The 61,897-nt window shown below is 47.8% G+C and overlaps 1 protein-coding gene and 1 non-coding gene across 2 annotated transcripts; both read right to left on the minus strand.

Moving 5' to 3' along the window:
- Positions 1–34,915: 34,915 nt before the first annotated feature.
- TRNAP-AGG (transfer RNA proline (anticodon AGG)) lies at positions 34,916–34,987 on the minus strand. The gene has a single exon. It is a non-coding gene; the product is annotated as a tRNA-Pro (tRNA).
- Positions 34,988–36,395: 1,408 nt separating this feature from the next.
- On the minus strand, positions 36,396–50,004 carry THAP12 (THAP domain containing 12). Its single transcript, XM_054384302.1, has 5 exons — positions 49,916–50,004; positions 43,884–44,004; positions 41,741–41,848; positions 38,669–38,705; positions 36,396–38,400 (listed from the first exon to the last, which is right to left on the minus strand). The coding sequence occupies exons 1-5, from the start codon at positions 50,002–50,004 to the stop codon at positions 36,455–36,457; spliced, it is 2,301 nt and encodes a 766-aa protein (XP_054240277.1). The 3' UTR covers positions 36,396–36,454.
- Between the last annotated feature and the right edge of the window lie 11,893 nt (positions 50,005–61,897).

Below are 61,897 nucleotides of genomic sequence, written 5' to 3' on the forward strand. Positions count from 1 at the left end.
TGAGGTGTCCCTGCCCATGGCAGGGGGGTTGGAACTGGATGATCCTTGTGGTGCCTTCCAATCCTGACTGATTCTGTGATTCTATGATTCTATGACCCAAAGACAGGCAGCAATGGACACTGCCTGAAAACAAGTCACTGCTCTCAGAACTTTTCTTCTCAGGCCTGGAGATGCAGCTGGAGGACAGCCACCATCCACACCTCCTGCCATGTGGTCTGTGTCTCATTTTGCATCCTGCTAATCATACAAGGGATGTCCTTGGAGTGCTTGCCAGGAGGGGAAATAGAATGCATTTGCTGTTAGTTTATGGTTTTAAAAGCCTTCTTTAAGACAGGGAGAGGGAAAGGGATCCCTGCAAGGGCCACACTTAGTAAGAGGAGAGTGCAATAAACTTGGTTGCCCTTTCTTGTCCCTCAGTACCTCGCTGACTCCTTGGGAAAGCAAACAGAAAAAGGAGTCAGGCGATGTAGCTCTCCAGTGCATAAAGCAGCAGCTCCTTAACAGATGGTTGCAGTTATGCAGCTGGGGAGCAGACATGTGTTGGGGGAAGATACCTGGCCAGCCTGCAGCCAGCTGTGCTCTGATAGCCAGGGGAACTGCGCCACCTCATGGTCCCCAGAGCCAAGGAGGTCAGGAGGGGGAGTCGGATGTGTGGTGTGACTCCTGCTCACTTGAAAGCATCCTCACAGCCTCTCCGGAGAAACGCTGCAGCAGCTCAGCTCTGCTCACTGCAGTCACCTCCTTCAGTAAGGCTGGGTGGGGATTTGCTCACTGCCTTACTTGGGTGATAGTCCCAACAGTCTCCAAATGAACTACTACACCTTCTAGACCAATGACACAGCAAGAGATTTGGGTTTAGAGGGATCTTTGAAGGTCATAGAGTCACAGAATCAACCAGGTTGGAAGAGACCTCCAAGATCATCCAGTCCAACCTATCTCCAAGCCCTAAGCAATCAACCAGACCATGGCACTAAGTGCCTCATCCAGGCTTCCCTTGATGGTGACTCCACCACCTCCCTGGGCAGCCCATTCCAATGGGCAATCACCCTCTCTGTGAAGAACTTCCTCCTAACCTCCAGCCTAGACCTCCCCTGGCACAGCTTGAGACTGTGTCCTCTTGTTCTGCTGGTGGTTGCCTGGGAGAAGAGCCCAACCCCCACCTGGCTACAACCTCCCTTCAGGTAGTTGTAGACAGCAATGAGGTCTGCCCTGAGCCTCCTCTTCTCCAGGCTACACACCCCCAGCTCCCTCAGCCTCTCCTCACAGGGCTGTGCTCCAGACCTCTCCCCAGCTTTGTTGCTCTTCTCTGGACACCTTCCAGTCCCTCAACATCTCTCTTGAATTGAGGAGCCCAGAACTGGACACAGCACTCAAGGTGTGGCCTGAGCAGTGCTGAGTACAGGGGAAGAAGAACCTCCCTTGTCCTGCTGGCCACACTATTCCTGATGCAGGCCAGGATGCCATTGGCTCTCCTGCCTGCCTGGGCACACTGCTGGCTCCTGTTCAGCTACTCTCAACCAGCACCCCCAGGTCCCTCTCTGTCTGGCTGCTCTTCAGCCACTCTGCCCCCAGCCTGTAGTGCTGCTTGGGGTTGTTGTGGCCAAAGTGTGGTCATCTAGCCCAACCCCACTGTAGCCAGCAGGGAGACCTTCTACTACAGTAGGTTGTTCTGAGCCCTATCCAACCCCATCTGGAATGTTTCCAGGGATGGGGTTTCTACCATCTCTCTAGGCAACCCAGGAGAGTATCTCACCACACTCACTGGAAAAAAACATCTTCCTTGTACCTGGTCTGAATCCTCCCTTTTCAAGTTTGAAACCATCACTCCCTGTCCTGTCACAACAAGCCCTGCTGAAAAGATTGTCCCTACGTTTCTTAGAGGCCCCCTTTAGGTACTGAAAGGGCTGGAGATGTCTTTTAATCCACTTCACAGGTGTCCCCTGCCTGCTCCAGACTGCTCTTTAGAGAACATGCATCACTTCTCCCCCCAGGCCTCCTTTAAGACACCTGGAACCTCTGGCTCCAGCTGCCTGCCTACAGATGTGAGCTTGCAACCCAGTAGATCCCATCCTGGGGAAGGGCTGTCCCAGATTATCACATCCTGCTTCCCTTTCCTGTGATCCATTCAAAACAATCTCTCCCATTTGGTACCCCAGGCAGCTCTTCTTTTAGCCTCCTGTTCTCACCCTTCTCACCCTTGCAGCTGATTTTTGGCTGTCTCTCTTACAAGCTGTCACTTGGGCATTCACAGATAGATTTTCCTGGTTTTTTCCTCCTTAAGAGGTAGGAGGAAATTTTCACTGACTTCAATTCAGCACAAGATGGTCACCTACTGCTCTCCCACAGTGAAAAAGGAGAGCACGGAGCTGGGGTTGTTCAGCCTAGAGAAGACTCCAGAGAGACCTTAGAGCTGCCTTCCAGTACCTGAAGGGATCCTACAGGAAGGCTGCAGAGGGACTTTTCCTAAGGGTGTCTAGAGACAGGACAAGGAGGAATGGTTTGAAGCTGAGGAAGAGTGGGGTTTGACTGGATCTTAGGAAGAAGTTCTTCAGTACAAGGGTGGTGAGATTCTGGAATAGGCTGCCCAGGGAGGTTCTGGATGCCTCCTCCCTGGGGGTGTTCCAGGTCAGGTTGGCTGAGGCCTTGAGCAGCCAAGTCTAGTCAAGAGGCATCCCTGTCCGTGGCAGGGAGGTTGGAGTAGATGATCTCTGAGGTCTCTTCCACCCTAAGGCATTCTATGATTCTGTAATTTGGGTTAAGTAAGCCCACCCTAGACAGATGACTATCTCTGCTCAGAGAGATTGTGGAGTCTCCTTCTCTGGAGCCTTTCCAGCCCCATCTGGATGTGTTCCTGTGTGACCTGTGCTGGATTCTATGGTCCTGCTCTGGCAGGGGGGTTGGACTTGATGATCTCCAGAGGTCCCTTCCAACCCCTGACATCCTGTGATCCTGTGAACCTGTGCAACCATTACTGTCAAGAAATCAGGCACTCAACCACCCTACACACAGCCTGGTCAACATCAGCCTGAAGTCAGTGGGAGTTGTGGCAGCTGATGGGTGAATGAGCTCACAGGAACTAGCAAAAGAGAGCATCACATCTCTGTTTGGGTTCCAGATCTCCTCCCTGCTCTAATTTCATGAAGTAATGAGCCAGCTTGGCTTCTTCATACCTGTGGTTAGAACATCCTGTCTCCATCTCTGATCAAAGTAGTCCTGACACCACAGGTTTGGAGCATGCTGGATGAACCACTGAATGAAAGTCAATGAGCTTGATGATGAGTTAGATCAAGCTAGTTAATGAAGCTAGACTCAGCCAGACTTCAGATAGAGGAACAAGTCCTCCTCTAACTCCTTTTAACTGCTTAAGTCATTATCTATGACAAATCACAGATCATGTGAAAGACTTTGAGGTCCTGGAGTACATCCAGAGAAGAGCAGTGAGGCTGGTGAAGGATTTGCAGGGCATGGCATGCAAGGAGTGGCTGAGGGAGCTGGGGTTCTTTAGTCTGGAGAAGAGATGGCTGAGGGGAGACCTTACTGCTCTCTGCAGCTACCTGAAAGGAGGTTGGAGTGAGGCTGGTGTTGGCCTCTTCTCCCAAGTAACTAGTGATAGGACAAGAGGAAAGGGGTTTAAGTTGTGCCAGGGGAGGTTTAGGTTGGGCATTAGGAGAACCTTCTGTTACAGCTTGAAGGGGGAACTTCAGCCTAGTCCCTGGCTGCAAAGACTGGAAGTAAAATAAATCACCATTGGATGGAAAAGGAAAATAATGATAAGGTCTATAGAATTCATTGCATTGCTAATGGGAATACAGAGCAGAGGCATAAACAGTTCTTTCTCTCTCTCTTTTTTTCTCCTGTTGCTTCTGCTTGCAACTTTCCAATCTCTCTCTCTCTCTCTCTCTCTCCCTCTCTCTCTCTCTCTATTCCATGGTCTTGCCAGGGGTAGCTCTGTTTTGACTGCTGTGTGATGTAACAGGAAGGAGGGAGGGAGTGGGGGAGGAAATGAACAAGTCCCCTGGATCCATCCCAGGGGGTCTGAGGAGTTTCTGAGTTGTTTATAAGTTGTAAATACATGTATATTGTATATACATTGCATGTTTTGTACATATTCATTGCATTTCATGCTTCTAGATTGTGGTTTGCTTTCAAATAGAGCTTCATTTGCTTCCATCCCAAACTGGCAATTTATTTTGGGGCTACTTTCTTCAAATTACCTGGGGGGCAATTTCAACCCACCACACCTTCTTTACTGAGTGCACAGGCACTGGAACAGGCTGCAAGGGGAAGTGGTGGAGTTGCCACCCCTGGAGGTGTTCAAGAAGGCTGTAGATGTGATGCTTCAGGGTATAGTTTAGTGGTGATGGTAGCTGGGTTATGGTTGGACTGGATGATCTTAAAGGTCTTTTCCAGCTTTAATGATTCTGTGATTCTATGTCATTGCTTTCAGTGGATGCAACCAGGGCTTTAAGGCAGGGGTGTCATAGAATCATAGAATAGAATCCTAGAATCAGGGTTGGAAGGGACCACAAGGCTCAGCCAGTTCCAACCCCCCTGCCATGGCCAGGGACACCTCACACTACATCAGGCTGCCCACAGCCTCATCCAGCCTGGCTGCAAACACCTCCAGGGATGGAGCCTCAACCACCTCCCTGCACAACCCATTCCAGGCTCTCACCACTCTCATGGGGAAGAACTTCTTACTCACCTCCAGCCTGAATCTCCCCACTTCCAGCTTTATTCCATTCCCCCCAGTCCTATCACTACCTGAGATCCTAAAAAGTCCCTCCCCAGCTTTCTTGGAGCCCCCTTCAGATCCTGGAAGGCCACAAGAAGGTCACCTTGGAGCCTTCTCTTCTCCAGACTGAACAGCCCCAACTCTTTCAGTCTCTCCTCATAGGAGAGGTGCTCCAGCCCTCTGCTCATCCTGGTGGCCCTTCTCTGGACACCTTCCAGCATGTCCATATCCCTCTTGGAATAGAGGCTCCAGAACTGGATGCAGTACTCCAGGTGGGGTCTCAGCAGAGCTGAGCAGAGGGGGAGAATCACCTCCCTTGCCCTGCTGGCCACACTTCTCCTGCTGCAGCCCAGGCTCTGCTTGGCTTTCTGGTCTGCAAGTGCACATTGACAGCTCCTGCTGAGCTTCTCATCCCCCAGCACCCCCAAGTCCCTCTCCTCAGGGATGCTTTCCAGCCAGTCCCTGCCCAGCCTGCATTTGTGGTTGGGATTGCCTCCACCCAGCTGCAGGACCCTGCCCTTGGTCTTGTTGAACCTCCTGAGCTTGGCTTGTGCCCAGCTCTGCAGCCTGTGCAGGTCCCTCTGGATGGATCCCTTCCCTCCAGCCTGTGCAGGTCCCTCTGGATGGATCCCTTCCCTCCAGCCTGTCCAGGTCCCTCTGGATGGATCCCTTCCCTCCAGCCTGTCTGCTGCACCACACAGCTTGGTGTCATCAGCAAACTTGCTGAGGCTGCACTCAATGCCACTCTCCATGGCACCCACAAAGATGTTGACCAAGCCTGGTCCCAGGACTGAGCCCTGAGGGACTCCACTTGTCCCTGGCCTCCACTGGGACATGGAGCCATTGACAGCCACTCTTTGGGTGTGGCTATCAAGCCAAGGTTTTTTGTATGGTATTGGATTATTTCACTCCTGGAGACAGTCTCCATGCTGGAGCATGATTTACATATATGAACTTACTATTTCTCTTCTTCAGTATGCCACAGGAGCTCATGCAGTTCAGGGCCATCTCTGTCTCCCTGGGTCATCCCCCCCTCCCCTCCCCCAAAATTTTGTCAATAATTTTGCCCTGGTTTGAGCTAAGAAAAAAAAAAAAAGAACAATTCTGTTCAGTGATTTGGCTTCTCAGCTCAGGCTCTGCTCAGTGAGGGCAGTTTCTGACATCCAGGACATTTTTGCACAGCCAGTGGCTGCTTCTAGCAGTGAGAAGCTGATGGAGAGATTTACTGCCAAGGGTTGGGCTGCAGAAAGGCTCTGGATGAGACTTGCACCTGTGGAGACCAAGGGCCCTGCTACATCTCATGTACCACACTGGGGTGCACAAGTGAGAGGTGGCACCTATGGGGAGGACAAAACAGGATAGATGACCCTAAACTGACCAATAAGGGATTCCATCCTATGGATGCCACCTTCAGGATAAAGCTGAGGGATCACCAGGGTCTAGTTGTCTTCTTCAATAGCCAGTGTCCAAGGAGGACTGTGTCCATTTTGCCTTTCATCCCAATCCATGTGTTCCTAAGCCCAGCTCCAGAATCCAGCCTCTGAATCCAGTTCCCATCAGCCACTGGATCCCAGTCTGGCACTTCCCCAGTGCTTGCCCACAGCATCAGTGGTGCCATCAGGGATTGGGTTCTATATTGGTTTGTATCTGTTTGTATCTATTTCATTTTACTGTTGTTATTCTCCTTAAAGCTGGTTTAGTTTCTTTCCCAAACCATCAGTCTCCTCCCTTACTCCCTTTCATAGAATCAGAGAATCAGAGAATCATAGAATCATCAACCAGGTTGGAAGAGACCTCCAAGATCATCAAGTCCAACCTATCACCCAGCCCTATCCAATCAACCAGACCATGGCACTAAGTGCCTCATCCAGGCTTCTCTTGAACATCTCCAGGGATGGTGACTCCACCACCTCCCTGGGCAGCCCATTCCAATGGGCAATCACCCTCTCTGTGAAGAACTTCCTCCTAACCTCCAGCCTAGACCTCCCCTGGCACAGCTTGAGACTGTGTCCCCTTCTTCTGCTGCTGGTTGCCTGGGAGAAGAGCCCAACCCCCACCTGGCTACAACCTCCCTTCAGGTAGTTGTAGACAGCAATGAGGTCACCCCTGAGCCTCCTCTTCTCCAGGCTAAACACCCCCAGCTCCCTCAGCCTCTCCTCACAGGGCTGTGCTCCAGACCCCTCCCCAGCTTTGTTGCCCTTCTCTGGACACCTTCCAGTCCCTCAACATCTCTCTTGAATTGAGGAGCCCAGAACTGGACACAGCACTCAAGGTGTGGCCTGACCAGAGCTGAGTACAGGGGAAGAAGAACCTCCCTTGTCCTGCTGGCCACACTATTCCTGATCCAGGCCAGGATGCCATTGGCTCTCCTGGCCACCTGGGCACACTGCTGGCTCCTGTTCAGCCTACTCTCAACCAGCACCCCCAGGTCCCTCTCTGTCTGGCTGCTCTCCAGCCACTCTGTCCCCTTTCTATTCCCTTTGGGAAGGCAGAGGTGTTTGCAGGGAGTGTCTGTCACATACCTAGTGGCCAGCCCAGCCCTAACCCCTGACACTTTTAATGTCACAACCTGCTTTGGTCAATATGACTCTTGCTTGCTTTAACATGGTCGAACTGAGGAGCAGAGATGGTTGTTACAGCATCCCTTTGCCACTCAGAGCAGCACTCAGTGCTATGCCAGGGTCTGCTGCTGACCACAATCACAGAATGTTAGGGGTTGAAAGGGACCTTTAAAGATCATTGAGTCCAACCCCCTTACCAGAACAGGATCACCCAGGGCAGGTCACACAGGAGCACATCCAGGTCTATTTTGAATGCCTCCACAGAAGGAGAGTCCACAACCTCTCTGGGCAGCCTATTTCAGTGCTCTGTCACTCTCACAGTGAAAAAGTTTTCCCTTATGTTCACATGGAACCTCCTCTGCTCCAGCTTGCACCCATTGCCCCTTGTCCTATCATTGGGCATCTCTGAGCAGAGCCTTGCTCCATCCTCCCCACACTGCCCTGCACATCTTTATAAACATGAATGAGGTCACCCCTCAGGCTCCTCTGCTCCAAGCTAAAGAGCCCTCAGCTCCCTCAGACTTTTCTCAGCAGGGAGATGTTCCACTGCCTTCAGAATCTCTGTGGCTCTCTTCTGGACTCTTTCAAGCAGTACCCTGAGGTCCTTCTTGAATTGAGTGGCCCAGAACCGGACACAACATTCACACACATGAGGAAAGGAGAAAAGGAATTAGCACTCACACATCACTCTCAAGCTCAGCTTTTCAGCTAGTGGGAGCAGGTCTCCTGTTCTCAGGTCTGTTATTTGGGGCTCCCATATCAGACCTGGGAACCAGCCCCACCTTTTTCTCTTCCTGCTGGTTTTAAGCTCAGATCAAGGGTGCTGTCATGTGAGCTCAGATGACTTGTTGACCACATTTGCCAGCCCCACAATTTATATCATTGCAGTTGTTTGTGAAAGCTCCACCTAGCCCCCGCAGCACTTCCCCTCTGATAATTGCCCCTGAGATACTGAGCTAAATAATGGAAAGGGGAGGAAAACTCTCTTGAGGGTAGCCTGTTAAAACATGAACTCTCTGATATTTTTCTTCCAAGCTCCTCCCCTGAGATACGCCTCTGAGTGCCTATGGAATTTCCTTGCACTTGGACACTGCCCTGGACTGTTGTGGGAACATTGAGAAGGTGTCACTCGGTGCTGAAAGCTTCTTGGGTTCGTCAGGAATGGATGGAAACACAAAGTGTTGAGCTGCAAAAAAAAAAAAAAAAAAAAAAAAAAAAAAAAAGGAAAAGAGATGAAGGTTTTGTGTGAGTCGTGCTGAGTTTATCTACTCAGTGTAATGGTGAAGAGATTACAACCTTCAGGCTTCACATTCCACCACAAAGCCCTGTGGGGAGCATGCTCCTGTCTGTCCAAGAGGGGAGAAGGTCTCTTGGAGCAAAGACTAATCCCTGTAGGGTCATTGGTGGCAAAAAGCCCTTCTGCACCAGGTTTCACATCTCATGCATATTACAGTGAGCTCCACTGCACTCCTGGGATTGCTGAAGTCGCAGGGGCAAGTCACCACCAGAAATGTCACTCTTGCTTTCACTTGGGCCACCAGAAACCCCAGGAACAGCATTGCTGTAGAGTGAAAAACATGGACCTGTTGCAGTGGGTCCCAGAGGAGGCCACAAAAATGATCAGAGTGATGCAGCACTACCCCTTTAAGGACAAACTGTTGAGGTTCTTCAGCCTGGAGAAGAAAGCGCTTTGGGGACATCTTATTCCAGCCTTCCAGTGCCTAAAGGACACCTAGAAGAAAGATGGTCACAGACTTCTGAGCAGGACCATTGCAGCCTGACAAAGGGTGGTGGATTTAGGGAAGGTTTGGGAAGGTTTGGGAAGGGAAGGTTTGGGAAGGGAAGGTTTGGGAAGGTTTGGGAAGGGAAGGTTTGGGAAGGTTTGGGAAGGTTTGGGAAGGGAAGGGAAGGTTTGGGAAGAGAAGGGAAGGGAAGGTTTGGGAAGGGAAGGGAAGGTTTGGGAAGGGAAGGTTTGGGAAGGTTTGGGAAGGGAAGGTAAGGGAAGGGAAGGTTTGGGAAGGGAAGGGAAGGTTTGGGAAGGGAAGGTTTGGGAAGGGAAGGTTTGGGAAGGTTTGGGAAGGGAAGGTAAGGGAAGGGAAGGTTTGGGAAGGGAAGGGAAGGTTAGGGAAGGGAAGGGAAGGGAAGGGAAGGTTAGGGAAGGGAAGGGAAGGGAAGGGAAGGGAAGGGAAGGGAAGGGAAGGGAAGGGAAGGGAAGGGAAGGGAAGGGAAGGGAAGGGAAGGGAAGGGAAGGGAAGGGAAGGGAAGGGAAGGGGAGGGGAGGGGAGAGGAGGGAAGGGGAGGGGAAGGGGAGGGGAGGGGAGGGAAGGTAGGTGGGAAGGGAAGGGAAGGTAGGGAAGGGAAGGGGAAGGGAAGGTTAGGGAGGAGGGAAGGGAAGGTGGAGGGAAGGGAAGGGAAGGTTGGGAAGGGAAGGGGTTGGGAAGGGAAGGGAGGGGAGGGGAGGGGGGGGGAGGGGAGGGAAGGGGAGGGAAGGGGAAGGGAAGGGAGGGAAGGGAGGGGAAGGGAAGGGGAAGGGAGGGAGGGAAGGGAAGGGAAGGGAGGGAAGGGAAGGGAAGGGAGGGGAAGGGAGGGGAAGGGAAGGGAAGGGGAGGGGAAGGGAAGGGAAGGGGAAGGGAAGGTGGGGAAGGGAAGGGAAGGGGGGGGAAGGGTGGGAAGGGGGGGAAGGTGGGGAAGGGAGGGGGAAGGGAAGGGGGGAAGGGGAGGGGAGGGAAGGGAAGGGAAGGGGAAGGGAAGGGAAGGGAAGGTTGGGGAAGGGAAGGTAGGGAAGGGAGGGAGGGAAGGGGAGGGAAGGGAGGGAAGGGGGAAGGGAAGGGGAAGGGAGGGGAGGGGAGGGAAGGGGAGGGAGGGGAAGGGGGAGGGAAGGGAGGGGAGGGAAGGGAAGGGGAAGGGAGGGGAAGGGAAGGGAGGGAGGGAAGGGGGGAAGGGAGGGAGGGGAAGGGAAGGGGAGGGGGGAAGGGGGAAGGGGAGGGAAGGTGGGAGGGGGAAGGGAGGGGAAGGGGAGGGAAGGGGAGGGAAGGGAAGGGAGGGAGGGAAGGGAAGGGAAGGGGAGGGAGGGAGGGAAGGGGAGGGGAGGGAAGGGGAGGGGAGGGGAGGGAGGGAGGGGAAGGGAAGGGGTGGGAGGGAAGGGAAGGGGGGAAGGGGGAAGGGAAGGTGTGGGAAGGGGAGGGGAAGGGAAGGTTGGGAGGGAAGGGAGGGAAGGGGAGGGAAGGGAGGGAAGGGAAGGGAAGGGAAGGGAAGGGGAAGGGGAAGGGAAGGGAAGGGAAGGGGAAGGGAAGGGAAGGGAAGGTTTGGGAAGGGAGGGAAGGTGGGAAGGGAAGGGGGAAGGGGGGAAGGGAAGGTGGGGAAGGGAAGGTTGGGAAGGGAGGGGTTGGGAAGGGAAGGGGGAAGGGAAGGTGGGGGAAGGGAGGGAAGGTTTGGGAAGGGAAGGGAAGGGGGGAAGGGTTGGGAGGGAAGGGGGAAGGTTGGGGAGGGGGGAAGGTTGGGAGGGAAGGGGGAAGGGAAGGGAAGGGAAGGTGGGGAAGGGAGGGAAGGTTGGGAAGGGAAGGTGGGAAGGGAAGGGAAGGTTTGGGAAGGGAAGGGTTGGGAGGGGAAGGGTTGGGAAGGGAAGGGAAGGTGGGGAAGGGGAAGGGAGGGAAGGGAAGGGGAAGGGAAGGGAGGGAAGGGAAGGGGAAGGGAAGGGAAGGGAGGGAAGGGAAGGGGAAGGGAAGGGAAGGGAAGGGAAGGGAAGGTTTGGGAAGGGAAGGGAAGGGAAGGTTTGGGAAGGGAAGGGAAGGTAAGGTTTGGGAAGGGAAGGTTTGGGAAGGGAAGGTTTGGGAAGGGAAGGTTTGGGAAGGTTTGGGAAGGGAAGGTTTGGGAAGGGAAGGTTTGGGAAGGGAAGGGAAGGTTAGGGAAGGGAAGGGAAGGGAAGGGAAGGGAAGGGAAGGGAAGGGAAGGTAAGGGAAGGGAAGGGAAGGGAAGGGAAGGGAAGGGAAGGGAAGGGAAGGGAAGGGAAGGGAAGGGAAGGGAAAGGGAAGGGAAGGGAAGGGAAGGGAAGGGAAGGGAAGGGAAGGGAAGGGAAGGGAAGGGAAGGGAAGGGAAGGGAAGGGAAGGGAAGGGAAGGGAAGGGAAGGGAAGGGTGTGTTGAAAGATACCTTTAAAAGTCATCTATTTGAAACCTCCTGCAGTTGGCAGGAACATCCACAACTGGATCAGGTTACTCAGAGTCCCATCCCACCTGACTTGGAATGTTTTCAAGGATGGTGCTTGTATCAGCTCTGGGCAATTTCTGACAGAGTTTCAGCCCCTCACTATGAAACAATTTCTTCCTTCTCTCTAGTTTAAATCTCCCTTCTTTCAGTTTAAAGCCATCACCCCCTGTCCTATCACAACATGCCCTGCTACAATAATTGCCCCTATCTTTCTTATCAGCCCCTTGTAAGTACTGAAAGGCTGCAATAAGGTCCCTGTGGAGCCTTCTTTTCTCCAGGCTGAACAACTCCAACTCTCCCCCAAGAGAAGCAATGATGGATGACAGCAAGTTTTTTATTCCCATTCTGAGAGTTGAAAAAGGGGAGGTTGCTGAGAATCACAAAATCATAGAATGGCCTGGGTTGGAAAGGACCTCCAAAGGTCATCCAGACCAACCCCCTCTGCAGTCAGCAGGGACATCCTCAACTAGATCAGGTTGCCCAGAGCCCTCTCCAGCCTCACCTTCAGTATTTCCATGGGTGGAGCCTCAATCACCTCCCTGGGCAACCTGTTCGAGTGTTCCACTACCCTCATGGTAAAGAACTTGTTCCTAACATGGAATCAGGGAATTGTCAGGGTTGGAAGGGACCTCAAGGATCTTCTAGTTCCAACCCCTCCTCTGCCATGGCCAGAGACACCTCACACTAGATCAGGTTGCTCAGATCCCCTGTGTCGTCTCACAGACATCTCTGTGTTAAACTGAAGCTGTCGCTAATCAGAAGTCAAACCCTAGGAGCTAAAGTCACCACCAGGTTTTGTCACAGCTTGATTTGCACCTTGGTCCTTCCTGCTCACCAGGGGAAGGTCCTCACCTCGCTCACTGGGAAGTCAGCAGAGACATCTAGTGGCAAAACCAACCTAGAAATACGCCAGGGAATACCCTGGAGAAACCCTGGAGAGCTTTGCTTCACCTTTTGGACAGCTCTGTTGCCACCAGGACTGCCTTGAGAACTCCAGGTTGTATTTTTAACTGCTCTGTTGAAAAATCTGTTGGAGGGCTGCCTTCCTAAATCTCCCAAACTCCAGGTTTATGGAGGTAAAAACACCTCTGTAACTACTGTGCTTCCTGCCTGTCCTCAGCCTCCCAGGACCTTCTTCACTCTGACTCACTCTGGCTTTTTGAGGAGCTGGAGATATTGCTGTCATGTCTGGTTCTGGTTATGTTTTTCAGTCATGTGTGAAGGTTTCTGTTTGCTGTTGCTGCTGGGCTGATTGATGTGATCCTGTTATATAGCTCAGAACAATATATTTTCCCAGCTGTTCTTTACAAATATGGTTTTTGTTAAGAGCTTTTTGGATTTTTTATTTTTTTGGCTTTGCCTGCACTGGGTTTTGTTGGCACTGGGTTTTGTTTGAAGACTCACATTACCTATTGAGTTGGACATCTTTCTGCAGCTGTTCACTTTGGTCCAAGGCTGTTCTTCAGTGGACACAAACCAGCCACTATTCAGCTTTGGCAGCTGAGAAAGGAAAAGAAGAAAAGGAAAAGGAAAAGGAAAAGAGGAAAAGGAAAAGGAAAAGAGGAAAAGGAAAAGGAAAAGGAAAAGGAAAAGGAAAAGGAAAAGGAAAAGGAAAAGGAAAAGGAAAAGGAAAAGGAAAAGGAAAAGGAAAAGGAAAAGGAAAAGGAAAAGGAAAGGAAAGGAAAGGAAAGGAAAGGAAAGGAAAGGAAAGGAAAGGAAAGAAAAGGAAAAGAAAAGAAAAGAAAAGAAAAGAAAAGAAAAGAAAAGAAAAGAAAAGAAAAGAAAAGAAAAGAAAAGAAAAGAAAAGAAAAGAAAAGAAAAGAAAAGAAAAGAAAAGAAAAGAAAAAGGAAGGAAGGAAGGAAGGAAGGAAGGAAGGAAGGAAGGGAGGAAGGAAGGAAGGAAGGAAGGAAGGAAGGAAGGAAGGAAGGGAAGGAAGGAAGGAAGGAAGGAAGGGAAGAAAGAAAGAAAGAAAGAAAGAAAGAAAAGAAAGAAAGAAAGAAAGAAAGAAAGAAAGAAAGAAAGAAAGAAAGAAAGAAAGAAAGAAAGAAAGAAAGAAAGAAAGAAAGAAAGAAAGAAAGAAAGAAAGAAAGAAAGAAAGAAAGAAAGAAAGAAAGAAAGAAAGAAAGAAAGAAAGAAAGAAAGAAAGAAAGAAAGAGAAAGAAAGAGAAAACAACCTTTAAGAATGTAACAAAGCAACAGCAAAATTCAGTGTCACAGTGGAGCAGGCAAAACTGCAATATACCTGCAGTGAAAATAGAAAGCAGAGAAGACACATCATAGGAACAGAATCATCATGGTTAGAAGGGGGTGTTAAGATCAAGCCCAACCATTAATCCAGCACCGTCAAGTCACCATTGATCTATGTTCCTCATCACCACATCTGTGAATCTTTTCAATATCTTCAAGGATGGTCACAGGATCACAGGATATTAGGGGTTGGAGGGGACTGCTGGAGATCTTCAAGTCCAACCCCCCTGCCAGAGCAGGACCATAGAATCTAGCACAGGTCACACAGGAATGCATCCAGATGGGTCTTGAATGGCTCCAGAGAAGGAGAATCCACAACCTCTCTGGGCAGCCTGTTCCAGTGCTCTGTGACCCTCACAGTAAAGAAGTTCTTCCTCATGTTGATCTGCAGTGAGATATTGAGCTGCAGTTTTAGACAGGAGGGCAATTTTGGTGATGCTGCAAACCAAGGACATCCATCAGTTCCCAGAAGGAATAAAAAAACAACTATGGAGAAGTTGTCCAGCTTGGCACCTGGGCTGGAACAATGCTCACTCTCAATACAGACTGGGGGATGAGGGGATAGAGAGCAGCCCTGTGGAAAAGGACTTGGAGATGCTGGTGGATGAGAAGCTGGACAGGAGCAGGCAGGGTGAGCTTGCAGCACAGATGGCCAATGGCAGCCTGGGCTGCATCAAAAGCAGCATTGGCAGTAGATGAAGAGAGGAGATTCTGCCACTTTGCTCTGCTCTTGGGGAGACCTCACCTGGAGTACTGCATCCAGGTCTGGAGCCCTCAACGCAGGAAGGATGTAGACCTGATGGAGCAGGTCCAGAGGAGGGCCATGAAAATGCTCAGGGGGTTGGAGCAGCTCTGCCCTGAGGACAGGCTGAGGGAGCTGGGGGTGTTCAGCCTGGAGAAGAGAAGGCTCCAGGGAGCCCTAATAGCAGCCTTGCAGTGCCTGAAGTGGGACACAGTAAGGATGCAGAGAGACTGTTTACAAAGGCCTGCAGTGATAAGAATAGAGGCAATGGCTTCAAATTAGAGCAGGGCAGATTTAGATTGGATGTTAGGAACAAGTTCTTTACTGTGATGGAAGACTGGAACAGGTTGTTCAGGGAGGTGATTGTGGCTCCATCCTTGGAGATACTCAAGCTGAGGCTCAATGAGACCCTGGGCAACCTGATCTACTTGGGGATGTCCCTGCTGACTGCAGAGGGGGTTGGACTGGATGACCTTTAGAAGTCCTTTCCTGCCCAGACCATTCTATGATTCTATGTCTCCTCCTTTGGGAATGGGGAAGTTATAAGGTCTCTTTTCTTTGCTTTTTCTGTATTATTGCTGTAATGCAGGCTCTTGTCACTTGATACTTCATTTCAGTGCAAGCCCAAGGAGCTTAAATCCACCACAGACCAAGCTCTAAATAATTCCTCAGGACAGTCTTGGCTGCTGTTCCCAGAAACCTCTTCCTTCTCCTCTCTCATCATTACTGGATTTGCTCTCTCAGTGTCAAACCAAGAGGTGGAGGGAAAAGCTTGGCCAAGAGAGTGGACGACTCATAGGTTTTCCAAGGCTCTTTGGCATCAATTCCAGCTCCCAAATTATTGCTTTTCACTGTTTAAATAATTCATGGGAGATTCAGGACAATTGCTGACCCTTCAAAATCAGGCCATTTGTTTAAATATTTAGATATAAACACTTAAAGAATGATGAGTAAGAGAGAGTTTTATTCACATTTCTAGTTCAGTAAACCCAATTATTGCAATCTTGAAGCTCCTTTGGCAGTGTCTTAGTGCCACAAATTCTCAGAATGGCTGGAGAACTCAAAAATCTGAAGTTATATGAAAGAAGACATTTAAATAGTACCTGTTTCCACAGACACTGGGCATGAATGCTAGAAAGCCTTTTGGGTAGGGGCTGCAAATTAGCCACCTTAAACCTGAGGTATCCATGATCACCATTCTTGTTGTCTGGAGCACAAGTCTTGTGAGGAGCAGTTGAGGGACCTGGGACTGTTTAGCCTGCGGAGAAGGAGGCTCAGGGAAGACCTTCTTGCTCTCTACAACTCCCTGAAAGAAAGTTGGAAAGAGGTGGGAGCAGGCAGCTCTCAGTAACAAACAAACTCTGGCCACCTGGGCTAGTGTGTGGTGTCCCTGCCCATGGCAGGGGGTTGGAACTAGGTGATCCTTGAGGTCCCTTCCAACCCTAACAATTCTATGATTCTAAGCAATAGGATGAGAAAATGACCTCAAGTTGTTCCAGGAGAGGTTTAGACTGGATATCAGAAGAAACTTCTTCACTGGAAGGGTTGTGGAGCCCTGGAACAGGCTGGCCAAGGAACTGGTGGGGTCACCACCCCTGGAGGCACCTGCAAGATGTGTAGATATGGTGCTGAGGAACATGGGCTTATGGTGGACTTGTCAGTGCTGGGCTTGATGATCTTAAAGCCCTTCTCCAACCAAAATGTTTCTATGATTAGAAAACCTGGACACGTTTGCTGGTGACAGATGCTCTCTCCCCTGCCTTGCCTTGCACATCCCTACTGCTCCTGAGCACAGCCAGCCTAATGCAAAGAAGGTGAATATATTTAAATGCAGGTGGCTCTCTGTGGTAGGCAGACAGCTCCACAGGGCCATGCTGAAGGCTGCCAAGCAGGAATTTAGCATTGTCTGTGTTTGCACAGAAGGACCTGAGTGACTTGGAAAGCAGAGAAGAAGGAAATGCTTTCTCCATGAGATACTATGGGCAGCCTACAATCAGCATCCTTCCTCAGCAGCTGGACTTGATAAATGTTGTCAGCAGCCCAGGAGTCCTTTTGGGCTGCTGGTGTCAAGAATGAATCTAAATCAAGCAGAGAGGGATGAACACCCCCAAGCCAGAATCACTCTTCTCATGTTAGAGCAAGTCCTTATGCAACTGGGCTGGAAGACTGAATCCTTCAGAAGAAAGGACCCCAAGTGCAGGGTCCTGCAGCTGGGTTGAGGCAATCCCAAGCACAAATGCAGGCTGGGCAGGGACTGGCTGGAAAGCAGCCCTGAGGAGAGGGACTTGGGGGTGCTGGGGGATGAGAAGCTCAGCAGGAGCTGTCAATGTGCACTTGCAGCCCAGAAAGCCAAGCAGAGCCTGGGCTGCAGCAGAGAGAAGTGTGGCCAGCAGGGCAAGGGAGGTGATTCTCCCCCTCTGCTCAGCTCTGCTGAGACCCCACCTGGAGTACTGCATCCAGTTCTGGAGCCCCTGTTCCAAGAGGGATATGGAGATGCTGGAAGGTGTCCAGAGAAGGGCCACCAGGATGAGCAGAGGGCTGGAGCTGCTCTGCTATGAGGACAGACTGAAAGAGTTGGGGCTGTTCAGTCTGGAGAAGAGAAGGCTCTGAGGAGACCTTCTTGTGGCCTTCCAGGATCTGAAGGGGGCTCCAAGAAAGCTGGGGAGGGACTTTTTAGGATCTCAGGTAGTGACAGGACTGGGGGGAATGGAATAAAGCTGGAAGTGGGGAGATTCAGAGTGGACATGAGGAAGAAGTTCTTCCCCATGAGAGTGGTGAGAGCCTGGAATGGGTTGTGCAGGGAGGTGGTTGAGGCTCCATCCCTGGAGGTGTTTGCAGCCAGGCTGGATGAGGCTCTGGGCAGCCTGCTGTAGTGTGAGGTGTCCCTGGCCATGGCAGGGGGGTTGGAACTGGATAATCCTTGTGGTCCCTTCCAACCCTGACTGATTCTATGCAATTCAGTTTGAGCTATTTATTGGGAATAATCAGCTCTACCCATCTAGACTTTAGTCTGTTCTCCAATCCTATCATACCTATCACATTTAAAAGCAAAAAAAAAAAAAAAATTGCTAATATACCTGGTTTCTCAATAGAAAAAAAAAAGAAGTAAATTAACTACCCTGGGTTTCTGCTAGAATGTACTCAATTCCCAGAGGGAATGGTGGTAACTGTTCTGCATTCTCTTACATATGTCCTTCTTTGAATCACAGGATTGTTTTGCTTGGAAGAGACCTTTAAGATTGTCAAGTCCAACTCTTAACCCACGTTTTGACTTGACATTTTGAGCCCAGTTTGTGGAAAAAAAAGGGGGGAGAAAAAAAAGAAGAGAATTTTAAACCTCCTGTAATTGTGCAGGGGTATTTGTGGGAGCTTAGCAAGCCTTCCACTGCTACCTTTGAACCAAGTGGCTGCTTTCACACAAATATGGGGAAGGAAGACAGGTTCTGCAGAGCAGAAGAGACTCCTAAATTCCCCTCACTGCAGGAAATAGCTTTATTAGACACCAGAGAATCCACACAGGCAAGCTCCCCTCACAAAGACAAATCAAGATCAAAACACAGAATCATGGAATGGTTTGGGTTGGAAGGGACCTCAAAGATCACCTAGTCCCAACGCCCCCTGCCATGGGCAGGGACACCTCCCACCAGCCCAGGTTGCTCAAGGCTCCATCTGACCTGGCCTTGAATACCTGCAGGGAGGAGGCATCCCTGGGCAACCTCTTCCAGTGTCTCACCACCCTCACTGTCAAGAATTTCTCCCTAACCTCCAGTCTCCACATCCCATCTTCCAGCTTCAGTCCACTCCCTCTCATCCTATCACCACAAGCCCTTGCAAAAAGTCTCTCCCCAGCTTTCCTGTAGCCCCCTTCAGGCACTGGAAGGCTGCTCTAAGGTCTCCCTGGAGCCTTCTCTTCTCCAGGCTGCACAGCCCCAACTCTCCCAGCCTGTCCCCACAGGGGAGGTTCTCCAGCCCTCTGATCAGCTCTGTGGCCCTCCTCTGTACCTGCTCCAACAGTTCAACGTCCTTCTTGTGCTGGGGGCACCAGAACTGGATGTAGTACTCCAAGTGGGGTCTCAGGAGAGCAGAGTGGGAGAATGCAGCTTCTCTGGCTCTGCTGCTCCCAAACCACCTTCAATCCTTCTCTCCAACAGAGCAAGGCAATGCTGTGCCTTGTGCTTCTCCAAGAGATGCATAAACCAAAGGCCACATCACACATTTCCCCTGTGTTTTTTCCCCATGATCTCTTGTTTTTAAACCTCTTCTCCATCACTGTGCTTCCAAGCTGACATTTCCACTGTCACCTGGGACAGCTGGAACAAGTTTGCCTCTCAACATTACCACATTCAGGCAACAGAAAGTGGTGGCTTGGAGGTGCTGCAGGACACACCAGACTCTCTCCAGCATTCCCATCACTCACAAACAGCTGCATAAGGGGGTGACCTGAGCCTTCCCTTTGAACCAAAGCTTTAAAGCAGTTCAGTTTGGCCTCCCTGAGAGCTGCAGGCCAAGAGAGCTGCAGCCATTTGATCTGAAACCATAAATCTCACAAGCTATAAAATGGTTTCCTAATGCCTTTATTTTATAGGGCACACATTTTCCCAGCAAGCCATGCCCCTTCCTACCTGTGATTTGGAGAAATCTCCACAAGGAAACTATTGCAGCCTTCCTGGGAAGGGAAGGGAAGGCTTGGGAAGGGAAGGTTTGGGAAGGTTTGGGAAGGTTTGGGAAGGGAAGGGAAGGGAAGGGAAGGTTTGGGAAGGGAAGGTTTGGGAAGGGAAGGTTTGGGAAGGGAAGGTTTGGGAAGGGAAGGTTTGGGAAGGGAAGAGGGGGAGGGGAGGGGAGGAGAGGAGAGGAGAGGAGAGGAGAGGAGAGGAGAGGAGAGGAGAGGAGAGGAGAGGAGAGGAGAGGAGAGGAGAGGAGAGGAAGAGGAGAGGAGAGGAGAGGAGAGGAGAGGAGAGGAGAGGAGAGGAGAGGAGAGGAGAGGAGATGATAGCATATGAGAGCAGAGGAGAGGAAACGGCAGGAGAGGGGAGGAGAGGGGAGGAATGGGGAGGAGAGGAGAGGAGAAGGGAGGAGAGCAGAGGAGATGAGAGGAGAGGGGAGGAGGGGAGGGGAGGAAGGGAAGGGAGGGAGGGGAGGGAAGGGAAGGGAGGGGAGGGGAGGGAAGGGAAGGCGAGGATGAGGAGAGGCGCGGCCGGAGCCGGCCGAGGCCGGGCTTCTAGGCGCGGTCCTAGGCGCCGGTCCGCGGCGCTGAGGCTTCTGCTGTCGCGGCGATCCTCTTCTCTGTCTCTGCGCTTCTGCGTCTGCTTCTCTGCTCGGCTCGTCTCGTTCTCTTCGCGGTGCCGTGCTCTGCGTCTGGCGCTTTCTCTGCTCTTCTGCTTCTACGGTCTGTTCTTCTCTTCGCTGCTCTTGCTCGTCTCCTTCGCTTCGCCTTCGTCGTCTCTGCTCGTCTCGTCCTAACTGTCCGGTCATGGCCTTCCTGTTCCCTGTCCCGTGTGCCCTTGCCCGTTCCCTGGCCCGTTCCCCTTCCCGTGGCCGGGCCGGTCGCCTTGCCCTGTGCCATTTCCCTGCCCGCTTTCCCTGATCCCCGTAATCCCTTGCCCCGATGCCATGCCCCGGTCCCCTGTAGCCCCTGGCCCAGCTCGCCCGTCCCCCTTCCCCGTCCCCTCCCCTGCCCTTCCGCCTGCCCCTTGCCCCTGCCGCCTTCCCATTCGTCCTGTCCCCTTTCCCCGGCCCCTGCCCCTGCCCCGTCACCTGCCCGCGTCCCCTGTACCCCTGCCCTTGTGTCCCCCCGTTCCCCTTCCCCTTCCCCGTCCCCGTCACCCGTCCCCGGCCCCGTTCCCCGTTCCCCGGTCCCCGGTCCCCTGCCTCGTGCGTGGCCCCCCCCCGAGCTTCCCCGGCACTCCAAAAATCGGATCACACAACACCCTGATCTAACCCCTCCGCCAGTCTCCACCGTTGTCCACCTACCTGCGTAGACCAGACAGGGACCACCGACCCCCCTCCACAATAATGGCATCCTGTTAGTGTGGTCTCGGCGGCCACAACACCCCCCGGAGCGGGCCATCTGCCGAGGACGATCTCTGCAACTGTTCCTGCTACACCAAAGCCCTGCACTAAAATATCTCACTGGTGTGGAGAAGGCAATTGGGGAAAAAATAGCAGTAATAGCACAAACCACGTATGACATTCACTACTTTGGTCCTTCCATGTTGCAACAGGGCAAGGGGGTGATGATTTTAAACTGAAAGAGGAGGGATTCAGACTAGATACAGAGAAGAAATGTTTTACACTGAGGGTGGTGAACCACTGGCCCAGGTTGCCCAGAGAGATGCTAAATGCCCCATCCTTGGAAACATTCCAGGTCAGGTTGGATGGGGCTCTGAGCAACCTGATCTAGTTGAAGATGTCCCTCCCAAGCCAAAGCACTCTGTGATTCTAATTTTTCATCCATAATGGGAAAATTAAAAGTAAATAACCCCCCCTCCAAAAAAAAAAAAAAAAAAAAAAGAGAGCTGGTGCTGTCAAATTCAGCAGCTTTTTTGGCCTCCAGGTACCACATTGGTGCAATGCTTGGCTTACTTCAGAGGCTCCTTTTCAATCACTTTTAGGAACAACTGTTCCTGAGCATTCAAATGTCCTTTGTTACAAAGTGAAGGTTCCATTTGAATCATTCCCTGTGTTGCCATGTGACTTTGCATGCTCAGGAACACCTGGCCAAACGCTTGAGCTGAATCATGGAATTGTCTTGGTTGGAAAGGGCCTCTAAGATCGTCAGGGATCTGCTTGGGAGAGTCCAATGGAGGGCTACAGGGGTGATGAAGGGACTGGAGCACTGCCTGATGAGAGCCCTGGGGCTGGTCAGTCTGGAGAGAAGACTGAGAGGGGATTTAAGAAATGCTTATAAATATCTGAGGGCTGGGGGTCAGGAGGGAGGGGACAGGCTCTGCTCACTTGCACCCTGGGATAGGACAAGGGGCAATGGATATAAACTACAGCACAGGAGGTTCCACCTCAACATGAGGAGGAACTTCTTTACTGTAAGGGTCACAGAGCACTGGAACAGGCTGCCCAGAGAGGTTGTGGAGTCTCCTTCTCTGGGGACTTTCAAGCCCTGTCTGGATGCATTCCTGTGTGACCTGTGCTGGATTCTATGGTCCTGCTGTGGCAGGAGGGTTGGACTTGATGATCTCCAGAAGTCCCTTCCAACCCCTAACATCCTGTGATCAAGTCCAACCATCAACCCAACACCACCATGGCCATTAAACCATGTCCCAAAGTGTCATTTCTTGAACACCTCCAGGGACAGTGTCTCCACCACCTCCCTGAGAAATCTATTTCAATGCCTGATCAAAATTGTGCACGAAGAAAGGGCAACAACATAAAACTCACACAACAAACATCTGACCATCATTTCTTTTCTGTGTTAGAGAAGTACAGTGAAGTGTTGAGAGCACACACACAAAAAAAAAAAAGGAAAAAAAGCCACAATTTCCCACTCAATTCTGCTGACCTTGGAGCAAATCATAAATGTGGGATAACTTTCCAAAGCAACTGTTCAGGACTTAACTGCAGCATCTGGAAAGCCTGTTCTGAAACATGCAGATCTCAAGGACTCCAGGAAATTTGCACATGCACAATCTCACCTGTGTGGAACATGAAGTTTATTTGCATTCCTAGTGACAAATTCTTTTTTTTTCCCCTAGTATATGGTTTTCCTTCTTGTTCTCTGCTACTTTTTTGTTTTCTTTTTCTTTTTTTTTTAACACAGGAAGGAAATGTAAGAATGTCAGGTCTAAGGTGACAGCTCTGTAATGCAGCACATTTTTTATTCCACACGGAAAAACAATGCCAAGTTGTTCGAATAGCAAAAATCTGCTTCCTCTCACCCTGCTGCAATAACACTCATTACTTATATTGGTCACTAGACAAGTGACAGAGGCTCTCTATGAACCCCTCTGCCCTCCCCAAGGGAAGGGAAAGGGAATAAGGAAGAGAGGCTGATGGCTTGAGAAAGAAAACTGAAGCAGCTTTAATGAAAATGAAAACAACAAGATGAAACAGATACAAACCAGTACCAAACCCAACCCCTCTGATGGCAGCTACATCACCACCACCACTGATGCTGTGGGCAGGCACTGGGGAAGTGCCAGACTGGGCTCAGTGGCAGATGGGAATCACAGAATCAACCAGGTTGAGAAAAGACCTCAGAGATCATCCATTCCAACCTATTACCTAATACCTAACACCTCCTGATAACTAAACCATGGCTCCAAGTGCCACATCCAAGCTTTTTTTGAACACTTCTAGGAATGGTGACTCCACCACCTCCCTGGGCAGCACATTCCAATGGCCAATTAAACTTTCTGTGAAGAACTTTCTCCTCACTTCCAGCCTAAACTTCCCCTGGTGCCCACAGAGATGTGGTGTTGAGGTTCACAGTTTAGCACCAGACGCGGAAGATGATCCTCAAGGTCCAACCAAAATGGTTCTATGATTCTAAAACTGATGTCTTTGCTATGTCCTAGTCTTCCAAGCAAATAATATAGACCATTGAATCACATTGAATCACACAGAATCACAGATTTAACCAGGCTGGAAAAGACCTCCAAGATCATCAAGTCCAACCCATCACCCAACACCATCTAATCAAATAAACCATGGCACCAAGTGCCTCATCCAGGTTTTTCTTGAACACTTCCAGGGATGGTGACTCCACCACCTCCCTGGGCAGCACATTCCAATGGCCAATCTCTCTTTCTGTGAAAAACTTCTTTCTAAGATCAAGCCTAAACCTCCCCTGGTGCAGCTTGAGACTGTGTCCTCTTGTTCTGTCACTGGTTTCCTGGGAGAAGAGCCCAACCCCCACCTGGCTACAACCTCCCTTCAGGTAGTTGTAGACAGCAATGAGGTCTCCCCTGAGCCTCCTCTTCTCCAGGCTAAACAACCCCAGCTCCCTCAGCCTCTCCTCATAGGGTCAGAAGCTGGATCCTGGAGCTGGATTCAGGACCTGGATATAGGAACACTTGGATTTGATCAGAGGCAGAATCCCCCTTAGGCACTGGCCATTGAAGAAGAGGATTGGCTCTGGTGATCCCTCAGGTTTATCCTGAAGGTGACATCCATGGGATGGAATCTCTTGTTGATCATTTTAGGGTCTTCTATCCTGTTTGGTCCTCCCCACAGGTGCCATCTCTTACTTACTGCACCCCAACATTGCACACAAGGTTTAGCAGTGCTCTTGGTCTGCACAGGAGCAAGTCTCATCCAGAGCCTTTCTGCAGCCCAACCCTTGGCAGTAACTCTCCTCATCAGTGTTCTCACTGTTAGAAGCAGCCTCTGGCTCTGCAAACCTGCCCTGAACTCCAGAAAGTGCTCTCACTGAGCAGAGCCTGAGCTGAGAAGCCAAATCACTGAACAGAATCAGTTCCAGCTCCAACCAGGACACTTACCTACAAAAGTAAGCAAAAGCCCCAACCCAAGATAAAAGCTTTGCTCCTGGCTCAGTTGTGCCCTCACTCTAATTACAGAGGCAGTTTAATACATTGAAAAGCAAACCAAAACAGAATGAAGACTGAATTTGTCTTTATCTATGATAAAAATGAGTTGGATTGAGTTGGTAAAAGACATGATTAGACCTCATTGCTCTCTATGACTACCTGAAAGGAGGTTGGAATGGGTTTTGGTCTCTTTTCCCAAGTATCAAGTGACAAGAGTAAGGGGAAAGAGCCTGAAATTGTGCCAGGGGAGGTTTAGGTTGGATATTAGGAAAAGTATCTTTACTGAAAGAGTGATCAGGCATTGGAACAGGCTGCCCAGGGAGGTGATGGACTCACAATCCCTGGAGGTGTTGAAGGAAAAAGTGTGGAGACCAAACTCTGGGACACGGTTTAATGGCCATGGTGGTGTTAGGTCTATGGTTGGACTTGATGCTCACAGAGGGCTTTTCCAACCAAAACAAGTCTATGATTCTATGATTGTATATAATACTCATCCAAGTTTGGCAACTGAAGCTTCCTATAAAGTGTGAAAACTATCTCTGAATTGCTCCTTTAGCCTTCATGGTTCACTCAGGGTGAATAAAACTCTCTTTTTAAGGTGAAATCTTGTATTTTTGCATTATTAACCATGCAAGTTGGTTTTAATTTGTCTTCAGTTGAATCTTGAGGGGATTAAAAATTTAGAAAATTATGTTTCACACCAGATTATGACTTTATTTAGATTATTATTGCTATTACTGTTACTCTTACTATTATTATACAGGGTTGTTATTATTATTCAGGATTGTTGTTGAATCCAGAAAGCCAATTATTTTATAACTCTGCTTCCAAATTCTTTCCCAGCCCAGGAGAAATGCTTATTATGACATAATCAAATGAACCCCTCTAAAACTGCATACTCATAACTCTTTATGCCTTTAGCACATTGAAACATCTACTGTGCAGCAGCTCTGGGACAAGAAAGGAATTCAAGGCACATTTTTGTCTGACCTAGCACAACTCTTCCATGTAATAAGATATTACCAAATTATCTGCAAATGAAAATCCTGGAGGTGCTCTGCTCAGCTCAGGGAAAGTATCACAATACTTCAGGAAACTCTGGTTTGCTGGAAAGGAAGGAATGAGGATATTAATTTCATGTTGTAATTAGATAAACAGGGGAGGGAGGTTTCTGAGTCAGCTGGGGATATCAAATATTTCAAATGGATGTTACCCACCTCACAAAGTTCAATAAGGACAAGTGAAGGGTCCTGCATCTGGGGAGGAATAACAACAGGCACCAGGACAGGTTAGAGGCTGCCCTCCTGGAGAGCAGCTCCATGAAGAAAGACCTTGGAGTGCTGGTGGACAGCAAGTTCTGCATGGGACAGCAATGTGCCCTTGTGGCCAAGAGAGCCAATGGGATCCTGGGGGGCATTCAGAGGAGTGTGGCCAGCAGGGCTGGGGAGGTTCTGCTCCCCCTCTACTCTGCCGTGGTGAGACCTCACCTGGAATATTGCATCCAGTTCTGGCCTCCCCAGTTCAAGAGGGACAGGGATCTACTCAAGAGAGCCCAACAGAATGCTACAAAGATGCTCAAGGGACTGGAGCACTGCCTTGTGAGGAGAGGCTGAGAGCCCTGGGGGTGGTTAGTTTAGAGAGGAGAAGACTGAGAGGGGATTTAAGAAATATTTATAAATATCTGAGGGCTGGGGGTCAAGAGGGAGGGGACAGGCTCTGCTCACTTGCACGCTGTAATAGGACAAGGGGCAATGGATATAAACTACAGCACAGGAGGTTCCACCTGACATGAGGAGGAACTTCTTCACTGTGAGGGTGACAGAGCACTGGAACAGGCTGCCCAGAGAGGTTGTGGAGTCTCCTTCTCTGGGGACTTTCCAGACCCACCTGGATGTGTTCCTGTGTGACCTGCACTAGATTCTATGGTCCTGCTCTAGCAGAGGGGTTGGACTTGATGATCTCTGGAAGTGCCTTCCAACCCCTAACATCCTGTGATCCATAAGGGATAAGGGATATCTAATTTGTTTAAACAGCAAAACTAACCTGATAGACAGACCTTGTTAATATGTCATTGTCCAAACAGAAGAGTCTCATAGATCAGGAGCAATGACTAACATCTGAATGAGCATTGAGAAGAGAATGCAGCTTTGTGGACATAAAAAAGGTGAAGGACTGTTGCTCTGAATTTGGGAAGTAAATGGAGTGAAGTAGGGAAAAATACAGCCTATGTCATATTTAATAGCAGAAATGGAATGCAATGGGGTGTTTCTGTTCTAAAACTATAAGTAAAATGAGGGGATGTATTAAAAAAAGCAAATTTTAAAACTATTTAGAAAGGTTTTGTTGCCACAGGATCTCCTGGAAGCCTCCTGGGGAATGCAACTTAATACCAAGGTAGCTAAACAAACACAGCCCCAGTGCTCTACTCAGACACTGAATTTGCTTCCTAAATGGAGATTTTCAAAAGCTTTGGGTTTTTTTCTGCCTTCCACTTTGCATTCTCAGCTTGACTTTAAAGCTCCATCCCACAGAGAGGAGTAATGCTAAGCACCTTCTAAACCCCACAGCCTTTCAATGCAGCTCCAATTGAGAAATGTAAAATGCAGGTATCCAAGAACATTGGCTTTGAAGAGTATGACCTTAGAGGGCAGCAGCTTAAGCTGTCACAAAGGGCAGAAAAGTAGCATCCAGCTCTGCAAAGATCTGCCCTCCTTGTAGCTTTTTGCAGACCAGAGCTTGGAGAAAATGAGAACGGTGAGATCTGAATTAACAAAGCTGGTGAAGGGTCTGGAGCACAGGTCCTGTGAGGAGCAGCTGAGGGAACTGGGATTGTTTAGTCTGGAGAAAAGGAGGCTCATGAGAGACCTTCTCACTCTCTAAAACTCCCTGAAAGGAGGTTAGAGCAAGCTCCTTCCAAGTAACAAGCAATAGGACCATAGGAAATGGCCTCAAGCTGCACCAAGGAAGGCTTTGGTTGGGTATTAGGAAACATTTCTGCCTAGAGCAGTGGTGGAGTCCCCCATCCTTGGAGAGACTGAAAAGTCCTGTAAATGTCAAGGTTTAATGGTGACCTGGTAGTGCTGGGTTAAGGGTTGGAGTTCCTGATCTTAAAGACCTCTTCTAACCAAAATGGTTCTATGATTCTCATGCATGCAGAACCTTAAGCAGACCTTGGAGAAACAAATAGTGCAGAAAACGGCTGCATTAACGTTTTTAGCACTCTTGGTTTTCCTCAAAGAGTTTCCTTGGAGCAATGGTGCACATCCAGATGGGAAACTGCATCCAGGCTTCCATGGTACTGTCCTGCCTGAAGGGTGAAGAGTCAAGGATTAGAATCAGAGAATCATAGAAAGTTAGGGGCTGGAAGAGACCTCGAAAGCTCATCCAGTCCAAACCCCCTGCCAGAGCAGAATCACCTAAGGCAGATTACACAGGAACACATCCAGGCAGGCTTTGAATATCTCCACAGAGCTATTCACAACCCCCCCTGGGCAGCCTGTTCCAGTGTTCTATCACCCTCACAGTGATAATAATTTTTCCTCATCTTTCCATGGAAGTTCCTATGCCTCAGCTTCCAGCCATTGCCCCTTGTGCTGGCATTGGGCATGACTGAGCAGAGCCTGGCTCCATCCTCTTGGCACTCACCCTGCACATCTTTATCAACATGAACGAGGTCACCCCTCAGTCTCTGCTTCTCCAAGCTACAGAGCCCTCAGCTCCCTTAGGCTCTCCTCATCAGGAAGATGTTCCACTGCCTTCAGCATCTCTGTGGCTCTGAGCTGGACTCTTTCAAGCAGTTCCCTGAGGTCCTTCTTGAACTGAGGGGCCTGGAACTGGACACAAGATTCCAGATGAAATCTCACCAGGGCAGGGCAGAGAGGAGAACCTCTCTCAACCTAGCAACCACAGCCTTTCTAATCCACCCCAGGATGCCTTTGGCTTTCTTGGCCATTGCTGACTCATGGTGAACCTTCTATCCACTAGGACCCTCAGGTCCTTTTCCCTTTCACTGCTCTCCAACAGGTCAGTCCCCAACCTATACTGCTCAATAGGGTTGCTCTTTCCCAGGTGCAAGACTCTACACTTACCCTTGTTGAATTTCATCCAGTTTTTCCCTTCCCAGCTCTCCAGCCTGTCTAAGTCTTGCTGAATGGCAGCTTAGCCTTCCAGAGTTGTGAACCTGTGCCGTTGTCCCTGTGGTTAGAACGAGGATGCCAAGCAGTCTGGAAAAATACAGAAATACCTGATGTGAAATTGTATGCATCAGAAAATTCTTTCCAAATCCAGCTTTTGCAATAACACAGCAGGGTGCCTCTGTGTTTGCCAAAACCAGCAGCAAAGCCACAGGTTTCTCAATAAACACATCTTCTGCAAGGACAATACACTTATGGGATTAAAGTTTATGAGACCAGCTAAAAGGAGTGAGGTCTGCTCACCTGCCAGCAGTCTTTCTTTCAAGCCCTCTGCCATCTCTGCAGACACTGAGCAGGGCACCTTGCCTTATGCACAGCACTGGCTTGGAAGGTGGAATTTTATACAGCCTCAGTCAATCCCACAGTGGTGGGGGTTGGAAAGGACCTCTGGAGATCATCTGGTGCTAAAGCAGGAGCACCCACAGCAGGTTGCACAGGATTGTGTCCAGGCAAGTCTGGAATCTCTCCAGAGAAGGAGACTCCAGAACCTCTCTGGGCAGCCTGCTCCAGTCCTCCATCACCCTCAAAGGAAAGTTTTTCCTTAAGTTCAGATGGAACCTCTTGTGTTCCAAGTTTGTGTCCACTGCATCTTGTCCTGTCACTGGACACCACCAAAGAGTCTGGCCTCATCCTCTTGACACTCAGCCTTTAGCTGGTGAGAAGCACTGATAAAGTCCCACCTCAGTCTTCTCTTCTCCAGTCTAAACAGCCCCAGGTCTCTCAGCATTTCCTTCTCACAGAGATGCATCATCAGCATCAGCATCCCATCAGCATCTTTGTAGCCTCTGCTGCACTCTGTCCAGAAGTTCCTTGTCTTTCCTAAGCTCAGAACTGTACACAGGACTCTAGATGAGGCCTCCCTAGGGCAGAATAGAGGAGGAGGAAAACCTCCCTCGACCTGCTGGCCACACCACCCTTAATGCACCCCAGGATGCCATTGGCCTTCTTGGCTACAAGAGCACACTGCTGGCTCCTGGTGAGCTTGTTGTGCAGATCCTTCTCCATGGAGCTGCTTTCCAGCAGGTCAACCCCTAACCTGTACTGGTGCAGGGGGTTATTGATCCCCAGGTGCAGGACTCCACACTTGCCCCTGCTCAGTTGCATACTTCCACTCAATCTTTTCAGTGTGGAAAGTATCTAATAATTAGCATGTGGTTAGGCTCATGTCACAGAATCAAAGAATGCTAGGGGCTGGAAGGGACCTCTTGGCACTCACCCTTTATATATTTATAAATGTGAATGAGGTCACCTCTTAGTCTCCTCTGCTCCCAGCTAAAGAGCCCTCAGCTCCCTCAGGCTCTCCTCATCAGGAAGATGTTCCACTACATCATTTTTGTGGCTCTGAGCTGGACTCTTTCAAGCAGTTCCCTGAGGTCCTTCTTGAATTGAGAACTGGACACAAGATTCCAGATGCAGCCTCACCAGGGCAGAGTAAAGGAGGAGGAGAACCTCACTTGATCTACTAACCACAGCCCTTCTAATCCACCCCAGAATGGCATTGGCCTTGGCCACAAGAGCACATTGCTGGCTCACAGTCAACCTTCCACCCACTAGGACCCCCAGGTCTCCTTCACTGCTCTCCAACAGGTCAGTCCCCAACCTGTATTGATCCATGAGGTTGTTGCTTGGCCTTTCCTAGTTTAACAGCTGCTGCTTGGATCTTAGGGCACAGGGTTCAGGAGGAGCTGTGGATGGTGTGGACAAAGCCTCCCAGGAATCACTGTGGGCTTGCTGCTTCTTAATCAAAGCATTGCTCAGCAAAGCTGACATCTGCAAGAGGAACCAGTAACTTCATCTGGCTTTGCACACTTTGTACACATAGATACACACACACAAAATGAACCAACAAGTGGCTTAGAAGTGGTTATTCATTAGGCAAAGAGAAGTTCTCCAGGGTGCAAAGACTTTTCTCAGTGAGGTTCTTGGCACTCTCAGCTTTCCATGACTTTTTTTTTTTTGTTATTAAAAAAGGAATTAAAACCATATTTTTCTCATCTCACTAAGTACCTTTATGATGTCCAAACAAATCCAACAATGATATCATCTATCTCTTTCCTCCAGAGAGGAATTCAGGCCAGGATGTGATATTCCTGCTTATTCCTGGAGCACAGAGCCTCAAATCAAGGCGAAGGCAGCAAGTCTCAGTCCTTGAGGGGAAAATGCATGCCACAGCACCATCCACTTCATACTGAGCCTCCCCCAGATCCCTCCTTCTTCTTGAGAGCTGTTCAACACTCTAAATGAAGATTTAAGGCCTGAATCTTGCTAAGCCTGATCTCTGCAGGCAGGTAGGCAAGGCTGCTCTTCAGCAGGACATGCTCACAGTAAGGATCTGCCCATATGGATCTGATTTCTCCATGGATACTCTTTTCAGGATGTGTACAACATGTGGCATAATTGGGCTGCAGTCCTTGAAGTGATTTAATAAAACAGATGATTCACCTTCAACTTGTTAAGTCCCTCAGCTTAGGAAGGAGGTCAAGTGTGCCTTTACTTGGCTGTGCAGTGGTGGACCCAGAGGGACTGACACAGGTTCAAGCTCCCCAACACTGTCAGGCTCCTTGCAGCCACCTTGCTTCCATGATTTCTGCAAGGAACCCCTTTGATCAGTAGCACAAAGCCCTCCAGCCTGACACTGCTGCAGGCTTGCAGATCTGGATGGAGAGCAGGAGTCAGTCTGGGCTTAGCTATGAGTTTCCCATAGAAGGGTTTGTGTTTGAAAGGACCTTCAAAGCTCATCTAGTGCAACCCCTCTGCAATGAGCAGGGACATCTTCAGCTAGATCAGGTTGCTCAGAGCCCCAACCAACCTAATCTGGAATGCTTCCAGGCATCTACCACCTCTCTGGGCAACCTGGGCCAGTGTGCTGTTGAAAGCATAAAACAAATCCTTCTCTAAATGCAGCACACCATCAGCACTTACTGAAGGACAATGGCAGTAACAAAAGGAAGGATTATGGAACATGCACATGGAATTCTATTACAGGGTTGAATTCTATTACAGGGTTGGTTTGCAGAGTCAATTAATAGTGAACACAGGTTTTGAACTGCTGTCAAAAACTTCCAGTTCTCTTCTATAGAATCCCAAAATCACCTTTGGAGATCATCTGGTCCAAGCCTTCTGCTAAAGCAGGGTCACCCACAGCAGGTTGCACAACCTAGGCAGGTTTTGAATGACTCCAGAGGTGGAGACTCCACAGCCTCTCTGGGCAGCATGTTGCAATGTTCTAACAACTTCAAAGTAAAGAAGTTCCTCCTCATATTTAGAGGGAACTTTCTGTGCTCAAGTTGCTATTGTCCTGTTGCTGGGCACCACTGGAAAGAGTCTGGCCCTATCCTCCTGCAACCCATCCTTTAGGTATTCATAAGAATCGAGATGATGCCCTCTCTGTCTTCTCCAAGCTAAAAAGCCCCAAGTCCCTCAGCCTTTCTTCTTAAGATAGATATTCCAGTCCCCTAACCATATTTTTTAGCCCTTTGCTTACACTCTCAAGCAGTTCCTTATCATTCTTGAGCTGGGGAGCCAAGAACTGGACACAGTACTCCAGATGTGGCCTCACCAGGGCAGAGTAGAGGGGAAGGAAAACCTTCCTCCACCCATTGCTGGCCACTTAATGCACCCCAAAAGGCCACTGGTCCTCTTGGCCACATTTCTGGCTCATAGTCAGTTTGTTGCCCACCAGGACTCCCAGATCTTTTCCCACAGAGCTGCTTTCCAGCAGATCAACCCCTAACCTGTACTGGTGCAGGGGGATATTGCTCCTTAGGTGTTGCTGGACTCCACACTTCCCCTTGTTGAACTTACCAGGTTCTTCTCTGCCCAACTCTCCAGCCTGTCCAGGTCTTGGATGGCAGCACAAGCCTGAAGGTGTGTCAGCCACCCCTGCCAGTCTTGTGTCATCAGCAGACTGCCTGAGGGCACACTCTAACCCTCCATCCAGGTCGTTTGCTGATGCATCACTGCTGCTATTCCTTGCAGGACCTGTTTTCCTTCGGGAAAGTGGGGAGCATTAGAGGTCTGGAAATGATGGAATGTTAAGCCTACTTTGGGATAACACCTATTGTGATTGCAGGTTAGCAGTTGGGCTTTGGAACAGATCCAGTAAAGAGATTTATTTTTATTTTCCTTGAGTAATTAGGAAGTTTCTGGCAGCTGTGAGGTTTGCAAACAGCATGGGGAAAGAAGAGAGCTGCACCCAGAGTCATTAAGTAGTTCTGGTCCTCAGATTCTTCACAACAGTACCTAAGCAACCAAAGAGGCACTTAAAGGATTGTTGCAGCCAGTCAGAGAAACAACACCACAGGAGACAGAAAACTGCATGGTCCTTCCTGAAAAGGTGATTTCCAACAGGAATTGCATGGAAACAGAAACAAGAGCAAACAAGTGCTAAGACAAGCATTGGTTTCACAAAGCACAATCAGCTGAGCAGCTAAGGAAAATCCACCCTCACTACAATTATTTATATCTCAGCAGTGGTATTTTAAATAAACAAACTTGAGCATCTCTCCCATGAAGACAGACTGAGAGACCTGGGGCTCTTTAGTCTTGAGAAGAGATGACTGAGAGGGGGATCTGATCACACCAGTCCCATCCTTCCTCTGCACCCCAGAAATATAAATGGGAGCCACAATAGTTCCAGTAAATGGTTTTCCTCTGCACAAATCTCCAAAGTTCAGGGGTTCCTTCCATTGTAATCTTCTGCCTCTTTACACCCTGCCAAGCCCTTGCTACCCAGACACATGCTGCAGGTCCCTGGGTGATGCACTGATGTGCCTGAAAAATGAGACATCCTCACCCAAAAGAGCAATGCAGAGGCTAAATGTGCAGCTTCTGGGTGATTACAGACAATGCAAAGGTCTCTGAGCACACCAAGCAATCAAGGCTCTGGGAGCCTGCTAATCAGTGATGCTAGTCACAACTGCATGTCTCAGATGAGCTCCAAAGACACTTCAGTTGCTACAGGAGTGTTCCACAGCATTTCCCTGCTCCAATTTGTCTTAGTGAATCAGTCATAAGGTGTCATTTATGCAAGCAGAAAGTAATCTTCAGCCATTTAAGCCAACTACATGGAGCTGGGTATCAATTTTTCTTCTCTCTAAAGGCTGAGGTTCATCCAACCTTGCTTTCATACAATCATAGAATAGTCCAGGCCAGAAAGGACTTCCAAAGCTCATCCAGTCCAACTCCCTCTGCAGTCAGCAGGGACATTCTCAACTAGATCATGTTTCCCCAAAACCCTGTCAAGCCTCACCTTGAATAGCTCCTGGGAATATCTCCATCTCAGGGGTCACAACCTCTTCACAGGGCTGTCTCCAGCTAGGAACTCACAGACATTCCCAGCACAGGAAAGATTGATTTTGTTTATAAAAATTCTAACTCAAATCTTCTGACACTTTGAGCAACCTGGTCTAGTGGAAGGTGTCCAAGCCCAGGGCAGGCGGGTTGGAACTGGTTGTCTAAGGTCCCTTCCAACCCAAACTGTTCTGTGATGCTGTAAGTATTTTTAAATTATTTTAAAGACCATTTTCTGTATGACTTCTAATTAAAAAAGCCTTATTTTTATGTCACTAATACAAATCTGGGCTATTTCCATATATTCAGAAGAACAGAAGATGCAGAGATGTGGTGCTGAGAGACATGGTTTAGCCCCAGGCTTGGCAGAGTTAGAGAATAGACTCCATGATCCTAAAGGTCTTTTCCAACCAGAACAATTTTATGATTGGCTAAAACACTTTCTACTGACTAAACCAACAATAGCATTGATATGAACACAGACCAGAAAGGACATGCAAGTGGAAAGGAAAGACACTACTTTCAGTACTTTTTACTATTCTATTGTAAATTAAGACGCCTGAAAGTGTGTCTTAAGATCATAAAAATAATACAATTGGAAAGGACCTTTCAGAAGTCATCTAGTCCAGGCACATCTTGAACTAGAGCAGGTTGCTCAGAGCCTCACCAACCTGACTTGGAATGCTTCCAGGAATGGAGTATCTGCCACTGCTCTGAGCAACCTGAGGCAGTGTTTCATCATCCACAGCATCAAACATTTCTTCCTTCCTCTAGCCTGAATCTCCCCTGTTTAGTTTCAAACCATCACCCCTTGTCCTGTCACAACAGGCCCTGCTAAAAAGTCTGTCCCCAGATTTCTTGTCAGCTCCTTTAAGCAATGAAAGGCTGCAAGGTCTCCCTGGAGCCTTCCCTTGTCCAGGCTGAACAACCCCAACTCTCTCAGCCTGTCCTCACAACAGAGGGCTTCCAGCCTTCCCATCATTCCTGTGGCCTCCTCTGGCCCAGCTCCAATAGGTCCATGTCTCTCCTATGCTGAGGACTCTCAAACTGGCCCCAGCACTTCAAGTAGGGTCTCAGCAGAGTGCAGCAGAAGGGTGGAATCCCCTCCCTCCATCTCCTGCCCACACTGCTAGGCATGCAGCCCAGGACATGCTTGGCTCTGGACTGCAGTCACGCACTGCCAGCTCATGTCCAGCTTTTCATCCAACAGCATCACCACGACCTTCTCGTCAGGGCTGCTCCTCATCCCTTCATCCTCCAGCCTGGATTGACACTGGGAATTGCATGCAGGACTTTGCACTTGGCCTTGTTGAACCTCCCAATGTTCACAGGGGCCTCCTTCTCCAACGCATCCAAGTCCCTCTGGACAGCATCCAATCCCTCAGGCATGTCAGCCACGTCCTCCAGTTGGATGTCATCAAAAAGGAGAAAAAAAAGAAGGGCTCGTCCGGGATTTGAACCCGGGACCTCTCGCACCCTAAGCGAGAATCATACCCCTAGACCAACGAGCCGATGCATGGCAACTGTACACAGACTGCACACAGCCACTCCCCCATCTCAGGTCACACAGTAAAAAAACTTTTAAAATCTGTATTTTATCAAATAACTGCATTAAAACATCAAGAACTGCATCTGTCAGTCCCTAAAATCACTGTTCCTTGGGACCTTTCCCACTGGAGAGTTTCAAGGAGAAATGAAGTTCTCAAATTGGCATGCATCGGGATAGCAGCAAAAACTTCACTTTGCAACAAGCAGATTTCATCTATTTTTGCCTGTTTCAGTTAGAACTTCCACAATTAAAAGCTCTGTGTTACATGCTGTCTCAAAATACTTTATAAAGGACCTCCAACAGAACATCTTATTACACAGTTTCCTGTGTCTTCAGGCAACACGCAAATATGATGGAAAAAAAAATTAAAAATTGCCACAACTAAAAGGTACCTCCCAAAAGAACATAAATCCTCCAGGAGGCTCAGCGTGACTAAGAAATCCAATACTATGTAAAAAGCAATTCACATTTTATTTTCAATGGCAATAAACTGTACAAAAAAATGTTTCTTTCTTGCCAAAAATAACAACAATATTTTCAGTCTCGCTTCTAGACAAAGAACAAACACTTCTTTTCTTCTTTTCCTGGGTGAGCTTAACAAATAGACAGGATGAAGGGTGGATTTGGGTCAGAGTCAGGATAAAACCAACAGATTTAAATGGTTGTGGAATAAATGTTAAGTTTTTAGTGTCTTTTAGGAATTTCAGTACTCCTGCCATGCCTGTTAAAAAGCCTGAAGGAAGTAAAAAAAAAGTTTTTGTGTCTCATACAAAGGAATGTAAACAGTCACCGAGAGATTAAAGAGGTTGACTCTTCCAACTAAACCACAGACGTACCTCAACACCACTGATGTTCACTTTACACCGAGCACAGGGAATGTGCAAGAGCTGAGTCCACTCTCCAAAATGCCAATTAAATTATACACCAAATGACTTCTGTCTTTAAAAGTCTTCAACAAGAATAAAACCCTAAGTGACACACAACTGAAATGGATTGTACTCCTTTTTTTTTAAAAAATATTTTCAGGTTTATTTTCCTTATCCTAATCCACGATCGAGTATGCAACAGCCCCATCAGACTTACAAACACAATATTGCTTTTTCCAAGATGCAATAAAGTAAATGAGCACCTAATTAAGTTGATCCTATGCAGGAAGCACCAAGAGCTTGGGCTTCTTTACAGGCTTGATTTTGTTCGCATAACACATGTAATGCAGACTAACAAAACGTAATTTGGGTCACTGAATGTAGCTTCTTCAGTCCAAGACCTAAAATGGCAATACAATTGAAGTGAGTTTTGAGATTTCACAGGGGTTTTGTTTTTTTTTTTTTACAAACACTCCTCCCATCCCTCCCTCCCCCCATCCTCAGTGCTGAAACTTAGCTAAGAAAAAGCTGTTTGGACAGCTTGGGTAGAGCTTAAACAAAAATTAAGCATTTTCTGTTACTTCTGAGTTGTTTGAGGGAATAAAGTCTTGAAATTCCACTTTATCTGGATAGAGTTTAATGTAGGTGTCCACCATTAAATCCAAGTCATGTTTTATGTCAAAGTTTATGTTCAGCAAAGCGAGGTTGCTCGACCTCTGCTCTGTCAAGGTGTTTTTGAGGTAAGCCTTTAAGCGCTTACGTCCCATTTCATACTTTTCATTCTCCACCTTCATCACTGGGAGTATGCACAAGACCTTAAGCAAGGCATAAACATTAGGGAAAAACTTGATGTCAGGCAAGTGAAGTACTTCATAAATAGTAGCTGGAAGTTCAATGTCTTTCCCTCGGTGCTTCCATTTAATTCTCCAACAATGAAGCTCAGCAGAAAGCGTATCTGGATTAGGCAGGTCATTTTTGTACATGTCAGCATGATGCTCCTCAGATGTACTGAATTTGAGCTGCCCCATGACTGAGGGCACCAATGATAAACACTTAAGAGCTTTTAAATGCTGTTCTGAGAATGTATCTTTTAATTCTTGAATGATATGCTCCACTGTGGGGACACTGAGGACTTCTTTGTAGTAGTTTTCCGACGTTAAGTCAGAGTCCAAGCTCCCTTGCTGCGCCCTGCGGAATTTTCCTGGCAGTTTAATTTGTACATCCAGTTTTGCAGCCAGATTTGTTGCCTCCTCAAACCAAAACTCATGGTAAACTTCAATGTTCTCCATCACTTCATTCAGAGAATGCAACACTGCTGTTAAGCTGCTAGCTGCGAAGAACACGTCGGATGTTTGCCCCTGGAGGTTTTTTCCAAACGCTCTTGTAAAAGACAGAACGTTTTTCAGAATGACAATGGTGACAATGAAATCAAAGTCTGTTAATGCACTGGAGAGCACAAAGGCTCGGCCCACAATGAAGTTGCTCCACCTGACAGATGAGTCACTGCTCACAGCATCCAAGCACAGAACGAGCGCTTGCAGGAGGTCCACTAAAACCTCAAACGTATCGTGCCTTCCTGTCCACTGAGAACGGCAGATCTGCTTCAGCTCGTTACCCTTCTCCTCATTGTTCTGAAAAAGAACAGAAATGGTGTTGTCCAGTTCCACCAGTAGCTGTGGAGACTGGTGAAAAAGGCAGCAAACTTCTTCGATTGTTCCCAGCGCAATGGAAACACCAACCACAGGAACGGATTTTGCCAGCCAAATGTTTAAGGCACACGAGGAACACAGCGTACACACAGCTTGTGGGTACTTCTCCAACAGTCTTGTAGCCACAACTTTCATTTTGGAAGCAAACCCACTGGAGACAATGTAGGCTTGACCTCGGCAGTACTCCATGTTTAGACCCCATTTTTCAGTTATAGTCGTGTGGAACTTAACAGCTAAAATTTCAGGGTCAGCCTCATAAGGTAAAAACCCTATGAATTCTTCTCTTAGGTTATGAGCATCATCAACAAATCTTACCAACACTGGTAAATGTTCCTCTCCAGCTATGTCTACAACTTCATCAGTGACAAGAGAAAAGAAGTGTGAGTCTCTTACTTCCCTCAGCGTCTCTTCTCGAATGCAGCTTTCACAGATCTCAAGCATCTGCTTCTGCTGAGTTTTTGAACAATACTCCAGGTTGACTGCGGTCATCTCAAAACGTTTCCTCAGAACTTCATCTCCAGCATTTATTCTGTACTCCAGTAGAGCCTGAAAGTTATCCGAAGTGAAAATACCCTCTGGAAGCTCATCCACACTATGGCCATCCAAAGGAATATTTTGTTTACCCATCAGGATCAAAATTTCAAACAAGGACTTAAGGTAATCCTTGTTTTCTCTCTCTTCCAGTGTTAAGGGAACAGCTTTTTCCTCTTGTTCTTCCCCTCCTTCCTCCGAGACAGTGTTTTGTTCATTGCTTTCATTCAGCCCTTGAGCTGCCTGTTCACGTTCAAAGGCTTCATCAACTGGAAAAAAGGTAAAACACTGAGTGTCAGCACAACTTGAATAAAACATAACATTTGCTTTCTCTTAATTCCCCCCACTACTTTAAACTTAGAAGAATGTTTCTAGTTTCTGAGTGAGTATTTCAGAAAGAGTTTAGACTGGCTGTTTGAATCAAGCAGAACTCAATTATCCTCCTGATACATCTAAATTTGCAGTTAAGTGTCCTGCATGACTTTGGCAGTCTTAGTAAACAAAGCTTTTATAAACCCAATTATTTTGTCCACTTACTCTTTTGTTGCTTCAGTGTTCTTATCTCATCTTCAGTCTTAAAAAAAACAAACAAAAAACCCACTTATACTCATGATAACATCCAGCACATTACCTTAAAATATTAAAACACATCAAGAGAAGACACATACTGTAGATGAGACAAATACTATAGAGGAGAACTTACTGTGGCCTTCCAATATCTGAACGGGCCCTACAAGAAAGCTGGGGAGGGACTTTTTAGGGTGTCAGCTAGTGATAGGACTAGAGGGAATGCAGCAAAACTAGAAGTGTGTAGATGCAAATTGGATGTTAGGAAGAGGTTCTTCACCATGAGGGTGTTGAGACACTGGAACAAGCTGCTCAGGAAGGTGGTGGAAGCCCTGTCCCTGGAAGTTTTTAAGGCCAGGCTGGATATGGCTGTGAGCAACCTGATGTAGTGTGAGGTATCCCTGCCCATGGCAGGGCGGTTGGAACTGGATGATCCTTGAGGTCCCTTCCAACCCTGACAATTCTATGATTCTAGTATTTACCAACAAGTTCTAGAGGACATGGAGGCTTCTTAAATGCTGCAACAGGTTGCCCAGAGATTCGGTTGAAGCTCCATCCCTGGAGATATTGAAGATCAAACTAGTTGGAGATGTACCTGTCTGTTGCTGGGGGGAGTTGGACAAGATGCCCTTTGAGGGTCCGTTCCAACCCAATGCATTCTGTGATTCTTCAGGTGGTTTATTGTTGCCATGACACATACCCACTACTCCCTCAGTACAGTTTGCTACTATTCATAGAATCACTCAGGTTGGAAGAGACCTCCAAGATCATCCAGTCCAACCTCTCACCCAGCCCTATCCAACCAACCAGACCATGGCACTAAGTGCCTCGTCCAGGCTTTTCTTGAACATCTCCAGTGATGGTGACTCCACCACCTCCCTGGGCAGCCCATTCCAATGGGCAATCACCCTCTCTGTGAAGAACTTCCTCCTAACATCCAGCCTATAGTTTCCCTGGCACAACTTGAGATTGTGTCCCCTCCTTCTGCTGCTGGTTGCCTGGGAGAAGAAACCAATCCCCACCTGCTTACAACCTCCCTTCAGGTAGTTGTAGACAGCAATGAGGTCACCCCTGAGCCTCCTCTTCTCCAGGCTAAACAACCCCTGTTCCCTCAGCCTCTCCTCACAGGGCTGTGTTCCAGACCCCTCCCCAGCTTTGTTGCCCTTCTCTGGACACCTTCCAGTACCTCAACATCTCTCTAGAATTGAGGAGCCCACAACTGGACACAGCACTCAAGGGGTGGCCTGACCAGAGCTGAGTACAGAGGAAGAAGAACCTCTCTTGACCTGCTGGCTACACTATTCCTGATGCCATTGGCTCTCCTGGCCACCTGGGCACACTGCTGGCTCCTGTTCAGCTACTCTCAACCAGCACCCCCAGGTCCCTCTCTGCCTGGCTGCTCTCAGCCACTCTGTCCCCAGCCTGTAGTGCTGCTTGGGGTTGTTGTGGCCAAAGTGTAGAACCTTGCACTTAGCCTTGTTCAATCTCATCCCATTGGCCTCTGCCCTCCCATCCAGCCTGTCCAGGTCCCTCTGCAGGGCCCTCCTACCCTCCAACAGATCAACACCTGCTCCTAACTTGGTGTCATCTGCAAACTTACTGATGATGGACTCCTGATCATCAATAAAGTTATTGAACAGGATGGGGCCCAGCAATGCTCCCTGGGGGACACCACTAGCGACTGGCCTCCAACTGGATGTGGCACCACTCACCACCACTCTCTGGGCCCAGCCCTCCAGCCAGTTCTTGACCCATTTCAGAGACTTGATAAAGTTCCCATTCCCATTCAGAGATCATTCAATACATGTTTTATAATTCCTAGTAAATAGATTCCATTAAAGAATTTTTTCAATGTGAACTGGGACTATCAGTAGACAGAACTATCTTTAACTCTATTTTTAATCAGTAAACAGACTGAAACTCTGGAAAAAATACTTCGAAATTTTAATTTTCCAACAATTGTAATTGTCCAAGTTTTGGAGCTGAATTCCTCTTAACTCAGAGACTCAGAGACACTTTCTCTATAAATGATAGAAAGAGGTATCAACAAGGCAATTCCACAAAAAAAAAACCCAAAAACATAACCAAAAAAAACCACTTCTTGATCTTGGTTTTATACATGAATGATCATCTCAGGACAATAAGCCAAACCAAGCATGTCTCAACTGGTGCAGACCTCAGTGGTTAAAAGGGTGAACTCAAGATCATAATCAGCATGTAGAAGGAATTTCAAGATATCATGCATAAAATGTACTCAGCCCAGTGATAACAAGCCAAAGGAAGTTGTGCACTTTCTTTGGAGTACTGTGTCCTGTTCTGGGCTCCCCAGTTCAAGAAAGACAAAGAACTACTGGAGAAAGGCCAGCAGGGGCTACAAAGATGAGGGGACTGGAGGATCAATCTGATGAGGGAAGGGTGAGAGACCTGGGGCCCGGGGAAGACTGAGGGAGCATCTTCTCAATGCTTGTCAGTAGCTAAAGGGTGAATATCAAGAGAATGGGACCAGACTCTTTTCAGTGGTGCCCAGTGATAGGACAAGGGTCAGTGGGCAGAAACTGGAACAGAGGAACTTCCATCTGAACACGAGAAAAAAAAAACTTCTTTCTTATGAGTGTCTTGGAGCACTGAATAGGATTCCCAGAGAATCTCTGGAGAGATTTCAAAACCTGCCCAGATATTGTGATCTTGTGCAACATACTCTAAGTAACCCTGCTTTAGCAGAATTGTTGGATGAGGTGAGCTCCAGAGGTCCCTTCCAATCCCCACCATTCTGTGATTTGGAAGAAAGAATCAGCTCTGATCACCACACTTCTTTTGCAGATTATCTACTAAGAAAAGCGTAATGAAACAATTTCTGTCAGCATAGTATATGACTATTTAACTTACAAAAATACACTTCTAGTAGGTGGCAGAGCAAATGCAAACACTCAAGTGTTAAATATTATTATTTGACACTTCTGTAAAAATGCTTTGTATGAATTTGCTTGTTAAAAGAGGTTTAATATTAAAAAAAAACCAAATAACCCTCCATGAACAACTTACCAGCTCTTTTATCCTTTTCCTGTGTCTGCTGTGGGGGTTGTTCAGGTGACTTGTAAGGTCAAATATAGTTGGCACAGCATTATCCCGTAAAACCGTTCTGTAAGGGCTCTGTAAGAAGACAAGCATCTAGATTAAGGGTTTTTCAAATGAATTCTCACTCTGTGTGCACAAAAAAATTCTAGAATTTCAGATGCCATGCACCCACCCACCTCTTTTTCTTTTTTAAAACATTTTCATCCTCATTATCAATACAGATTGGGGGATGAGATGTGATAGAAAGCAGCCCTGTGGAAAAGGACTTAGAGGTGCTGATGGATGAGAAGCTGGACATAAGCAGGCAGTGTGAGCTTGCAGCACAGAAGGCCAATGGCATCCTGGGCTACATCAGAAGCAGTGTGGCCAGCAGATCCAACCCCCTTGCAGTCAGCAGGGACACCCTCAACTACAGTAGGGTGCCCAGAGCCCTGTTGAGCCTGACCTTGAATATCTCCAGGGATGGAGCCTCAATCACCTCTCCCTGGGCAACCTGTTCCAGAGTTCTACCACCCTCATGGCACAGAACCTGTTCCTAATATCCCACCTAAATCTGCTCTTCTCTAATTTCTAAGCCATTGCCCTTCATCCTGTCACTGCAGGCCTTTGCAAAGAGTCCCTCTGCAGTCTTCTTGTAGCCCCTTCTGGTACCGGAATGCAGTTTCTAAGATCTTCCCAGAGTACTCTCTTCTCCAGGCTCAACAACACCAGCTCCCTCAGCCTGTCCTCATAGCAGAGGTTCTCCAGCCCTCTGATCAACTTCATGGTCTCCTCTGGACCCTCTCCATCAGGTCAATGTCCTTCCTGTGCTGAGGGCCCCATAGCTGGACTGTAGGTGAGGTCTTTGGCAACACTGCCTTGGATACAGCCCAGGCTGCCACTGTCCTTCTGGGCTGCAAGTGCACCTTGCTGGCTCATGTCCAGCTTCTCATCCACCAGCACCCCAAGTCCTTTTCTGCAGGGCTGCTTTCTGTCACCTCCTCTCCCAAACTGTATTGATAGTAAGGGTTGTTCTGAGCCAGGTCAGGACTCTGTACTTGGTTTGCATGGGATCCTGTGATGTTTCTCACCACTGGTTGATTTCCTTTTCTAGCAGTTGCATATTTCTAGCAGTTAAATAAAAAAAATATCTTAAGTATAATTTATATTTGGGTATACTGTAAACTTCTGTTGTTTATGCTGGCTCATTGCCAGCAAGTACAAATTTTTAAGTGATGATACTTATTCCTGTCATGAGACTGAAGTATAGTTTAAACAAAATTTTATAATACTTTCATACAGTTTTATAAAGTTTTATTTCAGATGCAGAATTGCTTCCAAACTTCATTTGTTTGTCTCTGGAATGCTGGCTAATCAGAGACCCTGTCATGTGTAATATCCCAGGAGCTAAAAGCCTGACCTGTGTATTTTAATTACCCTTTGTGACTAAAGCACTGACTTTGCCTATTTATCAAAGTGAAATTCAGGCTAGAAATTAAAATTCAATACAAAGCCCCATGTCCACCATTTCCTACTGCTCTGTAAGCTATTAAAATCAATGTTATCTTGTTAGCAACAAGAATTAAAAGCTATTATCTCATTAACAGAAAACAGTGCCATGATTTTAATTGAATAAAACATAACAGGAACCAAAAGCTTGACAGATGTAAAGAATGTTTAAATCTTCTGGTCACAGCAGTGTAATTCACCCAAATCACACCATGTACACACTTCAGTAATGGCACATTAATGACTTTAGATAATTAGAGGATGCAGACTTACATATTTACACCCAATAAATGTATTTAATGGTGTGACATCTAGTGACAACAAAGAAAATGAGAATTGTTTTGCATCAGTGAAGAACTGCAGTGAGTGCTCCACAAACAGTAAGACAGCAGGAGCAGCTCTGCTTTTGTCTTCCCCAGCTGCTCATTTCCACCTCACCCTTTGTGCCAATATCCACAAGCCTGTGCTGTGCCCTGGACCATGACAACGATCTCAGTTATGACTAAGAGATGAATTTTCCCAGAGACCAGTTACCCAGGAAAGCAAAGATTAAAATGCAGCATTCTGCTGAAAAACGTTAGTCACATTTTGCAAGATGGAACAACCACATGTTTTTACTTACACTTCTACATATCATAGAAGTCTCAAAGTGTTTAGCACACAGTCTGTAGTGCTTGTTGAGTTGATCTGGAGTCTTATCTTCCAAGTCTGCCCTTCGACAGTTCTCCACCCATCTTTGACATCTGCATGAAAGCAAAAGAATAAGCCAGTCAAAAGATGAAACAAAATCCCCTCCAATTTCAAATTGTACTCAAAAAAAAAAAAAAAAAAAAAAAATCAAAGTGCACTGAGCACTGCCCTTTATGTAAAACTAAGTAAAGTTGCAATGTACCATGAATCATTATTATAATTTATTTTCTCTTTTTGTCCACCCACGTCACACTCAGGAATCTATGTCACACTCAGGAATCTATTCCATTTTATATATCCTGGCCTTTGTCTCACACAGGCACACCAGGTTGCAACACAGTTGCTCATAAAGCCAGACGCTTTTAATTCTTAAGAATTTAATCTTAAAAGTTAAAAAAGAGATGTGCTCATAGACCAAAGTCATAAAGCATTTAAAGGAAGCTATTAAGAGTTGTCTTCTCCACCTCCCTCCACAAGACAGCATTTTTCTTACTTACTGTGGTCACTGGGGAAATCAGGTTTTTGAAAAAGGAAACAATACAAACAAAAAAAACATTCTACAGACAGTGCTCACATGCCCAAAGTAAGTCTCCATTAGATGCATATTCTACATTTACTTCTGCTTTGGATAAGTTCTCTGAGATAAAATAGAAAGCTGCTGTCTTGGTGTGAGCTAGAACAGAACCAATTCCGCTCAGTGATGTGACTTCTCAGCTCAGGCTCTGCTCAGTGAGGGCACTTTCTGAATTCCAGGACATGTTTGCAAACCCAGTGGCTGCTTCTAACAGTGAAAAGCTGATGGGGAGAGTTAACACTAAGGGTTGGGCTGCAGAAAGGCTCTGGCTTAAACTGCTCCTGTGCAGACCAAGGGCACTGATGAACCTTGTGCACCACATTGGGGTGCAGTAAGCAAGAGATGGCACCTGTGGGGAGGACCAAACAGGAGAGATGATCCTAAACTGACCAACAACAGGTAACATTCCACGGATGTCATCTTCAGGACAAACCTGAGGGATCACCAGAGTCAAGCCTCTTCTTCAATGGCCAATGCCTGAGAAGGACTCTGTCTCTGATCAAATCCAAGTGTTCCTGTATACAGGTCCAAAATCCAGCTTCTGAACCTCGTAGCCGTCTGACACCGAGTTCAGGCTGGGACTTGCCCAGTGCTGCCCAGAGTATTAGTAGGGACAGTTACATAACTGCCATCAGGAGGTTGGTTTCATCATTTGTTTGTATCTGCTTATAACTATTTCATTTTAGTATTATTTTCATTAAAGCTGGTTTAGTTTCTTTTCCAACCCATCAGCCTATGTGTGCCTTATTCCCCTTCTCACCTCCTTGGGGCAAGCAGAGAGGTTCATAGAGAGCATTTATCACTCACTTTGTGGCCTACCCAGCCCCAACCCTTGACAGCCACAGAAACATTTCCCCTACTAATAGGCCTCCTTTTAGATCTGCAAGATGCTGTTTCCCCTGATGAGTAAAACACTTGCAGTAATTGATGCAAATGCATTCAGCAGCTTCTATTTCCCCCAGCGGGGTCTTTGCAATCACTTTCTTGCTAAGAATTTCTGAGCAACAACATGCCTAGGCCAACTCTGCACAGTGCCTCTAATAAAACTCATCTGCTATTTCACTTGTGCAGTAAAAATATATATGAATATATTAACAAGACTCTGGCAGCTATGGATACCTCTGGATTAAAAAGTTAAAAAAAACCCAAACCAACACCTCCCTGTAAAACTAATACTGCTTCAAATGATTGTTTTAATGCACCTGCTTACAATCCATAGTACAAGACTGTGTGCAGTTTTGGGGACCTCACTACAGGGACATGGAGGTGCTGGAGTGGGTCCAGAGAAAGGCAACAAAGCTGGTGAAGGGTCTGGAGAACAGGGCAGGTGAGCAGTGGCTCAGGGAACTGGGAGTGCTGAGCTTTGCAAAAAGGAAGCTGAGGACCGACCTCATTGCCCTCTACAGTTCCATGAAAGGAGGTTGTAGTGAGATGGGAGTTGGTCTCTTCTATTAAGAAGAGAATGAGGTGAGAGGAAAATGCCTGAAGTTGCACCAGAGGAAGTTTAGGTTGGAAATTAGAAGAAACCTCTTCACTGAAAGGGTTCTCAAACACTGGAATAGGCTTCCCAGGAAGTTGGCTGAATCTCCATCCCCTGGAGGTTTTTAAAAGAGGCAGAGATGTGGTGCTGAGGGACACGGTTTAGCCCCAGACTTGGCAGAGTTAGAGAATGGTCAGACTCCATGGAAAACATCCATTCAAAATGGCTTTCAAAAGAACATCTCTAAACTGAAGGGAGTATTTTCTTCATACACTGAACTGTCACACATTGATTTTGCACTCCCTGACATCACTCAGATTTTACAGCACGGACTCCTGACAAATTAATACTGAACTTCAGACAGCACCACAGAATCACAGAATGGTGGGGTTGGAAGGGACTTCTAGGGGTCATCTAGTCAAACCTCCCTGCTAAAGCAGGGTCACTGCAAGCAGACAGCACAGAATCAAATCCATATGCATATTTAATCTCTCCAGAGAAGGAGATTCCAAAACCTCTCTGGGCAATCTGGTCCAGTGCTCCATCACCCTTCAAAATAAAGAAGTTCTTCCATATGAAGAACTTCAGTTTTGTACAAAACTGTGGTTTTTCTTTTGACTGTGTGAGAACCTGCAGGTTTCAAAGATTGAGGGTGGGAAGAAACAACACCAAGCATGAGTCATACAAATGGAAGTTTAAGAGTAGGCAAAAACTATTTTGATTTTGGTCCTCATTTAAAGCATAAATATGTGTCATATGGCTTTGATGACAGATCTGAAAATGCAGCTTTAAGTAGCAGCTTTAATCAGCAGCTACTACCTATGTGAGCTTCACAGAATCACAGAAACATTCAGGTTGGAAAAGACCCTCAGGATCACCAAGTCCAACCCAGAACCACATTTAAGCACATCCAGGGTTGGTGACTGTGTCAGTGTCACCATCACAGCGACTCAACCACTTCCCTGCCCAGCACATTCCAATGCCTGACCACTTTTCCCATGAAAATTTTTTTCCTAATGTCCAGCCTAAACATTCCCAGTGGCAGCTTGAGGCCATTCCCTCTTGTTCTATCACTCATTACCTGGGAGAAGAGATCAGCACCAGCTTCTTCACAACATCCTTTCAGATAGCTGTAGATAGTAATGAGGTCTCACCTCAGCTTCCTCTTTTCCAAACTAACCAGCCCCAGCTCCTTCAGTTGCTCTTCATCAGATTTATTCTCCAGGCCCCTTCCCAGCTTCCTTGCCCTGCTCTGCACTGGCTCCACGACCTTCACATCTCTCTTGTATTGAGGTGCCCAAAACTCAATACAATATTCGAGGTGCGGCCTCATCAGAGCTCAGTACAAGGGGACAATCACCTCCCTACTTCTGCTGGATACAGCATTTCTAATACAAGCCAGGATGCCTTTTATATCTTCTTTTTAACATCAGAGGACTATTTTCTTAGAAAAACCTATGGTCTTGAAATTTTCCAAAAATCAGGTCAAGCAGCTTCAAGGAAGGAAGGGAGTGTCACATACAAATCATTGAAAATGTCAGCCTTAATCATGTACTGTTAGGAGAGAGGTAACTGGTATTGTTCTAGCATCTATGCACCTTCCAAAACTGTGAGGAGCAAGCCAAGTCATGGTTTCATGAGTGTTACCTAGATTTTAAGGTAAGCTTCTACATGGAGGTTTCCAGGTCTAAGTGCCTGACTTGTTTTTCATGGCACTTCTTGTGACCTCTCACTCACACATTTTCCACTCTAGCATCACCACTTTTTATCGTTGACAACTGGAATACCTCATCACTTCTGCTGCTGCTCATGATGCTTTGCCAGCATCATCCTTGCAATCCAGCAACGGCTGTCACGTCAGTGTCCAAACTGTCACACACCCACCTCAGCACACACAGCACAACCAACAGACTTCTACCACCTGAAACACAGTGCTGGACCTGTATGGGTTCCCCTGCCTTAGCACATAGCTCCTGCACCCCTCAGCTACTCCACACCCCTAACAGCCAAACATCCCATCACTGCTCCACGCTCCTAACAGATGTGTGCCCCGCCACACCTTCCACTCCCCTCACAGCCAGGCAGCCCCTCAGCCCTGTACACTCCCCACAGACAGACCCTCAGCCTCTAACTCCCCTCACAATCAGGCAGTCCCTCACTCCCTCAGACCCCTGGCTCCCCTCACACTTTCCCATTCCCCTAATGACCAGGCAGTCTCTCATACCCTCAGTCCCCCTTCCTAGTCCTGCTTATGGCCAGACAGCCCCTCACTCCCTCAGCTCTCCATTCCCCTCACAGGCAGCTCCTCACCACCCATTCCTTTCACATCCATGTCCCTGTTTCCCTCAAGAGCCAGGCAGTTCTGACATTCTCAGATGTGTCCCCCTCAACCCAGAGCCATGCAGCCCCTAAAACCCTCCCTTTCCCTTCACAACCAGGCAGCCCCTCACTCCCTCCCAATCCCCTCACAGCCAGGCAGCCCCTCACTCCCTCCCAATCCCCTCACAGCCAGGCAGCCCCTCACTCCCTCCCAATCCCCTCACAGCCAGGCAGCCCCTCACTCCCTCCCAATCCCCTCACAGCCAGGCAGCCCCTCACTCCCTCCCAATCCCCTCACAGCCAGGCAGCCCCTCACTCCCTCCCAATCCCCTCACAGCCAGGCAGCCCCTCACAGCCAGGCAGCCCCTCACTCCCTCCCAATCCCCTCACAGCCAGGCAGCCCCTCACTCCCTCCCAATCCCCTCACAGCCAGGCAGCCCCTCACGCCCTTCCAATCCCCTCACAGCCAGGCAGCCCCTCACTCCCTCCCAATCCCCTCACAGCCAGGCAGCCCCTCACTCCCTCCCAATCCCCTCACAGCCAGGCAGCCCCTCACTCCCTTCCAATCCCCTCACAGCCAGGCAGCCCCTCACTCCCTTCCAATCCCCTCACAGCCAGGCAGCCCCTCACTCCCTCCCAATCCCCTCACAGCCAGGCAGCCCCTCACTCCCTCCCAATCCCCTCACAACCAGGCAGCCCCTCACTCCCTCCCAATCCCCTCACAACCAGGCAGCCCCTCACTCCCTCCCAATCCCCTCACAGCCAGGCAGCCCCTCACTCCCTTCCAATACCCTCACAGCCAGGCAGCCCCTCACGGCCTTCCAATCCCCTCACAACCAGGCAGCCCCTCACTCCCTCCCAATCCCCTCACAACCAGGCAGCCCCTCACTCCCTTCCAATCCCCTCACAGCCAGGCAGCCCCTCACTCCCTTCCAATCCCCTCACAGCCAGGCAGCCCCTCACGCCCTTCCAATCCCCTCACAGCCAGGCAGCCCCTCACTCCCTCCCAATCCCCTCACAGCCAGGCAGCCCCTCACTCCCTTCCAATCCCCTCACAACCAGGCAGCCCCTCACTCCCTCCCGCTCCCCTCGCAGTCCCACCGTCTGTCACACCACCACCGGAGCCCCTTCCCGCTTCCCCGAGGGATGCAGGGGGAGTGTGGGAAGCGGCGGCGGCCCCGGCGCATGCGCAGCTGCTCGGCCGCCTCCCCGCCGCAGGCCGGAGGGTCCCGTCGAGCCCCGCCCCCCCGGCGCCACAGAGCGGGCGGCCTCCGCCGGGAGAGCCGGCAACTCTGGGCGGCCGCAGGCCCTTCGCAATCTGCTGCCTGCCCCGGCCCGCCGCTAACCCTCCCTGTACCGTACCGCGGCGGCTCCCCGCCTAGGTGAGGAGGCGCGGAGACGGGTCACTGGGGATGGGGAGGGAGGCGCCTTTCCGCCGCGGTGTCTCCTCAGGCAGAGCGGAGGCCGGAGTGGTTGGACTGGCCTGGGGGAGAAGCGAGCGCACCGCTCCCCTCCCTCCCGTTACCCCCTCCCTACTGCTCCTCCGCTGCCTTCCTGAGGCGGCGCCGGCAGTGCCTGGCTGGGGTCTCACCTGACCGGGTCCCGGGGGAAACGGAAGAAGGCCAAGTCGGACTGGGTGCTCTTGCGGGTGCAGTTGGGAGCCGCACAGAAGTTCGGCATGGTCCCCCGGATTGGCGCCGCTGCCCCTTTAAATCCGCGGGCCGGAGGGAAAAGGAGGAGGGGGGGGGGTGTGTATGTGGGGTGGAGGAGGAGGAGGAGGACGGGGGGAAGGGAGGGGGGTAGGGTGGTGGTGGGGGAAGCGGCTCTACACTGCTGTGAGCGGCCGGGAGGATTCACCGCCAGCCTCCGCCGGGACAAGGGCCGCCTCCTTCCCACAGTGCACCGCGCCCAGCCGCTCGCCGGGGTGTACGCACGCGCTCGCTCGGCGCCGGCGGGAGGGGAGGACCCGGATGAGTTGGGCGCGTGCGTTAGTGGCGGGGCGCCGCACGGTGGCGCGCCTGCGCGTGAGGAAAGGTCACCCGGGACCGTGCTGCGCATGCGCAGGAGCTGTGATTGGGGAGCGGAATAGTTGTGTGTGGTGCGCCTATACATAGTGAGGTCATAACCTTTTCCTTCTGTCTGGTTTTCCACTATTTCGCTTCCTAGGAAGATGTTCCTCTACAGCCCGGATGGATAATGAGAGAAACCTCGAATTCTTTAAAGAATAATCAAACAGTGACTATATCCTGTGTGGAGTCTTTGGTAGGTCTGTCCTTGGTCAAAATGCTTATAAAGAAAGAACCAGGAAGTATAAAACTGGGTAGTTGGGAGCAGAAAAAGACATTGCGAAACTAGTATGAGAGAAAACAGCCTCAAGTTGCACCAGGGGAGGTTTAGGTTCAGTATTAGAAGAAACATCGTCACTGAAAGGGTTCTCAAACACTGGCACAGGCTGCCCAGGGAGGTGGTTGAGTCACCATCCCTGGGGGCGTTTAAAAGAGGCAGAGACGTGGTGCTAAGGGACATGGTTTATCATCAGACTTGGGAGAGTTAGAGAATGGTTGGACTCTTAAGGGTCTTTTCCAATTGAAAGGATTCTGTGAGTCTATTAAATGTGGCCTGCTGAGAATTTGAGGAAATATGTATAGAAGCTGTAAAACGTCTAAATGCTGATGGCAAATTATAGTTGCTTTGGGAGTGCTTATGCTATAGCATAAGAATTCTGCAGTGACACATTTTTATCTATCTTTGAAACCACATAAAAAGCATTTGGACGTGGAGATTTGCTGGGCTTCATGAACCATAATCTAGACACATGATGTAGCCAAGTTATGTGTCTTTTGAAAAAATATTTAATAAACAAAAAAACCCAAACCAAACAACAACAACACAATTGCTCATTTGGTTCCTATTGGCTGGCTTCAAAGTTTCTTCTAAGTTTTTTGTTAGGTATGAGGAGGACAAAAAGTTTTTCCATGAGAAAGCCTTGTTATCAAGTGCCCTAGTAGGAGTGTCCAAGCATATTTCATTGGACTGTTTTTAGTTTATTTGGTGTTAATTCTTTGCCAGAATTCTGACTCGGGCACATAGCTGGGTTCCTTCCTTTTAAGTAGTCTTGAGCAATCATTTAAGCCAAGGCTAAAGGTAAGTTTAGCTGCACCTGACTGCTTCCACTTTCCTGGTCCACAATTAACGTTTCTGTACAGTGAACTGTATAAGGAAATTAAAAAAGTAACATTTTATTAAATATGCTTATTTGCCTTTAGGTTAGTTTTATTTGAGGTAGCTGCCATCTGATTTGCTGTGCAGCTTGGCAAAAATGTCCATGCTGACTCAAGGGAACACAAAAAAAAAAGTCATCTTCAATTGCACAAATAGTTTAGAAGCATCACTGTATGATGTTAATGTGAAGCTCTCTAATTTTCAAATGCTTTTAAAACCTGTTTCAGTATGAAAAAATAATTCTTCAGCCTTGAAGAATTATTATCTTTTGCCCAAGATTAAAGAGCCTTTTCTTCTCCAAATTGTTTCACTAAGCAAAGGTTCTTGGGTGCTGAAATCGCTTCTTAGGATTCTGAACAGACATAACCAGACTGGTGCATAAAGTTAACTTACTGAACTCTGCTGGATGGTGGGTTTGGTTGTTGTTCTTTTTTTTTTTTTTTTTTTTTTTTTTATGGGGAGACTTAATTTTTAAGGGATTCCTGTATAGAATTATAGAAACCACTGACTTGGAAGGGACCTCTAGAGGCCACCTAGTCCAACCCCTTTATAATGGAAACATATAATGGAAAGGAAATTAACTTTAAAATGTTTAAACCCTCATAGCATTACTAGAAACTCCTTATTTTTAAATAAAAATGGTTTGCACTGCTACTTAGTTAGGAATTTCAGAGTTAGCTTCTGTTACAGAGCACAGAAATCATCACAACTGTTTTTTGTTTTTTTTTCCTGCAGAATTGCCTTTTAAGTGCACATATAATTTGTATGCTGGTGATTTTGTGTCTTAAATAATCCTCCAGACTATTCAAGTATTGTTGACAATGTATTTCATAGAATCATAGAATGGGTTGGGTTGGAAGAGGTCTTAAAGTTCATCTAGTTCCAACCTCCCTGCAATAGGCAGGGACACATCCTACTACACCTCGTGGCTCAAAGCCTCACCCAGCTTAGCTTTGAACACTTCCAGGGGTTGAGCCTCCACAACTTCTCAGGGCAACCTGTTCAGTGCCTCAGCAGCCTTGTAGGGAAGCATTTCTTCCTAATAGCTAAGCTAAATCGAACTTCTTCCAGTGTGAAGCTGTTGCTGCTTGTCCTGTCACTACATGCCTCGGTAAAAAGTCCCTCTATAGCTGCCATGTAGTCCCCTTCAAATACTGGAAGAGGTGCTCCAGCCCTCTGATGATCTTCACAGCCTCCTCTGGACCACTCTTAACTGTTCCATGTTTTTCTTCTGTCCACTTACATTACCAAGTGTGCCTGTTGCCATCAAATGGGGCTTAGAAGGCTGCATTAGTGTTGCACAGATCATCTGTATTCTCTGGATAAATCATTCTTAAAGGAATTTTTTGTGTTCACATGGATCTCTCAGTTGCTTTATTTCCCTGCTCTGCCTTTATATCATAAATCTAGGATTCTCTCTCATAATAGCAGTTGTAACAGAACCTCTTTACTCTGTGTCTGGAAATTGACTTCATGTCTCTTTCCCAAGGTGAAATTCAGGATGCTTTTATTTTCTGATGGTGCTGTTGAAGTATGATTGTGCACTGCTGCAGGTTTCCTGCTATTAAAAGTTTATATGCCACAGAACATTTGAAGTCTGTAATGCTTTAATGACTCTTACTACTGTTCTCTTGCCAGTCTTAGGGCCACATTGCTGTTGATAACCAGTCTGTAAGAACTAAAATGACATCAGGTTAATCCTGGAGAGGTGTTTTTGTGTATCTGTGTCCTGACTTGCTGAAATTTGCATTGACAGGATGAAAACCAAGTTAGTTATGTTACAGTGATCATTGGCCATGAGATCATTGTGATTGTTAACTGTTTAGAATCGTAACATGGTTTCGGTTGGAAGGAGTCTTTGCAGGTCATACAGTCCAAGCTCCTGCAATCACCAAGGACATTTTCAGATAGAACAGATTGCTCAGAGCCCCAAAAAACCTGACCTGAATGTTTCCAGAGATGTGCATCTACCACCTCTCTCGGCAACTTGGGCCAGTGTCTGACCATCCTCATTGGACAGCTTCTTCCTTGTATCTAGTCTGAATCTCCCCCTTTAGTTTAAAACCATCACCCCTTGTCCTGTCACAGCAGGCCCTGCTAAAAACTTTGTCCCCTGCTTTCTTAAAGGCCCCTTTAAGTACTGAAAGGTCACAGTGAAGTCTCTCCAAAGCCTTCTCCAGGCTGAACAACCCCAACTCTCTTAGCCTGTTCTCAAAGCAGAGGGGTTCCAGCCCTTGCATTGTTTTTGTGACCTCCTCTGGACCTTCTCCAACAGGTCAATGTCTCTGCTGTGCTGAGAAAGCAATGTGCAGTCTGTTGCTGGATCAAAAGAACAGCTTCAGGGAGAATATGCAATCTCCCCTAAAACAACACAAATCTCCCCTAAAACAACAAAAAGGTCCAAGTGTGGCTGAATTCTGCTAAAAGCTAGTCTGGGGTGGGTTCTTTCAATTGCAGAAGCATGCTGGAGCTACTCATGGTTTGTAAGAGGTGTGTGTGACCATAGATGAGGACACAAATTGCACCATGGAACGATAACTTTAACATTTTGCTTTGTTCTAGTCTGAGAATTATTCACTTTCTATTCTGAGAAGCTCCTCAGAGAAGTTTATATATTCATCCCTAGCAGACCACACTGCAAAGAGGCTGGAGGTTTGTATCTGCATCCCTGGATTTCTGAGGGTGCTGACTTCAATTTTCTCTTTGACATGCTGCAGTATGACACAATGAAGTTGTGTTGGGTTTTTTTGTCCACACTAGCTGAGGTTATATAATGAAGTTTGTGCCTCAGTGTAACAGCATTTAAATGGGCTCAGCTTGATGCACAGTGGTGTTTTGATGGATTTAAGCCTTGCTGATTTTAGGTGCTTCCAGCACTGAAGCTCTTGTGGTTTGTAAACGAAATACATACAATGAATAAGAATCTGTACTGCTCATAATAGGGAGAGGAAAAAAAAAAAAAAACTCTCTTAACTGACAACATAAAGCTATCTTCAGTGAAAGTCACTGAAATATCTTTGTGGATTTAAATACAAATAGTCCTGGGTGACAGTCTCTGTATCTGACAAGCCTTTGTATAAACTGCTCCCTCTGGCAAGCTGCCAGCATCTAAACATTGGTGAAGCTTCTGCTCTTACTTAGCTAGGAGGAAAAAAAAAAGTAATGGGAAAGAGAATTTAGGAGTGGTATGAGGGTGATAGAATGAAATTGAAAGAGAGGTGCTTGTGTTAGGAGAGCATATTGAGTCACTCAATAACCTCTTCAGAGAAGTAGAACCTTGGCCATTTAGCTCGGAAGCAAAGCAAGACCAAGAAATAATTCTGTTGCACTCCAGGCTGTTTCTTTCTTATGCAAGACAGAAAAAAAAAAAAAAAAAAAAAGACAAACACCAAACCAAATAAAAATTAAAGCATCCTTACAATTCTTAAAAAATTAAATTGTCTACAGTTTGGCCAAGTGGCCAAGAAGGGAAATGGCATCGTGGCCTGTATAGTGTGACCAGCAGGACCAGGCAAGTGATTGCCCCTCTGTACTCAGCACTGAGGAAGCCACACCTCAAATACTTCGTTCAGGTTTGGAGTCCTCACTACAAGAAGGGCATGGAGGTGCTGGACTGGGTCCAGAGAAGGACAGCAAAGTTGGTGAAGGGTCTGGGTAATAGGTCTTGTAAAGAGCAGCTAAGGGAACTGGGGTCATTCAGTCCGGAGAAAAGGAGGCTGAGGGGAGATCTTGCTCTGTACAACTGTCTGATAGGAGGTTGGAGACAGGGGTGGTGGTCTCTTCTCCCTAGTGACAAGCAACAGGATGAGGAAATGGCCTCAAGTTGCACCAGGGAAGGTTTAGATTGGATATTAGAAGAAACTTCATCACTGAAAGGGTTCTCAAACCCTGGAATAGGCTCCTCAGGGGGTGGTTGAATCACCATCCCTGAGGATGTTTAAAAGATGAAGAGACGTGCTGAGGGACATGGTTTAGCACCAGACTTGGGAGAATTAGAGAATGGTTGGACTTGATCTTACAAGGTCTTTTCCAACCAAAATGATTCTATGATTCATCTTACAAAGCATAGTGGGTTTCTTACCTCTTTTCTCAGTTGTTGTCAAACTGATGCAAATAATTTATTTATTTCTTCCTTTATTTTCCAATTTCACTTTTGAAATTACCAGGGTAAGACTCTAGGAAGATGAAAAGCAACTTGTTTGTGGCATAAATTTAGGGATCAGCTCTGTGGTTCCCTGCTAGCACCAGGCTGATGTGCCTCTCTCCTACCTGGAGAAAGCTGCTCTGAAGAGAAAGGATTCTTTCGGTGTCTGTATCAATCAGGTTGACAGTGGAGTTGCAGTTAATAACCCAGCAAGAACTGCATTGAGGGCTGAGAAGTGCAGCTGTGTCCTGGCGATCTGGGCTGCATACAAATCACTTTCTCCATGTGAAAATTGCTGCTACTCCCTTGGGCCATCTCACTGCTGATGCTTCCAAAGCTCCAGCTTGCTGTCTTCCCCTTTCCATTGTCTTCAGGGATTGAAGGAAACATAGTTTAGTGCCCAGGAAGATTAATTAACTAGACCACCACCTGTAATTGATGAGAATCATATTTAACTGAAAGAGATCTGAGGATGTCAAGTTGTAGAGAAGATAATATAAAGAAGTGCTTGATGGACACTGTATTTCTTTCACTTGCTGGAAGGAGGAAACATTTTTGTTTAAATGCATACAACTGAGCGAATTCTTACCAAGAATTCCCAGAACTGTATTGTTAGAAATACTAGCACAAGGCTTTGGGGTATCACTGTCTGTCATTAGTATCTCAGATGTTTAGGTTGGATATTAAGAAAAATTTCTTCCATGAAAGCCCTGGAACAGGCTGCCCAGGAATATGGTGGAGTCCCCATCCCTGGAGAGATATGAAAACAATGGAGATCACAGGATGTTAGGGGTTGGAAGGGACCTCTGGAGATCGTTGAGTCCAACCCCTCTGCTAGAGCAGGACCTAGCACAGGTCACAGAGGAACATATCCAGATGGGTCTTGAAAGTTTCCAAAGAAGGAGACTCCACAATCTCTCTGGTGAGCCTCTTCCAGTGCTCTGTGACCCTTACAGTAAAGAAGTTCCTCCTCATGTTGAGGTAGAACCTCATGTGCTGTAGTTGACATCCATTGCCCTTTGTCCTATCATAGAGCACAAATGAGCAGAGGCTGTCACTTCCTTCCTGACTCCCAGCCCTCAGATATTTATAAACATTTATTAGATCTTCTCAGTCTTCTCCACACTAAACAGCCCCAGGGCTCTCAGGCTCTCTTCACAGGGGAGATGCTCAAGTCCCCTAAGCATCCTCATGGCTCTCTGTTGGATTCTCTCCAGCAGGTCTCTGTCTCTCTTCAACTGGGGAGCCCAAAACTGGACCCAGGATTCCAGGTGTGGTCTCAGCAGGGCAGAGTAGAGAGGTAGAAGAACTTCCCTAGCCCTGCTGGCCACTTTTCTTGCTGCACCCCAGGATCCCATTGGCTCTCTTGGCCACAAGAGCACATTGCTGTCCCATGCAGAACTTGCTGTCCACCAGCACTCCAAGGTCTTTCTCCGTGGAGCTGCTTTCCAGCAGGGCAGCCTCTAACCTGTCCTGGTGCCTGTTGTTATTTCTCCCCAGATGTAGGACCCTGCACTCGTACTTACTAAGCTTCATGAGGATACCATTGGCCTTCTTGGCCACAAGGGCACATTGCTGTCCCAACATAGATGTAGTGCTGAGGGACATGGTTTAGTGGTGATTTGACAGTGCTGGGTTAATCATTGGACTGGAGCTTAAAGATCTTTTCTAAACAAAACGATTCTATGCTTCAATTAAAATGCTTTAGAAAAGTGGGAAATGGAGGGACAAGAGATGATAAAGCCTGTGCAGAGTTTGCCCAGTAGGTCACAATCAGATGAAGAATACTGAGGGTCCTGATGATCCCACTTTCATCTCTGCTGGAACAGAAAAGCTAATGGTGATCTGCTGTTAACACATTTACAACTAAGATCTCAGCCTACTATAACCATCTACAAAACCTCAGGAATTTACTGCTTGAAGGTGTTTTAATTAGATGAATTCTTAGCTGGTTTCTACTGCAAAATAAAACAAACTATTACAAACTACTTCTACCTTGTGGGGGTTTTTTTTTGTTTTTTTTTTTACAGTGTTGAGCCTTGCCTCCTTAGGAACCAATGATGAAATGTTGCTGCTGTCGACAAGTTTCTCGCTTGTTTTGCTTTCTGAACAGTCAGAAAGTGCTCTGTAATTTTGGACTTCCTGAAGTGATGACTCAGGATGTAAAAAAAAAAAAAAAAAAAATTATAACCAAGGAAGTGATTAACATCTGGAAGGAAGGCAACAAAGGCTAGAAGAAAATGCTAGCATTTTCTCATTCTGCATTTTCTTCCTTTGCTCACAATAAATCCATTTATATGAATTTACTGAGAAAAGTTCACCTGTGGGACATTAAGTCATGTTCCTTTATTAATGAAGTAAGCCTAACCCAACAGTATCATCTTTATTTTCTTTTTATTAGTCTGTAGCTGGAACAGTCTTGACGCATAAAGAAATGCTCTCAAGTCTCAGTCTCCTTCAAGTGACCTCCCCAGCTTAGGTGAGAAGATCCAAACTGGCTGTGTGCAATTGGTCTGAGTCCAGATAACCTTAATTTAGTCTTAAAGAAAGATCTTTGCTGCTCCTGGGACTGGTTAGGACTTCTTGACTCAAGAAGACCCTCCTGCCAAAGCCTGCTGGGTTTTGGGATAGCTGTGGTGCATCTACTGTGATTCATCTTTGCTTCTCTGCAGGGACAGCCTTGGTGGATTCATCTCAAGATAACTGCTGCAGAGCTCTGGCCTTGGTTTAGGTTACTTACATTTTTTAGAACTCATTATTTATGTGTTTTGGGGGTTTTGTCTTTTTCTGTGGTATCTCAGCCCTCTCATTTTTATGGGTAATGGAGAATTGATTGTAGGTTAGTCTGAAGTAAATGTCAATGTTGCAGAAGTTGGCTTTTGGACTTTCTGGACCTCTCTCACATACTTCCAAGTCTGGGGTTTCATCTTTAATAAAACTAAGTATTTTTGGAAATCATCTTACAGCATCTGTAAATGTAGCTCCAGACACTTCATACATAATTGACTCAGTTTTGACATTGCTGTGCTGTTTCTGTGTGCTGAAGGAAATGAAGCATAGACCAATTTCTTGAGTACATGCATATGTACGTGAGAGTCAGTGTGTGTCTGCCCACCTTGCCCATAGTAACTATTCATTCTCTTAATTACTTTGGATCCTGTTAGCCAGTTTTGTCCACATTTGAAAAAAACAAAACATACCAAAACAATTGAAGATCAAAAAAAACCAAAAAACAAAAAAACAAAAACAAAAACCAAAAAAACAACCAAAACCCCAAACCATCAAATTAATCTCATTAAATTTAACAAAAATAGCAGGGCTGAGAAAAATGTGTTTGTCCTCTCTCCAAGCTGTGGTGTTAGCAGAGATTTCACTAGAGAGTGTGTATGAGGAGAGAATAATTAATAAACACACTTCAAAGCAAATACTGAGCTAAAGGGTATGCCTTAGTAGATAAATGTTGTTTAAAAAGAAGTTTTGGTAGCTTCTTGGTCATGATTTATTCTGTTAAACACCTAGGATGAAATAAAAAAGATAATTCTGCCAGAGCATCACAGTTCTGACTGATGACTAAACCTCAGAAATGTTATTTTATTCTTGTAGACAGCAACAGTGTCCTGCCTATTCCTATTGATCAGAGTAATCCAACAAAAAGACATTCTGTCTACGTCATTTTGGAGTGGAATCTCTGACCTGCAAAGAAGAGTCTAACTTTTGGTGCTAACCTGGTCTGCATCATCTTCAGCTATGTTGAAAGCTAAGGACATTTATTTTTCTTAGGTAATACGATGCAGAGATGATGGTGCTTGCTTTCAGCTGGTTCTTGTTTAGGAAGGCATTAAAAAAAAGAAGGCAAATTGTTCTAACTTTACTGTTCAGCATAATTGTTTTCAAGTACTTGATATTTATACTGCTGTGAAGAACAATAGGAAATTCCCAGTGAGAAAATGCTCATCAGTGATCACAGAGAAGAAATATCTATAGTGAAGTGAAAATAACAGCACTAGCAGCTCTAGAAATAGGTGTTGGAGTTTGGCATACACCATCTATCTGCCTTGTCTTCATCTCAGCTAATATCCAGATGTTTCTAGCATTTTGAAGGCAAATTATAAAACTCTTTTCTGAGAGAGAGAAGAAAGGAAGCCTTTCCTCCTCTTCTTCAAAATCTCTGTCCCTAGGGCACCTGTTATCATCGAGCCAGTGATATGATCTTGTGACCAAGAAAGCAAATGATCCCCTGGGGTGTATGAAGCAGATTGAGGGAGGCTCTTCCCCCTCTCTACTCTGCCCTAGCGAGTTGACATCTGTTTTATTGTTCTGGGCTCCTCAGGTCAAGCAGGAACAGGGAACTATTGGAGAGTCCAATAGCAGGCTAGGGAGATAATGATGGGACTGGAAGTACTTCTCTGACAAGGAAAGGCTGAGTGAGATACCTGGGGATGTTTAGCCTGGAGAAGACTGAGAGGGATTCTTATCAGTGCTTATCAACAAGACTATGGGGCCAGACTCTTTTCAGCAGTGTCCAGTGACAGGACAAGGGGCAATAGGCACATACTGGAACACAGGACGTTCCATCTGAACATGAGGAAAGAATTACTTACTGAGGGTGCTGGAGCCCTGGAGCAGGCTGCCCTGAGTGGTTATGGAGTCTCATTCTCTGGAGAGACTCCAAACCTGCCTGGACATTGTGATCCCAGGCAACTTGCTGTGGGTGCCCCTCCTTGAGCAGAGGGGCTGGACTAGATGATCCCCAGAAGTCCCCTCCAGCCCCCGCCATTCTGTGAAAGTCAGAAAGCATGCGAGATGAAGCACAGAAAACAAGTGCCTGCAGCAAAAAATGAAGCCCTGTGGGATGGAGTCCTGTGAGCAAAAGCTCATCCTGAATGGGCTTTGGTTTGCTTTTTCCACAGAGGCGGTTTCATGGATCAGGATTTTTTCTGTGTCGCTGCAACACGCAGACACAATCAGATGCTTTTAAGATTCACTGCACGTCCAAGACCTTTTCTATTTCTTATTGTAGCTGAAGACTTTTAAAGAGATATAATGACTGGTTTTCTGGAAAATCTGAAGAAAAATAAAGTTATATTTGCTGTAATATATAAAATAGGTGCCAGGCCCAGGGCTCAGGAATCAGGGCTTGATGCTTTGGGGAGGTGCTGGTTCCTCTGCTCAATGCCACATTACAGCACCCAGCAAAACCACCCAGAAGCGGTTTTAGGGTGTGGATTTAATGACCTTATTGTTTGCACAGAAGCGCAGTTGCCTACAGTTCTACCCTGCACGGCATGTAACCAGTGCTAGTTTGAAGTCGTAGTGCTGGAAACGGCCAAATGTCAGCAGGGCTGATGTCAACAATGCCAGATTTATTTACAAGAAGCAGTGTTACTGCCTAAAGTTTAGGGGTACGTAAAATACATTTGAACGCCCGCTTTCACATCCCGGCCAAGGCCGACGAAGTGCGCGTGGTGTATTGTCCCCTCTCGCCACCCGTACGCCACGGTCGGGCCATGGCGGGACAAGACAGCGCTGCTTTCCCACCGCGTAGACAAACGCCGCAAGAACTACAGCTCCCAGGCGTGCCTTGCGCCTTCGCGCATGCGCCCCGTGACCTCCCCGCGCCATCTTGGCACCCGCTTCTTCCATCTCCTCCTTCGCACAGTGTGAGAAGTGGCGACTACAGCTCCCGGCGTGCTCCGCTGCACCCGCGCATGCGCAGTCAGTTTCGCCGCCATCTTGGCCCGGGGAAGCGCTGCCGCCACCGCCGCCACTAAACAAACCCGAGAGCGGTACTGCGGGGGGAGGAGGGGCCCTGCCGCCGAGGAGCCTTTCGATGTGCCAGGCACGGCCGGGCAGGTGGGTCCCGTTCCCTGATAGCGCCGTCGCGCTTTCGCGCATTGCCCAGGGCGCCTGTCCTCGGGGAGAGGGGCAGCTCCCCTTCTCCGGACGGCGGGGACCTGCCGCCTCTTCACGGGCCCGGGCCCGTGGGCAGCTCTCCGTCCACCGCCTGCAAGCTGCCGGCGCTGCTTCTCCGCCTACGCGGAGAAACAGCGGCCACCACCCGCTCGCTCGCTCTCTCCCTCCTTGCTGCCGGCGGGGGCCCCGGGGGTGGCCGCCCCCGAACCCGTCGGGGACCGAGCATCGTCGGCTCCCGCCAGTCCCACTCAGCGAGGGCCGTGGCGGCCCCGAGAAGGGCGGGCGGGCAGTTCC

This window comes from Indicator indicator, chromosome 1 (genome assembly GCF_027791375.1).
Source record: "Indicator indicator isolate 239-I01 chromosome 1, UM_Iind_1.1, whole genome shotgun sequence".
Lineage (NCBI taxonomy): Eukaryota > Metazoa > Chordata > Aves > Piciformes > Indicatoridae > Indicator > Indicator indicator.

Coding starts and splice junctions, on each gene's coding strand:
- THAP12 (XM_054384302.1), bottom strand. CDS start 50,004: ATGCCGAACTTCTGTGCGGCTCCCAACTGCACCCGCAAGAGCACCCAG. Junction 44,005..49,915: donor TTCCCCCGGGACCCGGTCAG/GTGAGACCCCAG, acceptor GCTTTCATGCAG/ATGTCAAAGATGGGTGGAGA. Junction 38,401..38,668: donor AACACTGAAGCAACAAAAGA/GTAAGTGGACAA, acceptor CCTTTTTTCCAG/TTGATGAAGCCTTTGAACGT.